The sequence below is a fragment of the Panicum hallii genome, chromosome 2 (genome assembly GCF_002211085.1).
Source record: "Panicum hallii strain FIL2 chromosome 2, PHallii_v3.1, whole genome shotgun sequence".
Classification (NCBI taxonomy): domain Eukaryota; kingdom Viridiplantae; phylum Streptophyta; class Magnoliopsida; order Poales; family Poaceae; genus Panicum; species Panicum hallii.
The window spans coordinates 30,793,243-30,862,590 of record NC_038043.1 but is presented as its reverse complement, the minus strand read 5'-3'; the positions used below and the strand labels follow the sequence as shown (position 1 = coordinate 30,862,590).

Below are 69,348 nucleotides of genomic sequence, written 5' to 3'. Positions count from 1 at the left end.
TCGGGGACAAGGCGCAAGCTGCGACGGCGAGGGGACGGGGCGGAGACGGGCCGGGGCAGCAGTGAGTCTCACGCCGGTTTGGCGTGCACGGGCAGCAAGCACGCAGTGGCATAGCGAGCAGCGGTGGCCGTGGCGTGACGAGGGTGGCGCGATGCGAGCGCGCGTGCACAGCCAGCAACAGGGGCAGCGGCGAGTCGCGCACTGGCCCACGCGTGCGTGCAGGGAGCGGGCTACAGCTCGAGCAGGCAGCACGCATGTGCTCATTTAAATAAGAAAAAACAAAAAAAATTAATTTTCACACAGTAGCTCAACAATTTAAATAAGCAAGCGGGAGAATTAGAAGAGAGAAATAAAATGGATTTGAACAAAATATGAGAAAAGAAAAGAGGGGACACGCGCACGGCACCGACGATCGCGGCCGGGCAGGTGCACGCGGCCGACCGCGACACGATGGTGATGCGACGGGACGGGGGGCCGGTGGGAAAGGAAAAGGGACGGGCGGCTCCACGGAAAAAGAGGAAGAGACTGCGTGATGTCGGGACGGCGGAAAATCGGGAGGTGGGCTTCGGGAGCTCGAGCGGCGGAAAAGGTTTAAAAGATTTTTAAGCAAGTGATTAGTAATGCAATTTAAATAAGATAAAAAATGCGGGCGTTACATACAGGGGGCGACGCAAAGGGGCACGACGCCCTGGTGGCCGGCGGCACTTCTGGAGGTGCGCACGGGTGCAGGAGGAGGAGCGCACGAGGCAGGAGCGAGGGCGGCGCTGGGCGCACGGGAAACAGGAGGGAGACGTTCGGGTGGCGCGGCAACAGGGGGCGACGCTCAGGGTAGTGCACTGCGAGAAACAGGGCCTCGGGCGCCTGGGTCGTTGGCGCATAGGGGACGCAGGGTGCCTGGCTCGGGCACCTGGGGGCGACGCAGAGGCCGTGCAGGAGAAGGGCGGTGCTGGAGGGGAGGAGGAGCAGGGCACAAGCGATGGCATGCAGCGACCCGGGGGCGATGCAGATGGCGTCGCGAGCAGGGGGACGCGAGCAAGGAGACAATGGGTGTGTAGGGAACGATGGCGGCTGTGCAGCAGGAACGGATTGGAACGGGGCTCGAGCGCTTGCCCTTTATAGGGCATGGCAGAAAAGCATACGGGTCACGAAGGGCTAGGGCCGGCTACGTGCTGCGCACCTGGGGACTTGCAGGGGGGACTGCGGCTACAGGAGGGAGGCAGCACGGGGGCGCACGGCGTCCTAGTCTGGTGGCGGCGGTGCTCGAGCCGACGCAGGGGAGAAAATTAGGGCTGGCTACCGGGGAACAGGAGGTGCAGAGCGCGTTTAAATAGATGTGAAGATATTGTGTTGGGCTCCAACTCGGACGAGGACAAGGACGCGGCGGCGCATCGGGCTGGGACTCGTTCTTGAGTTCGGATTGCCCACGGGAGGCGAGATTGGGCTGACCAGCGGGCCCCACCAGTTAGCGAGCAAAGAGAGGATAGAAGAGGTAACGGAAAGAGGAAACGAGAATGGCCGAGCGAGTTCGATTATGGACCGAAATAGGATTGGGTGAGGGCCGAACGTGAAAACGAGCTGACTGTGCTGGTTGAATATGAACGGACTATTCCAGAACGTGAAATATAAAAGAGATAAATTAGGCCGAGTCGTTGGAGCTGACGGTGATCGAACATTCATCGGAAAAAAAAACACTGAAGACGAGACATGAGGCGTCATTTTCAAGTATAACTTGATCGGGGAGGACGGTTAGAGGATCGGGAGCTCGATGGGACATCTTAAAGATTCAGAGAAGACAAGGTTAAAAGTTTGTACAACAAAGATACGGCTTGGTCCGACTATGATGAGAATCAAAATAGAAATATTTTTCGGAACATATTTTTAAGCTTAAAATAAATCTAGAAAAGTCTAGATAAATATTTTAATCCATGAAAACTATATCCGGAGGAATTCTAAAAATTCCGAGAAAAACTCAGGAGGTAATTTGGGTCACGAGGATTCTAAATAAAATATTTGGGACTCATCAAAAAGAATTTTAGAGCCTTCTGAATAAAAAATTGGATCTAGCTCTAGAATAAATGAGAATAATTGCTAGAAAAATTCTGAAAATTCTCGGAAAACCCAATTGACAGACGAACATATTCTAAGAGATACTCACGTCCTAAAATTAAATATTTAAGGATCTGACAGCAACTCGTGGCAATGACTGCATGAGCATGCAGCCAAGTAATCGCACTGCCAGATGGGGACGCGCAGGGCCCGAGGGAATCCATGGAGAGAGAGAGAGAGAGAGAGTGCAGCAGACGCACGCTAGCTGCCGGTCCGGTGAGGATATAGGTATCAGGATCTCATTTCTATGACAAGCAAGATTTTATGATAAGCTAGTTTTCTAAAGAATCGGCTGCGTAGATAAGTTGGTTGTTTTGCAATCCTAATTATTTTGAGTCGATTCTCTGAATTGAGTGGTAAAATGTTTGAAGTGTAAGACTGATGCTATTTTATTTTTTTACTGAATACAAGCAGAATTTAATAATTCTTATATTTTTTTAGTATACTAACTACATAATTATATTACAATAATATCAAATATTTAAGGTCACAAATATACTAAAAGATAGACCAACACTAATCTTTAAATTCTAAGTACATTGGTAGAGAGGTGAGGCTCCTTTGCTGTGCCAGGCAACCGGCCAAAGAGCTCAAAGAGCTCGAGGCCATGACTGCCGGTGGCACTGGCCAGCCGGCCGTCCAGGTGGCGGGAGACCACGGCTAGAGGGGAAAGGGATAGGGAGCGGAGGGAAACTCATCTGAGTACCCATTAGTGGCGGAGGATCACGGGGTCGACCTCGTACCGGAAAATCGAACACATTGTTTCCAGGTAAGCGAAATTTAAGCAGCCGTTTGGTTGGGCTTTTCGCTTTTCTTTTACCGATAATTCACTTATAAGCGGAAACAAACAGACCCTATAAAAGGAAGGAGCATGTGATGGTAGTCCTTCAGTCGGCCTCCATTACATTTCCCTTGAATGCTTCCCTTAAATGGTTGTTTTGGCAGCATTTGTACGCTTGTTTAATTTATATACGCCATAATTTTTTCTAGGAGATGACCGATGATAATTTAATGTGAATAGTATATAGCCACACGCGCCACCCTCTCACCACCATCATTTTCATGCGAAAGAAATTTCTTCAAGACCCTCCCTCTTAATAAAATATATGCTCGGGTATGTTTAAGAAAAAGACTTCAAGACCCGCAAGGCAGGTACGGGTCATTGACTCTATAGCACGCTATACATGTATCGGTATAGAAACGTTGAAATGAAAACGCACCAAAGACTTCAAGACCAGCAAGGCAGGTACGGGTCATTTCAAACTTGCTTTTAACTCTAAATCTAGAGAACCTACGTAAGAGAGAGTGAGAAAATTGGGTAACATAAGAATCGAACTCAACAGACAAAAAGAGAAAAAGAGAGAGAGAAAGATGGAATGAAAGGAATGAAAAAGTTCAAATTACTTCTCTCAAATATGGCCAAAGTTCGGATAACCCTCTTAACTATCTCTTGGTTCAATTTGACCCCTAAACTATATCATTTGGCCTCAATATACCTCCTAATATAATTTATCCTTTTTATTTCTCCATATACAAGTGGATCTTAATTTAAGATTTTACATGGTTGTAGTGGGCATCACAATGTACGTCAAAAAATTATATTATAAATTTTCCGTCACTACTTTTCTATAATTTTGTATCACAAGGGTTAATTTATTATTAAATATCATACCCTATCAAAATATTGATGAAATTTTTTTTGACATATTTTTCTAAAATATGTTATGATCTCCGCTATCATCTTGCACAATTTTAACTCAAAACTTGTCTTGTGCATGGATAAATAAAAAAATAATATAAGTAAGGGGTAAATTGGATCAAAGGTAAATTAAACTAAGAAATAGTTTAGGGGTTATTCGGACTTTGACGATATTTGAGGAAGATAATATGAACTTTTTTCTTAAAGAAATGATAACGACATGTGGCCCTCATGATCGCCCAAGCATTCCTGTAGAGCTCCACACGATATTATATTAATAGAGTTTTCGGTGAACAAAAATGCCCATTATGTCTTTTTTTTCCCGTTTCCGATAGGCAAACTGAGTTCAATTAATCTTCTAACAGCTAGCATTTAGAAAATAAAGTGGTCGATCTTCCGTAATGTGAATGCTATACTATAATCGTATCTAACATGAACAGTAACTAGGAAAATATTATTCATGGCTGCCATGTCCTCCACGGGACCAAGACTATTTTCCCTCCTTTTCTCTTCTCCAGGGCATGCTCAAGAAGGGGCGAGAAACTTTGAAAGGGAAAGCCTACAATAATGAGACGGATGGGATGGACAGTAGTAGATACCTTAGATTCAAGAACCAACCATACTTCCATGATGCATGCACAATATCTACTCCGATACTCATCTGTCTTTTAACAAATCGATCAAGGTTTCTTTGTTTCTTAATATGACGAAATTCCTCACACTTTTAATTTATTAGTTAAAAATAATGCTTGTTGTCAAGCAAATCCACTGGCTAACTTCTAGCCACTTCCATAGAAAATGGAGTGCAGGCATAAGATGCAAACAGCTAAACAACAAAAAGCTGAAACGTCACATATTTGTACGGCATTCACACATAATTGATTTGTTGAACCACTGATTAATTTGGTTCCATATAGACAGCATTACGGTATTCGAGGGATTAATGAGGGAGATTAACCAACAATTGATGAGTAACCATTATTCCCCCCACTTTTTTCGTATTTAATCAATCCTGAAAAGTCACATTATCTAATAATTTTAAAAAAAACATCAACATTGCCCATACCATGATGACGCCTTGGACACCTTTTACAGATCCATACAATGCAACCCGATTATCAAATTTAAATTGAACAAAGAGTCCACACATTATTGCAGTCAAAAGGTAGATAGATCTAAGCAATTGTAGCAGCTAGTTTGTTGTCCTGCTGTGACGAGTATACTTTAGTCTGCCACTCCTTAGCCCCCTATACATATCACCGATAGCGAAAGTAAGTTAGCGGCCACCTAATGATGTCGTCTGCAAAGCATCGTGGTCAAAGTTTTGCCCATCTACGGGTACTACTACCCATCCAAACTTTTCTAGGTCCAGATCATTATACACCCATAGGCATGTCACTAATGTTTTCTCCTTTCTCACCCACAAAAAGGACGTTTGCTCTTTCTTTTTAGTTTTCAGTTTTTTTTCACTTTATGTTTTACAAGGGATAGAAATTCTTCTACTGAATTAATTAGCATACATTCTGGTCTCAGGGGCGAATCTGCAGGGTCGCTGGGGTGCTGCAGCACCCCCTCAGCCCCTAAATATCCATGTAAATTAGTTATTTAGTTCTAAACTTTACACATAAAACATGAACTTAGCGTAAGAGGCTCAGTACTCCCTCTGGACTGATCCTGGATCCGCCCTCACTAGTATATATGAAAAAAATCATATTTTTTTGATTTAGGGCAAACTTAAAACTAGCTATATCCTGAGACATAGGTGTATTTACATAACTTTTAATAGCACACCTACGAAATCAATAAATCAGTGCATCAGACAATACGCTAAGAGTGAAGGATGATATCTACAGTTCAACTTGGTATCAATAAAAGGAACATAATTACATTTTTATACCTAAAACTAATATTGGCTAGGGAGAAATGATATGCCTGATATGCTAGAGTAAGGACATAGGATACTTAAAAATTAGCAAATGATGTGCCCGACTCAAACTATCCCAAAACTAGTAGATACTTGAGGAAATTTCCTGTATGCCACTAAAAATTTAACCCATTCTCTATGTGCCATAAAAAATTAAGCCATCCTCCCAATACCATTGAAAAATGTAATTTCATCCCTTATGTGCCATTGCCGTTATCTCTATCTAAAAATAGAATGTAATATCGTTTAATCGCTGAGATATTTCAGCATTTTCCCGATTGTACCCCTCTCCAAACCTTATCCATATAAGTTTCCTCCAGTTTTCCCCCAACCTTATCCATCTCCCACCGTCGAGCGGCCCCAAAATCCTAGCATCGATCCTTACCGGATCCCGCACGGTCGGCCGGTCCCGTCGCGGCTGCCGCTAGCATGAGTTTCGCTCGGGCCCGCCTAGCCGTCGCTCGTCACGAGCTGCTGCCGCTGGCCGAGGATGCCCGGCTGCTGCTCCTCGCGTGGCCGCGGGCGAGCCGGGGCGCCTGGCCGCCGCACACTCGCGTGGCCGCGCTTGAGTAGCGCGCGGGCTGCTTGGCCACTGCTGGCTCGCGTGGCTATGCTCAAGTAGCACGCTGGCCCGCCTAGCCATCGCGCACGCTAGCTGCTGGGGGAGCAGGGGTGGCTCACGTGGCTATGCTGGAGCAGCACGCTAGCTGCTAGGGGGCAGGCCTGCCTAGCTGCCGTGTGCAAGTCCCGCGCCAATCCCCGCGTTAAATCCCCAGTTGCACAAGATTCAGGTAAGCACGAGGGATGGGGACGCCAAGCAAGAACCTGGACGGTTCTTGGCTTCCTGCAGGTGAGTTCTTCATCCATTCTTCTTTTTTTCCACGCTAGGAACTATAACTAGGAACATTATAACTAGGAACATTAGATAATTAGTTTTGATGGGCCGTTCATTAACAGGATGGACCCTAAGTCAAGTTACTTGCTGGAAATTAGACTCAGTTGCAATCCTAAAAAGCATAGGAAGGATATTTTATACTTTAGCTTAAGTAACGTTGTGGATTCTGATCTATGCAATTTTAAGGACCTCGTCGAAGAAATTGTTAATCAGTACCCTCCTGGTTACCTGGAAGTAGTGCATGTTTTTTACTATGATGAAGTCAAAAAATGCTTCCCACGAGTCACAACAGATCAGGAACTACTTGAAATGTTTAGCAAGTATGTTGAGAAGAAGGTAATTCGCATGGCCATTGCATACACTGATTCCACACATGCTGTGCCTATCCTTGAATGCTACACCCCAGAAAATTCAGATGTGCTTGATATCCCATGCACCCCATCTATGGCTTGTCCATCACTTGCTACAGCAAGCCAGTCCAATGAGCCAATATGCAGCCAATATTCTAAGCCAAAAACAAACCAGCCCTCTGAACATAGCACAAATGAACCTAGCACAAATAAACCTAATGATGCTCCTGATGGTGATGAAAATTTAGCAAATCCTGAACCACAAAATGAACATATGGGTGTTGATGATGAAGGCTTGTACTTAGCTGTTCATAAGACACATGTGGTTGAGGAAAGTGACTCTGCGTCTGATTCTGAATCCGACGAGGAGTATGAGGAGGGGGATGACTTAGTTGGCAAGGATCCCTTGCCACTTATGCCAGTTATGGCCTATGACCGAGATGTCCCACCAATGAGTGTAGGCAGTCTATATCCTAATATGGAGCAATTTAAGTTGGCACTTTCTCAACATGCTATCAAACATGAGTTTGAGTATGACACTAAAAAGAATGATCCAGGACGATTGAGGGCTTATTATTTAAGGAAGGAAGAAGAAGGGTGTAGGTTGCATGCTTCTACAATTAAGGTTGAAAAAACCGTAAAGGTAATTGCAACTATTTGGCGATGAACTTCAATAAAAGATATACAAGAAAGATATTTGAGGACCATCTTTGGGCTGCAGCATATTCATGGGCTCCATACTTCTTTGAGAAGCATTGGAATGCAATGGATGAAGAAAATCCAGAAGCAATGAATTATATAAGGCAATGTCATACTAAGATATGGGCAAGAAGTCAATTTTGGACCCATTGCAAGGTTGACTATATCACAAACAACTTGGCAGAGTACTTCAACAATTGGGTAAAGAAGTACAAGGGTTTGAATTTGGATGACTTCATGGACATGATTAGACAACTTATTATGGATAAGTGGGATATTAGAAGGGATGTCTCAGCAAAGATGAAGGGCTCATTTTGCCACACATCATGAAGGAGTTGAGGGAGCAAAGCAGGAACTTGGATATGGATGTCCATAGAAGTGGAGATATTTTTGGAGAGGTGGGTGTTAAGGGTGGCAGTGGCTACAAATGTGTTGTCAATCTAGAAGAAAGAAATTGTTCATGCAGGAAATGGCAAGTATTAGGGATTCCATGCAAACATGCCATTGCATTCATCACATATCTTAGGGAATCTCTAGAGAAATATGTTGACAACTATTATTCAGTTGATAAATTCAGAGCTGCTTATGAGTCTCTCATTCCTGCCATGCCTGACAAAGCACAATGGCCACAATTTGATCATGGTTTTTTTATGCATCCACCACTCATAAAATCTACAGTGGGTAGAAGACAGAACCAGAGGTTTAAAGGTTGTACAGAAGGCAGCACAACAAGAAAGAAAGGGTCACATCAGTGCAAAGTTTGCAAGAAATATGGCCATCGCTAGTATAAGTGTAAGGAAGGTGACCCTGAGGACATAGCAGCTATGCTAGCTGAAGAGTAAGCACTGTACACTTAACCTACCATTAACTTTTTATCAATTTTAGAAAATCTTTCTAATAACTTATTGCTGTTGATGTAACATAGGAGTCCACCAAAGAAAAGTAAGAAAATCATTGAGCCATCTTGTGAGAGTAGCATTGTACCTATTGGTCTAACACCTAAGACAATGAATTTTCCTCCTAGGTATGTGTCTGTACATCTATATTCTGGTTTTTTCCAAAGACATATAGCATTTCATTCATTCCTAATATTACATTTGTATTACAGATAAAGTACCTCGGTTAGCTTAAGATCTAGAAACTCTCTCAGGTATATGTCATATTCATTGCTGACGTATATTATCATGCTTGGTAAATTTTTCATATGTACATAACTCATGTGTAGGTCCGGAAGTGGCTCAAACCAACTTGAGCTACTTCCTGCACATGAGACAACACCACCACCTGCCACCACCAAGCCCAGGGAGAAGAAAGCTAAAGGGAAGGCAGCAGGGAAGAAAAATAAAAAAGAAATTTCAGTGCCACATGATAGTCTTGCAGTGAGAACTAGAAGCAAGATCCCTCAACAAGACAACCCTGCCTCTCATACCAGAAGCAAAAGAAAGCTTCCACTTACTGATCTGAACTAGTGTTGATGCTGATTCTTTTGTATGTCATTTCCTATTTTGGTTGATCTTTGTGACACCAAATCTAATATTCTTTTGCTACGCTATAACTAGTAGTTGTTGTTACTTTACCTGTATAGCTACTTGTATGGAAGCAATGGCTCATTGCAAGGATGCTTGTATGGACATCAATGACTACTTGTATGGCTGCTTGTATGTATAGCAATGATGCTTGTATAGACATCAATGGCTATTTGCATGGCTGCATATATGGACAACAATGATGCTATATAGACATCAATGGTTGTTTGACTGGTTGCTTATTTGGATATTAATAATTTCTTGTTCTGTGCATGTGTGACATCAATTAATATATGGTCCATTTGGTCTGTGCATTAATGAATCAATAAATATGAAGATCTTATAAGGGCATGTACAACCCACATCAATGTGGCATCTCTTAAGCTGTCTACAGGGGGTTATTTGCAAAAAAAACATAAGAGCCGTCTGTGGAAGGAGCGACGTCTCTGGCTCTTTACCCAACTAACAAGCGACGACACCCGTCTCCGATTGTTTAGGATCCGGTGTTCCATCCTTTCTCCTCCCGATCGATCACCTCCCTTTCTCCTCCGCCCCCGTCCCTCCCTCCTCCATCGGGACATGGAACCGAAGAAGAACCAGGGCGGCACCCGTTCCTCCCATGGCGCCCGTCGCCCCTCCGTCGGCCTTGCCCGGCCCTACACCGGCGGCCGCATATCAACCGCGGCCGAAATCGACGGTGCTACCAGGATCCCCTACGCGATGTCCTCCCCTGGCAGCAGTGCAGTCCCATCGGCCACCAGGTTCTCCACCGAATGGAGCTCTTCCCCTGGCAGCGGAACAGTTCCCTCCGCCACTCGATTTGGCGCCGGCGCCCAGATCCCATTCGGCAGTGCAGGTTGAAGCTCCTCCCCTGGCGGCATTGCTGCCTTTGCCTCATCCCCTGGCAACGCCCCACCCTTGTTTTCAGACTTGCTGCAAAGGTACTTTCTGAACCATGTCCGTGGAATCGATGCCCCCTAGCGTTAGTTCCTGATGCATTTGTCCTGATGCTTTTGTCCTGAACCATGTCCGTGGAATCATCGTGAGATGAGAACTAGCTGGTACACTCCTACCACTAATCTAGAGCGGCAACCAGCAGGTCCTGATGCTTTTGTCCTGTGGCTAGAGAAGCAAGTGAAAGCCAGTATAACTACTACTTGTTTACCGAGTTTTTTTTTATCTGAACCATCGATTCTTTGTTGAGGAGTCACCCATTATTGAAATTAGACGTGCAGACTTAAAGTGTAAATACAAATTAAAATCACTTTGTACTAGTAAATTTAGTTCGATATATGTTCTGTAGAACTGAAGAATGACGAAATTTGTTGTTAAACTGAATTATTGTGTACCGGTAAAATCACTTTGTACTAGTAATTTTGCATGCCCATCTATATTTTTTACTTCTGGAATCAATATTTCCTTATTCTGAATTATTGTGCATGCCCGTTTCAATAGGAGCAGTGATATACATATTCATTCTTCTTTTTCAGCTTCGATAGTTTTATGAACTACATGGTGGGCCAGCAAGGTAATCTACCTGAGAATTCACATTTTGTGGGAAGAACATCACATTGCGCACCAGTGGACGAAGAACCTCACGTTGCACGCAACAACCCGGTTGACATCGATGGTGATGATGAAACTGAAGAAGTTAGGACCGACGTAAGGTTAATATGGAAACCTGAAGAAGATGGGAGAGTGGTATTTCCGTAAACTATTTCCATGTACAATTTGCATAGATTGATTAAACTATTCACCATCTTTTTATTTTTGAGCAGATGAGTGCTTGGCTCAAACATTCAATCGACTCAATTTCTGGAAATAATAAGAAGTCTGAGAAGTATTGGTTAGATGTGCAGAAAGAGTACAACCAAAGTACTCCAAAAATTAGATGGAGGACCACAAAGCAAGTTAAAAATAGGTGGCACAAGATCAATAGATTCACAAACTCATTCAACGATTGTTGGTTGAAGGTTAGGAAGGTTTTCACGAGTGGATATTCAGATGAAATGCGGTTAGCGCATAAATTCTATGAGGAAGACAACCAGGGATCACATTTTCAGCTTATGAATGTTTGGTACATGGTCCGTAACGAGGCGAAGTGGATGTGTTACAATGATCAGCTCCAGGGCAAGAACCAAAGCAAGAGAAGGAGATGGACAGTACAGCTACACAAGGAGGACTAGACGATATTGACCTTCCACGGCCAATGGGACAGAAGGCAGCTAAAAGGGCTACATATGAAGGTAAAGGAAAATCGAAAGATAGTGTGATACATGTTGACGAGCTCGATAGATTTGAAAAAATTCAGAACAATGTCCAAGCCAATCGTCTTAAAGCTCTTGAGATGCAAGGAAAGATTAGCAATGACAAGATAGAGGCTTCTAAGATTGCTCTGCAAGCAGCTAAGGAAGAGAAGGAGGCTAAAATGTTTGAAACATATTCAAATCTACTCAAGCTAGATGTATCAGGAATGCCTGAAGATATTAGAGCTGAGCATGTTGCAGCTCTAAAATGTTTGAGGAGCAAATTATTTCCAGTCTAACTATGTGTAATGCACTATGTGCTGGAACAAACTTTATTATAAACTATGTGTAATGAACTATGAAATATGTGGTGCCATTGTTCTATCTATATGTTCTGTCGTGTTCCCTTGCTGCCGTGTGAAGTGATTTTATTCCCTTGCTGTCGTGTGAAATGATCAAGTTGCTACCGTGTGAAATGATCAAGTTGCTACCGTGTGAAATGATCAAGTTACTGCCGTGTGAATGCCGCCTTGCCGTGTGAACTGAATGCCTATACCGTGTGAACTGATCAGAAACTTCCCTTGCTGCTGTGCCTATATATGTATAGAGACCACTTGATGTACCTCTCAATATACTCTCTCAATCCACCCTGAAATGGACGAGCCAAGTTCACCAGAAATGCAGGAGGATGACGAAGACGTGTACTGTGTAGATGACATGCTTGGAGAAGATGGTGAACTGCATTAGGATGACGAAGATGTGTACAGTGTAGATGACATGCTAACTGAAGATGAGTTCCTCGATGGCTATCTTGGTCGCATTGGGGAGAACATCCTAGCCAATTTGGAAGCCCAACCGAGACGACGTCGGTTCTTTCGTAGAAGGTATATTCCCAGGCCCCGTGAAATCGCACATCAAGATCTATATGCTTGCTATTTTGCTGAACCCCCAATCTACACCGATGAGATGTTTCGTCGGAGGTACCGGATGAGGCGACCACTTTTCTTGCGGATCGTTGAAAAACTTCGTGAATGGTCAACTTACTTTGAACCCACAACCGGCTGCTTTGGAAGACAAAGTCTGTCAGATATCTAAAAATATACTACTGCAATTCGTATGCTAGCTTATGGTACTCCGGCTGGCGAACTTGATGAGAACTTGAAACTTGCAGCAAGCACAGCTTTGGAGTGCCTAGGAAAATTTGTTGAAGGAATTATTGAAGTTTTCGGTGAAGAATACTTACAGCCTCCAACGCGTGAAGAAGTGGATAAACTCCTTCAAATCGGAGAAGCTTGTGGTTTCCCTAGTATGTTTGGAAGTATAGATTGCATGCATTGACAGTGGAAGAAATGCCCTGTTGCATGGAGAGGCCAGTTCACCCGTGGAGACAAAGGTGTACCCACTATGATCCTTGAGGCGGTAGCATCAAAAGATCTTCGGATATGGCATGTTTTTTTTGGAACTGCTGGGTCAAACAATGACATTAATGTCTTAAATAGATCACCTTTGTTCATCCAAAAATTGAGAGGTGAAGCTCCTCAAGTCCAATATGTTGTGAATGGAAAGCCGTACAGTACGGGCTCTTATCTTGCTGATGGAATTTATCCAGATTGGGCTGCCCTTATGAAATCAATACCAAGTCCCCTAAATGATAAAGATAGATGTTTTGCAAAATGTCAAGAAAAAGAAAGAAAGGTTGTGGAGTGCTCATTTGGTGTGCTACAATCTAGATTTAATATCATTCGTCGGCCGGCATGCTTGTGGAAAAGAAAGGACGTGGTTAACATAATGATGGCATGTGTTATCTTGCACAACATGATAGTTGAAGATGAAAAATAAGACGTTCAAGTCCATATTGACTTGAATGCTAACCCAGGAGCGTCCATTGCGCTGCCACCCGAAGTTAGCACAGAAGCTAATCCATGCTTTGCTGCCGTACTTCGAAGAAATAAAGAAATCCGGAGCAACTCAAAGCATAACGAGCTCAAGAAAGATTTGATTGAGCATATATGGCGGCGATATGGTAGAGAATTTCAAGCTCAAGAATGGTTTAACATATTATATGCCTTATATATATATTATATTTCATATAATATTATGAGTTTGTATTTCATATAAATATTATGAGTTTGAAGTTCATCAAATTGTATATATGAATACAAAGTATGTACACACATTTGATCCAGCTTATCTTTAATTCAGCTACATTTATGCATTTATTAACAGACAGATGCTTATAGACACTCCATTGTATCAAACTGTCTCTTAGCTGTCTACTGTACTTGGAGAACCGTTCCGCTGTCTAAGGATTGTGCATGCCCTAAACATTTATGATCTGTGCAATATATATTGGTGTGTGTTGCTTATTGTGTATACATACATATAGACTATTATTGTTGAATGCAATGGCATATAAGGGATAATTCATCTTTCTCTTCTAGAGGTAATATTGTCTTTTTTACCTTCAGTTAACAGCTATATGACTATGCTATAACAACAGTGGCATATAAGGGATTGGGTTAAATTTTCATCGGCACTGAGGGGATAGCTTAATTTTTTATGGCAAATAGAGAATGGGTTAAATTTTCAATGGGATACAGAGAATTTACTCTGGATACTTCCCCGATTCAAGTTATACATTATGTATCTAAATATAGTGTATATTAGAAAAATTATATATATAGTAAAATTAAAAAAATCTATAATTAAAATTGAGGGAGTAGCTTCTCATTCAGAGATTCCTGCGGTTGATTGCATTGCCTTGGTGGTGCTGCTGCCAGGTGGGGACGCGCAGGGCCAGAGGGAATCCATCGAGATAGAGAGGGAGCGCGTGGGATGGATGGAGTCGGAGACCAGACCGAGCAGTCTTCTTCAGGGTAGCAGCAGCTGCTAGTCTTCGACTGCGAGGACAGAAAAAATAAGGGAGGGGCAGATCCGCCGTTCCCCTTCCCTTCCTCGGCAGACCCACTCCTCCCCCATCCAACTCCCCTTCCTCGGCAGATCCGCCGCCGCCGCCCCCATGGGCCAGTGCCCCTCCGCCCCGCGCCGCCGCAAGGCCCCGCCACCGTTCCCGCCGCCGTCCTTCCCCGCGCCGCCGGCGCCGCCGGCGCCGCTCCTCGCCTCCATCGACGGGGAGGACCACACCGCCGACCTCCCCGAGGAGCTCCTCGCCCTCGTCTTCGGCCTCCTCGGCTCCGGCGACCGCAAGCGCTGCTCCCTCGTCTGCCGCCGCTGGCTCGCCGCCGAGGCCGCCTCCCGCCTCCGCCTTGCGCTCGACGCCCGGGCGCCGCTCCTCGCCGACTCCGCGCTGCCCCGCCTCCTCGCGCGCTTCCCCGCCGTCTCCAAGCTCGCGCTCAAGTGCGACCGCCGCGCCGAGAGCGTCGGCGACCCGGCCCTCGCGCTCGTTGCGGACCGCCTCGGCCCGGGCCTGCGCCGCCTCAAGCTGCGCGCCCTGCGCGCCGTCACCGACGACGGGGTCGCCGCGCTCGCCGCCGCCGCCGCCAACCTCCGCAAGCTCTCCGTCGGCTCCTGCGCCTTCGGGGCCAAGGGAATCGAGGCTGTGCTCCGCTCCTGCCTCCACCTCGAGGAGCTCTCCATCAAGCGCCTCCGTGGCCTCGCCGACTCGGAGCCCATCGCCGTCTCCGGCCCACGCCTCCAGTCTCTGTCCCTCAAGGAGCTCTACAACGGCCAGTGCTTCTCCTGTTTGATCACCCAGTCGCCCAACCTCAAAACCCTCAAGATTATCCGCTGCTCCGGCGACTGGGACCCCGTGCTCCAGGACGTCCCAAGGGATTCCCCTCTATCCGAGCTCCACCTCGAGAAGCTGCAGGTCAGCGACCGCGGTGTAGCTGCCTTGTTTGGGCTCGAGGTCCTCTACCTCGCAAAGGCACCTGAGGTTACGGATGTTGGGTTAGCTGCGCTTGCTGCCAAGTCGCCACGCCTCCGCAAGCTGCATGTTGATGGATGGAAGGCAAACAGGATTGGTGACCGTGGGCTCGCTGCTGTGGCACAGAAATGCGCCAGCTTGCAGGAATTGGTCCTCATTGGTGTGAATTTGACATATTCCAGTCTTGAATTGATTGGCACCAACTGTCCCATCCTAGAGCGGCTTGCACTGTGCGGTTCCGACACGTTTGGAGATGCGGAGATCTCATGTGTTGCGGCCAAATGTGCTGCCTTGCGTAAGCTGTGCATCAAGGCGTGTCCGGTGTCTGATGCGGGGATGGATAAGCTTGCTGTAGGCTGCCCACGCCTTGTCAAGGTTAAGGTGAAGAAGTGCCGCCGGGTGACGTCCGAGTGTGCTGAGCGTCTCCGGGTTAGCAGGAGTGGAGCACTTGCTGTCAATTTTGACACGCCAGGCGGTGCTGGTGAGTTGCAGGATGCTCGGAGCATTGATGAGAGTGGCGTGCTGGACAATGCTGGGAGTGATGTACCACCAGAGGATTTGGATGATCGGATAGGACCCGACCTCTCAAGTGGGAGCAGCGGTAGGCCTTCAAGATGGAAAGCACGGATGGGTGCTTTGATGCCAAGGAGCTTGTCCGTTTCCATATTCCGAAGGCAACCACGTGGAGCCTCCTATACAAGCCATGAGTCATGAAAATTATATGTGTTGGTTGCTCCTTTAGCCCTTCAATTTTTTTATGTGTATGTTGAGTTAATTGATGTTATTTGTTGTATCGCTGTTTGTCGTTCTGGATGGTACCATGCTGTTCTTTCTGATTTCTGTTAAAGAATTTAGTTTACATTGCTAGCTTTTCAGTTGGAGGATACTTATTATTTGATTTTTGTCCCAGTAGCGGGGTTTCATGCAATTGCATGCTGTAATCTTCTTAGAAACAGTTGTTTGAACTGAAGAAATATGATGTGGAAACAAGGCCATCAGTTCGGCATTTCAAAGTTCTGATTTCGTTTGGATATTAGTATCCATGTCGAAAATGTTTATGTGCTTAACACGTAAATGCCACTATGCTTAGAATCAACTGCACTGCATAGCAAATAAGCTCTGGCCAGGAAATTTTATGGGTAAAGATATTTTTGTGTTGGTCGTTCTTTGCTTTTGTTCTGAAATCATGTGGATACCTCTTTTCTATCGATTCATAAACTGAAAACGTAGCCTGGATTTAAGTCATGTTATCTTCTTGTTTTGTTCTTTGAACAAGTATTGAAGGCTTGTTGTATGGAGAGTATGTGGTGCACTGACCCTTTATTTGAGATGTTTATTAGGGCGCAATGCGAGTTAATTCCTCATCTTTTATTCACTGAAGAGGATTATCTTATGTTCATGTGATCACGGCATATGATATGGATCTTGATTATGGGTTGTCTATTTTTAGTAAAATTAGTACAGGGCCATTAAATCAATAGTATCGCAATAAGGTACAAACATGGGAAACAAGAGTAAATGTAGAAATTTTGATCTGTAGTAGGCATGCCTGTGTATTCATTTTTACAGGTTTGATTGCATTCTCTTCAGTTGATAGTGGGACAAACTATTTAAGGAAGTATTCGATTATATGTGGAATATCAACCATATTACCTATTGCTATGTGTTAACTAAATTTATCAGATGCTGTTTTCAATTCATTGACTTTACAGGGTGATTCAACTGATAGGTTTTTATTCTTCTGATTGTTCTGCTGTAGGTTTTTATTCTTCTGATTGTTCTGCTGCAAACTTCTACTACTAGTTTGTTGGTCTTAGTTCATCTTCTTTCTGTATGAAATCTGAACATCTTTGCTGTTGGCTGGGATCTGAACTAACGATCACTGATGCTAGTTGTCTGTCATGGTATTTTAGAACATTTAAGTTAGCCTTAACTAAGTTGTCTGTTTAATATTACCGTCAAACTAATTTGTTTTCCTTTTGTCCCTGTGGTTATATTTTTCCCCCAAGATACCGTGTTCTCTCCACTTGTAACTATTCCTATGTAGGACTATTCTGCTCTACTGACTCGTTGACATGGACCTGAATGGTTTTCTGAAGTTGCTCCCATTTCATTTGTGCTTGTGCTCCTTTTGGTCATGACGTCTTACACACGGTGTTGGAACAAAAGGACCTTCACAATCTTTCATGTAGAATGTTCAATGGGGTGGAGCACGGACACCAGTTTTCCTTTCTTTGAAAGTTTGGCCATTTCCCAAGCCACTCATCGGTGGTTGACTTTGAAGCTGACCAGTAGGAGACACCAGTTCCCTACTGGCTCAACTAAGATTCTTCCTTCTGGAAGATGCAAGGCTGTTGGCCAAGGAATTTGGTGAGTACTGGTGGTGCCTGATTACTTGCAAGTTGCGGACATGGAGGTTTTCAGAATGTGGTTATGGCTGTTGCTGAAGTACTACATCTTTGATTCTTTGTGCCTGGCCCTGCTTCCAGTTTACAATGTGTCACTATTAGCTTGCAGTGCAGCAATTTTTCGGACGGTGCTGACCATAAAAAATGTAAAATCTGGCTCCCACTTTTTAGCATCCCTGAGGAATTTGAAACTTTTGCCCGGTTACACAACGTTGCCTTAGTCCCGTTCTTTCTTGAAGTCAGATGCGCGGATCGTGTAGTTTTAACGAATTCACCATTTTCCAAGAGAGTCCTTTTTCGTGTTCAAGTTTTCTCATCGGAGGTATATAAACTTCAATTCGATTGACTCAATCTTGTGCAAGTAGGCATTATGCATGAGGTGGTGCCGGCCATGATGAATGAAATTTGGAAAAATAATTACACATGGCTGCTTGGCGTGGTCAGACAGACATTGTTGATGGAAGCACATGTTGGCAGCCTGTTGGGGCTGACTACGTAAACCGGAATAATGGACTGTTCGAAGGCAAGAAGTGCATAAATAAAGTTCTTAGATCTTACAGTATGATAGTATATAACATATACTCCTTACGTTTTCTTTGACTTCTCTAGATTCGTAGCGTTTTCTACGTGTACAGACATAACATATGTCTAAGTGCATAATAAATAGGGGTACTATATATCTAGAAAAAGCTAAAATAACTTATAATTTGGAACAAAGAGGGAGTATCTTGGATATATTAAGCATATGCTCTCCATGGTTTGGCAACAACCTTGATATTAGCATTCTCAGCAGTTTCTACGGGGAGGAACGAGCCAACAGGGGTTTAAAACCCCGGTTCTCACACATGTCCAGTTGGTATTTATGAGTATCCCGTTGCCTATATATTATATGTGTCTTACCAATGGATTTACAAATAGAACATCATCCAGAATTTTAAGCCTTGTTTAGATACGAAGAAGTATCTTTTCAGCTTCGGTAAAATACTGCAGCTGTATAAATACTTTTGGTTTTATTGTAGCGCATTATGTTTTGAAAAGGTAAAGCCTTGCAATTATTCAAGTTATATACAACTTTAGCGCATAAAATTTATACCGATATATTTACATTTCACAAGTATTTTAACAAGATATTGATTTTATAATAATTGATTATGCATTGTGCCTTATAAGAAAAATCCATGCTTGTAAGGATATTTATTCTTCAAATCTTAGTACACCCTATAAAAGAGAAAAGTGTAGTTCTTAGTAAAAAAAAAACTTAGTTCGAGCCTCTTCTCTTAACACTATAAGCGATATTAACACATAAAACCATTTAATCCTCTTAAATTGTAGAAATCGGTAATTGACGTTTGGGTGCATTCCATAAATTGACAACTAGCACTCTGTTAGGCTCTCTACAGTTAGAGATTATTATATGCCGTGCACATGGCATTTTCTTAGTGGGCGCAGGGTCTCTGTACTATGTTTCGTAAAGAAAAAAACTCAAGCCGTAAGATTACATGCAGACTGCATTTGATCTAATATTGCCGTCATGAATAGTATCATATACTTAGGCTGTCTCCAGCAGCGTTCTGTAAAGCGTTCTGTACTCTATATATAGAGGAAGATTCCATTCTCTATTGCTCCAGCAGCGTTCTCTAAATGGTCCTCTAAAATAGAGAACGGTACAGGTTTCCTCTATATATAGAGATTCTCTCTCCTCTTCTCTATTTTTTCTTTACGTTTCAAACACTGAATTAAATAAAAATAAAATATGTCCATAGCGTTTGAGGTATGATAAATACGTACGTATAAAAATTTGGAACAAAATATGTTTCTAATATAGGGTTTAATGTATAGAGAACGAGATTTAGAGAACGTTGTTGGAGAGAAATGAGATATAGAGGAGAGAATCTTGTAGAGAATTCTGTAAATGAAGGATGTAGAGGATGGGATTTGGAGGATATCGCTGGAGATAGCCTTAGCCCACTAATCTGGTCCGTCAAAAAGCTGCAAGTGGAGTAGCAGCCTTGGTGACTTGACACGAGACCCGGGTGGCTCAATTAACTGCATCAAAAGGAGGGAGGGAGCATGGTTAGGGTGTTGATGACAACGACCTTAGGTCATAACTTTTGGATTGTGCTCTGCTTCAGTTTCTATTTGGCCATATGAGCTTTTCTTTTGCCCTCACCATCTGAATGTAAAGTTGCTTCCCTCTGTTGCATGTATCCGTGCTATTTTATAAGCTAGCGACACACACCAAACGAGAGCTCATCCAACTTGATTTGGTGTTTTGAAGATGAAGTGATGAATTTTATTGCAATTACCAGGTTATCCTAAGCTAAAACAGCCAAAGAATAAGTTCACAAAGAAGCTAGTTGCAGCATGTGCCTGCTTGTATCTGAAAGAAGGCATGAGAGAGACAGACGTATTGTTGTGATGTAGCGGCAGTTGTGGCATTTCCTTCCATGCTCGGCTCAGCACGAAAGCTGGTACTGCTAGACAGACATGAGAAGCAATGTTTTCTTGCTCCAAATAAAAATGCATCTTCAATTCTTGCCTAAAACTTCGATCCAATGAATGAGACAAAATACAATTCAGGTGTTCTGTTCTGCTGACTGTTGTGTTCTGTTACAGGCAGACAGGGATGTGGATCAGTGGATGCATGTTCTTCCAATTCTTGCTTTCCTTTTGCTCTATACAGCAGTCTGAATGTCTGACGTAAACTAGTGCTTCTACTGCTTACTGCTGTCTTTAATTTGGTTAATGGCTGGTGCCTGCTTTATATGTATTACTGGATCATTACTCATTAGCAGCAGAGCTCTGTCTAATAGTGTGGCCAGGCAATCACCATCACCAGCACCACTGCACTCTTCTTTTTCCTCCTCTGTTACTTTAACAAGATCCCCCTAGCTTTAATTTTTTAGATTTTGGTCAACAACGGCAAAACAGGCATGAAAATAATAAATTTCTATATGGTTTTGAGATAGTAATTTTTGTTATTATTTTAAGATAAGAGTTTTGTATCACGGTCACTTCAATTATATGCTCTTGTCAGGGGACGTGTTGCGCGCCATGGACAAAAATGGTGATGCCGGACACAAGGAATTAACGGGCTGGGTTCTTAGGTGGATTTCAGCCCAATTAGAATTAGGAACTAATTGTTTATTTTTGTCCAAATGGTTTTTAAATTTCACTAAAAAAACTCCTATTAAATTTGACTAAATCAAAATCATGCATGCACTTATGCTTGGTTTAATAAAATGAACACAATAATTTTCCAAAATATTCATATCTTAATTAGGCTTTCATTTTAAATTGGTTTGAAATTCATGCTCTCACCCCACTCAAACAAAAAACATTTCAAATTCAGGATTTTTGTACATTAGAATCCACATAGAAAGTGGGATGTTACAGTGAAAGACTCCCCTCTAGTCATGTGTTTGAGTGTGTTGGATGATATGAAGCTTTCTAAAGTTTTATATTTTTTGCGTGAGTTGGATGATATGAAGCTTTATAAAATACCAAGTGTTGTATTCTACATGGGCACACAAAGGATGCAAAGGGTGGCCTTCCTTTGATGTGCCAAAGTAATATATATGGTTGGACAAAGAAGCCACGAAGCTATCAAGGTACAATGAACTTACTGATCTGATCTTGCACAAATCAGCACTGGTTGCCCGAGCTCCGCTGATTAAAACAATCAAGCTTATAGTTTACTGTGATCTGTGATCTAATTGTTGTTTCCAACAAAGGTGCACCTAGGAAGAACAACAGCGTGGGATTAAGGAGGTGTTTGGTTCCCTAGACTTATTTTAAGCCCTGCCATATCGAATGTTTCAATACAAATTAGAAAGACTAAATATAAGCTAATTATAAAACTAACTACATAAGCCTAGGGCTTATTCACGAGATAAATCTATTAAATCTAATTAATTTATAATTAGCACATGTTTACTGTAGCATCACATGAGCTAATCATGAACTAATTAGGTTTAATAGATTCATCTTATGAATAAGCTTAGAAAAATTTATTTTGTTATTAGTCTATATTTAATACTTCTAATTAGCATCCAAATATCCGATGTGATGGAGCTTAAAATAAGTTCTGACAAACCAAACACTCTCTAAGTATGGCATCTGGAACTCACAAATGAGAGGTGGAGATCTTGGCTCGATAGTGTAAAGAATGGATGCCACTGAGCCAAGCCAGACTCCCTAAAGACCAGAACGCTAAAAAGAACTCATGTACCTGAAGAACAACAATTAGAAAACAACTCATTGCAGAAATAATTTTCAGTGCTATTTTGATGCAGGGTTAATATTCATGCACAGATGTGGCATAGTAGACATCAGGGCATGGAGGAAAAAATGTAAATCCTGTCAAACAAAATTGACAGATTTCAGCACTAACAAACCTGCCAGATTTTAATAACTGGTAACCAAACTGTTACGACTGAGCCAATCAGAGCTTCCGATTTGAAGTTTCCAATCCTAAATTGGACTTTACCATTGTATAGATCTCGTCAAGACGATCGAAACACATACATAGATCGTCGAATTTGGACTCCAAACGAGGAAGTTAGGATCATTTTGGAGACTTGCGCAGACTTGCGCAGTAGGGAACCAGAAGTTTCGGTTTTTGTTAGGAAATTCAGATCTGAATCAGTTGTAAGTGTGTTTCATGATGTACTTGGACTCTCTGCGGGTCAACACCTCCGCATCCTATAAATATAAATGGTCACGGCTGATTGAGAGTATCCAGTTGATCAAAATACAATCTTTTATCTTTTTACCTTTTCTTTTGCCCTTTTCCAAACCCTAACTTTTCCAACCCCGTTGTTCTTGCTTCGTCTCGACGGCAACTGAAGACGATCTAGGTGGCCTACCGACCCTAGAGCAGCCCAAGGTGCGCTTACCTCGACGGGTCCCTCCCGGGCAAGCATTCGTTGGTTTTCGTCGGGCTCCCCGACAAAAACTGGAAGTTCCGAGTTCCCAAAACCGGAAGTTCTGGTTTTCGGTGCGCTTCTAGGGTGCATGTGATGTGCTTAGTGTTTGGTGCCGCGCGTTTTTGCGTCAGCACAAACCCATTAACAAATTTTTGACATAAAAAACACATTATAGATTTCCAAATCTACACATCATTAATAAAAAATAAATTAACTACAAGAACTCTAATTACTAAGATAGGGTCCCAATTGGCTACTTGTAACACAAGAATTAATACATGGAAAGTAAATAGAAAATTAAAAAAATAATTTCACAACTCAAAGGAATCATAAACAAAAACAACATTTGATTAAATCCACAATTAACAAAGATACTATAAAAGCAACATAAATTAAATAAAACACTCTAATCACATCATGAATTGAATTGTTGTAAACCAAGCACAAAGCTACATTGAAAGTTGTAATCAACATCAAAGTGATTTATGTATTCGCCTTGATGTAAGTTTTGTTATTATAAACCATATGTATTATCACATTTAAATCCATTACATTATGCAGGAACAAAAAATACAAGGGGCAAATCAGAACTCAAATAGAAACTCCTTCAAAAAAGAAAATATTAAGAATTCCAGTAGATATGATCTCCACTTACAATAAATAACAAGTAGAAAAAGTATGTGACTAGTACTGATCTACCAAAACAAATAAGGCACTGCAAGGTTACCGCGCTGGTCTTCAGAGGAGACAATCATAGAACTGACGTGTGAATGTACGCTTGAACTCCAACGGCACTACATGACTGCCTGTTGTTATAGATTCATTTGGTTCTATAAGTGTGTCACTATCTATAATGCCCACTATGACTTTAACATCATAAGAACACATTGGAAACTCCCGCACCCAATCTAAAAGTTTCATCAACATAATAAAATTTTTTGCATTTAACCCCCTTTTCTGGCTCAGAACCCAATAGATAAATACAAATGTTTCAATTTTTCCATGGAACATGAAATATTCCCAAATTTTTCTGACATGCTACTGCACAGAATAACAATTGAATTTTGAATAGAAACAAACAACAACATCCAGAATATGAAAAAGGAGACCCACACGGCAAAAATAGTTTAAACTAAAAGGCTAAATTTTGCTACGCCCCATCGTTCTTCCTCCTTGGTTAGCCCTATCCCTCTTGCCTCTTGCCATCTCCAACGTTATGCCATGCTAATCCCTCGAATGCGCTCCTGTCTCGCCTCAATCCTTTCCATGCGTTTGTTCTTCCCTATATGCAATTAGTAACATCATCGTCCACCGGCCCACCTCCAGTCTCACGGCTTCCATTTAAAAATCCAATTTCTAAATGTTAAAGCCCCGAAGGGCGGCGGCCTCTCGATAGGGCCACGTCGGCCAAAAAATCTACGCGGTGGCTTGCAAAATCACCGCACGCTTGACTGTAGCACACCGGCTTAAGTAGCAAGGTTCCCGTGCCCCTCCTCCGTCGTTTGCCTGCCTTCCTGGATAAGGTCAAGGACCATGCCCTTTCTTGCTCTCTCTCCCGGCTGTTCCTCTTTTTGCTTCTGAGGTAAGGTTCCTGTACTTCTTCCTCGATGTCGCTTTCTAGGTTTTTAACCCTTTTCCTAATCATGGTCCCATGTGGTTTGTTGTTTTTCTTCCAATATTCTCTATGTATTTGTGCCTGGATCCATTCGGTTTCTGCTCGCGTGTGCGCGCCTACATGTAAGGCGAGCGCCCCCTCCGAAGTCAAAGATGAGCACCGGCTGCTCCAGCGGCATTCGCGTGCCGTTCCCAGTCCGTCGTCCGCGCCGCATCTGCATCCATCGTTGGTCACTTGAAGCAGCGCCTGCCTGCGCACCTCAGCCGCCGGCCGCCGGCCGCCGGCTGCTCCAGCGGCATTCGCACGCCTTCAACAGCTAATTGGCCACCAAGAAAAAAAGACTGATAATAAAATATAGACTACATGTAAAAAAGATTAAATCTCACATTTAATAATGTACTATCTTTGCTTATATGCACTGCTGTTTAGATACCTTCTCTCTACCTAAATTTAGAAAAATGCAAACAAAAATATATTGCCAAACGGAATTAAAAGAGACTTTTACGCGCGCGATGGTGCGCGCACTGCACTCGTCGCCATGAAATTGCCGGCTCAATCTCCATCAGCCAGGACTACTAGTTCTTTTAGGCAATTGAAGACAATCATAAAAAATTGTTCTTACAACTGTACAACTTCAAAAGATAATGTTAAAGTTTACACACAAAAATCGGTTAGGGTCTCAAGGAGGGGGAGGGGAATCTCAAAAGCCGACAGCGGTACCCCACCAAGGCAAAGGAGAGCCATGCCGGCGCGCCGGGGTAGGGCCAGGAAGGGCGACCGCCGGATCGACGCCGCCATCGACCACTTCACGGTCATGGGCTACGCCGCACGCGACGTCCGCGCCGTCGTCGCTCATCTCCTCGAGGTGATTTTTCAGCCAGGGACCTTCTCCTGCCCCTTTTCTTTTCTTTCCTGCGACAGCACTGAGCCGTGTGGCGGCGTCGGGTCCTCGATTTCTCCGCGGATCGATTGGGGGTTTCGAAGCTCCATTTCTTTTTGGTCCCGTGGCGATGGATCACGAGGCGTTCTCTTGTGCTTGCGGGATCGATCCGGGTGGGATTGGATGGATGCGCTAGCTGATTGATCAATGCCATCAATTCTTTGCTTTGATGTGGGCGTGGGGAATGGCCAGGTGTACGGCGGGCCTTCCGCGTGGCCATTGCTGGAGGACGGCTCCTACCAAGTCGTCCAAGAAAAGCTCTTTGAGAAGGAGGACGAGGAGAAGCAGAAGCAGGACCAGCCCCTGCTGCTGGAGGGCCAGCAAGTGGAGGAGTTGCCTCCTCAGGTACTGTGATTCCTCATTTCTTTATTGCCTCTGTCTGTCTGGCTTTATCACTTTGTCATCTAAGAGCATGAGTTCATTACTGTTCACTCTTTGAAAAATCAGATGGTCTCCTTATTGAAAGACCCACTCGTGGTCTGCCCAACATGTATACTCAAAGACCCATCACCCATGGACCATGTGCCTGTGCCACCTAGTCTAGTTTCCACAGTGAATTAGGTACTTACCTACTTACCACCCTTTTGTAAGAGTATCTTAACATGTAATTTAGGGTGGGTTGCAGTCCCTTCATATCTGTAACACTCTGGGGATCTTTTCCCCTTTTTCTTCTTAATATATTGATGCGCAGTTCTCCTGCACGTTCGAGAAAAAAAATGTACTTAACATGTTTGACAACATGAATATGCAGAGATTTTGAAATGCCCAGCCTCCAATCTGAGTCAACCTGCAACAGCAAACCAAAGATCCATCTTGCATGACCTTACTACTTAGCCTGTCCCATTACATTTGCATTGCATTATTGTGTTGCTCCAATCTGACCAGATAGACTTCTTAAAAATATACTTACTGTATGTTACCAAGAACACGCACGCAGCTGCATATTTTCATATTAAAATGAATCTGAATCCAGGAAGGGGGAAAGAGGCTTTGCTGTAGCTGGCATGAACAAACAAAGTGAACATCTGAATCTTAAAAAAACCAACAGCTTGAAGAATCCAGCAACTAAAAAAAGGCATAATCTAATGGTTTGCTCCAAACAAAGACCTTGAGTCATTTTATATGATTATGGATTTATGGTTTCTGTTTTCATATATATATTTATTCACCTATATGTGGGCTTGATGTGCTCTGTACTTTTGTAGCTCCTAGAAGAAGCAGTAGATGAGGCACCTCCAAAAAACAACGAGTCAATCTTACAGGTAGGTGAGGAGGTACCAGCTGAGACTGAGTCACCACACGAGGAAGTGGAAGCTCCTATGTTCATCGTCATCGAACCACACCCTCTTGAAGCCATGGCACCACTTACTGAGGCTTTAAGGACTGGTGGCGCAACGAGACCATGCTATGGATGGATTAGTGAGTCTGAAGATGAGGAAGAACTTACCGGTCAACATCATGAGGTGCATGTTCCAAGTTCAGGAGGAGACTTGGTTTGTAAGAGGAAGCGAGTCCATTAGATGGTATGTGCGCCGTATGCCCCTATTAACGGTCTTGTGGCTCTGATGTCCCTTAGTATGTTATTATTGAGTTGTGACAAAACCAAATTGCTATAAACAATCGATAGCTTCAGTTCTATTGTCATTGTGAATTTTATTCAAAGGAAGATGCTCACTGTGGCTTATGATTTGTTGTCATTGTGAATTTTATGCAAAGGAGTATGCTTACTATGGCTTACGATTTCCTTAGTTGTGTGGTGACTTGCTACATTCAATCACATATAACTACTGTAAAAACAGGAATGTTTTTTTAGTTTCCTAGAACCAAACACAATTAAAATGGAAAAAAAGAAATATAGATATTATGTTCCCCCTTGTTACCATAAACAAGGTACTCAGCCCATAAATAAACCTCATATCTACGCGCGCACTATTGGAACTTCCTTGTAAGTCTAGAAGCTACGAAACTACAAGATAGTCAACAATGTTCTTCTGACAAGCAAACTTGCCAGCATATTCCTAGGAGCCTGGAAGATGATGGTGCTGTGGTGAGGATAAGTAGTGGGGTGGAAGCATCGGGTAGATGCAATTCATGTAGCAGTGGCAGTGCAGCGGGAGGGAGGGATTGTTATGATCTTTTGTTCATTCTACGCTATAGCCGTGCAGGACACATTTGTAATATTGCATTCTGAACTTTATCATAAAATCGCCTTTGCTATTCTAATAGCCGATTCTGGTTTCTAATTTTTTACAGTGGCTGATTTCAACATGGCAAAGCCAACGATGCTCTGCCTGAAGAAGCGACTTGCTGAAGCCTTGCACCCGAGCGTAGTAGTCTAGTAGGAGTATATCAAGATAGAAGAGGTAATTTTAATAAGCGCTACCTGGGAGACAAGCGGGCTTCACCGACTGAACAAGTGTCAACTTTTCTAGGCTGCGCGGAATGCTTGTGCGTTTTCGAACGATGTCATGAGTTCATATCGAAGAACGAATCTGATGCTGGTAGTTGTTTCTCTCCCGGGATGCTTCAAATGTTGGTTTCCAGTTTTTGTCAGGCAAAGCTTGCACCCCCCAAATAAAAAAAAAGGCAAAACGGGTCTCTCGGGTGAGAGCCGATTATCCTAACCAACTAAACTACAACGGATGTTGGTATGAGGTATCTATATGCTTTATTTGTATTGCTATATGCATTCCCTTCCGCACTGGACAAACGGCGATGCGACTATGCGGGTTGGATCAATCGTTTCAAATTGCACTGTCGATTGCTGGGTTCCAGCCGCTGAACATAGAGATTGAATTCCTAAGAATTCAGCAAATTGACGGATTTCTTCTTCCCGGGAATTCGCAAGGAGGGTGATCGCTGATTGAAGATTGCCCCCAAGAGCCTGATGCATTTGATTTCTTTTTCTGTTTTTTTTCAAAAAATTTCTTTCTTTCTGCACATCACATATTTCCTTCTTCCTGTGGAAGAAACGCGGAGCAATTGTGAAAAAAAAAAAACATTCCCGTTGCTCGGTGCCCGGCACGAGACAAGAATCCCAAAGCCCCACCTGTCCACCTCCACTCCCGCCTCCGCCCTCTCGCCGCCGACCGCGCCAGCCCGCCCATCATTCTCCTCCTAGCTTCGGAGGCCTCCCTCTTCCGGCGCCGCCTCCTATCCTCCCAACCGCTTGGCGCTTGCGTCATCTGGGGGGTGGCACAGAGTGACCTGCGCGGCCGCCGCACGGCAGGTGTTCGACCTCGGGCCAAGGAGCAAACGTCACCCACTACGCGTCTCCCGCCGGCTGCTCTCTCCACAGGCAGGGACACGATGCTCGCGCCCTCCTCTCAGCCAAGACCAAGAGGATCCTGGACCCAATGCCTCTCGACTGACGTCCGTAATGGGCTCGTGGCAGTGGCACAACCCACATCAGAGGCAGAGCACGGCCGCGCCCCTGAAGCTGGAGGCGGCACAGACCCGTCTGCCTCTCATTATATTCGTCACACCCATACCTGTAGATTGAATCCACAAGAATGTTGCCATGGCCGTCCGGGTCACCCTTCACATCCTCCATCTGATCAGATTTATGCAATTCTTTATGAGATAGTCAACACCTTCTTCGCCTCAAATGACACGATCCTGCAGCTCAAGGAGTCAATTAGTCTTACCGTCAAGTCTGCATCTCGCAGCACAGTGACAAGCTGGCAATGTTCTCTTCTTTTGACCACTGATTAACACGACGAGAGGCGGAGAGGGGCTACTGTTATCAGCCTAACAGGGAAGAATTCAAGGATGTGTAAGGGTTGCCACTCTCTTGTGAATTATCGAAGGTAGTACCCAAAGTATATTCTACTGTTTGATTCTTCTCATGAACTGCTTGATTTTCCGGTTATGAAGGTGATGACTCATTCTTCAAGTATGCTAAACTAGTTAGGGGTGCCGGGGTGCGGTGGTTTAAGAGCACCACGTAGATGCTCGACAACGTACACAGTTAAGGAACCTAGAAAAGCTAACAAAACGACACTCTTGTCATTATAAAAAAAATGTTCTCGTGCATAAAGTGGGTTATCTTTTCCAATGGATTCTTCATTTTCGTGCATATAGTGGGTTATCTTTTCCAATGGATTCTTCATCATCCATACAGGAAAAATGATGTTGCAGATAACAGAATCCTCCCTTATTATGTATTCTCACCTTTATCTTACATAACAGAGCAAAATAAACCAACCAATTATTCCGTTTATACTGATAAACTCACTAACCTTGATGTCCCAGATCTTGATTCCTGTACTTTTGTCTACTGAGGGCGCCATGTTCTTGTTAGGAATCAATTATTGATTGCGCTTGTGTTTGACCTTGTTCGAACAGTAGGTACTAAGTCGTAGTCAGCATTCTGGTAGCCTTTTTTTAAAAGAAAAATATCCGAGGCCTGCTTGTCACTCATGATGTGTCCTGTGTCCATCAAATACTAGATAACATTACATCTTATCACTAGTCGATGGTACTCAAGTTCCCTTCCAAAATCCTAGTTCCTATATGTTCCATCGCCTTCTTGTCCAGTCTATGACATCAATATTTCACTCTGATATAGCTCTTCCTCAACTCCTTATGTCTTAACCATCCCATTCTGTTTCACTTTCAGGACTATTGTCGGCTTCTCACTGTCCTAGATGATTATTTGAGGCCCTCCTTTGATTCAGAACCAAGAGCCTAGTGTCTTTCTATTTGCTATAGTAATGTGAACAGGCCCAAGGACCACACATAGTACCCATCTCCACCAATTCTTTGCTTCTACGTAATTTGTCCTGAAGCAGTGTCTGTACTCTTGAGTAATGGCCGTGTTTCATCCATCCAATCCAGTATGATCCATCCATATGTGGACCTGTCCATCTCTTTCCAACAGTATGCCGGTGCTGTGCTGGTCCCAGTCGCTTAGGTAATGTCTTGTTGGACCATGTGCACTTGGTAAAAGTTCGTGCAGGAAACACTCCGGATCTTGTCCACCAATTGTGATCAATTTTTCGCATATGCCCTTTTCTTAATTTTCTTCTTCTGGAAAACGACAGGTTCCTATATTGATGTCTACTTCACATATTCTCAATGACCAAATGGACAGACGTGGAAGTATTCGATATGGATCTTGCTGCTACGAAAGTTATTCTGCAACTTGTAGGACTAGAGGTAACAGTGAATTTGCTAGAAACTTAATGCCGACTTCCACCTTGGCTAGTTGCATCTTTCCTGTATGTACTCATCTTTCATCAATTGGTGCATCTCTCCTAGTAGCTGGTTGGAACATATAACCCTGCCTTTTTGCTGAAGTTGAGGGAGACTTGGGGCTTTGTTCTTAGCCTTCCTTCTAGCATTGCAGACCATGAGAGCCAATAGAGGAAGATATTCAGAGGTAATTTGCAGCAAGCAGCAGCTTCGGTATCTGTTTCTATGAATTGTATTCGATTACTTTTTGCCCTTTACTATTCTTGATAACGTCGAGTCATCTGACCTGGTGTAAATTATAGTCATTTTGGCCTTCAATTGTGATGAAAAAATGGCTAAACATCAGGCCAAAGTTAAATGATTTCAGTGAAGACGAGTTTGATACAGGGAGCGATGATAATGGTATGGCAAACTGCATGAGTATTCTATAGAATTTTCTTTGCTTGCATCTTAGCAGCCAGGAACGCGATCCAGGTTCCTTGATCCCATCGATCCGGGAACTTGGTAACCATGGCTTGCATTCTCGGTACCTTTCATTTGTAATTAGAATTTACATATCTTTTCTCAGATTCTGGATACCATCATTTGGAATTACAATTTTCATATCTTTTCACAGATGGTAGTGACTTTGGAGACGATAGCTTCTTTGAGATACATGGCAATAAATACTTGATAAGCAAATCACCAGGTACCTCAAACTTACATCCATAATTGGCTACAATGATGTCTGTATTTTGATGCCCATTAAGTTTGACATAATCATATCACTATGGCATGTGTTATAAGTTGCATTCATTAGTTATCTGACAACTAGTGCTTGTGGGGCAACAATTTTGTAGAGAGTTGGGCAAACACCACACCCTAGGAGGGGGGGGGGGGGTGACCTTTCATGTATAGGCCGTATAGGCTTGGGTTACAAGTAATACAATACAAGCACATATACAACACTATATCTCTAACACCCGTCCGCAGTCGCAAGGGGAGCCTGACGGACGCCAAGACTGGATCTATAATCAGTAAACAACTGTACAGGAAGACCCTTAGTCATTATGTTAGCAAACTGATGCGACGAAGGCACATGTAGCACACGAACTTGTCCCAAAGCCACCTTCTCGCAGACGAAGTGAATGTCAATCTTGATATGCTTCGTTCGTCGATGATGAATAGGATTGGCTGTCATATAGACAGCCTAACGTTGTCACAATAGACGACCGTAGCCTTTGTGAGAGGGACATGAAGCTCTTGGAGAAGCTGCTGCAACTAGCAGCACTTAGCCACAGCATGCGCCACCGCCCTGTACTCCGCCTCAGTCCTAGAACGGGAAATTGTAGTCTGCCGCTTAGACGACCAGGAAACCAGTGTCGCCAAGAAAAACACAGTAGCCCGAAGTAGAACGCCTGGAATCAGGGCAGCCGGCCCAATCTGCATCTGAGTAAGCTGTGAGAGTGTCGACAGGTCCAGTGCCAATGTGAAGGCCAGAGGATAGCGTGCCTTTCACATACCGCAGGATGCGCTTCACAAGCGCAAGATGAGGCTCGCCAGGATCATGCATAAACAAGCAGCCTTGCTGAACAGCATAGGCGAGATGCGGACGAGTCAGGGTGACATACTGCAGGGCGCCAGCAAGACTTCTGTACTCAAAAGGATCAGCAACCGGTGCTCCATTTGTGGCTGATAGCTTGGCCTTGGTATCCACGGGCGTCGTCGTAGAGTGACACTCACTCATACCAGCTTGCTGAAGGAGGTCCAAAGCGTACTGCCGCTGAGGCAGAAATAATCCATCTAAAGAACAGGTCATTGAAATCCCCAAGAAATGATGAAGCACCCCAAGATCTGTCATGGCAAACTCAGTGTGAAGCCGTCCAATGATGTCATGAAGCAGAGTGGAGGACGAAGCCGTCAAAACAATGTCATCCACGTATAACAAGAGATAAGCAACGTTGGTGCCATCCTTGTAGACAAACAAGGAGATGTTAGAAACTGAAGAAACGAAGCCCAACTGTCGTATATGTCCGGCGAACCGCTGGTACCAAGCACGAGGGGTCTGCTTCAGGCCATATAGTGACTTCTGGAGAAGACAGACGTGATCAGGGAAAGCTGGATCAACAAAACCGGGAGGCTGCTGGCAATAGACTGTCTCGTTGAGATGACCATGAAGGAAGGTATTTTTCACATCCAGCTGATGAATTGGCCATTGGCGAGAAGCTGCAATGCTCAGAATTGTCCGAATGGTACCAGGTTTGACAACCGGACTCAAGGTCTCATCAAAGCCAATGCCATGCTACTGAGAAAATCCCCGAACAACCCAACGAGCCTTGTGACGAGCAAGAGAGCCATCAGAATGGAAGTTATGCTTGTAAATCTACTTCCCTGTCACAACATTCGCACCAGGAGGCCGAGGAACAAGACGCCATGTATCATTATCTATCAAGGCCTGGAACTCATCTGCCATAGCCGCTCGCCAATTGGGATCAGCAAGTGCACTGCGATAATTAGCTGGAACAAGAGAAGCGACTATATGATCCGCAGACATATTCTGATAGCTGACAGGCTGAATAGTACCAGTCTGAAGACGAGTCAGCCGCCTTAGGGCGGGAGGCGGGGACGCACCGCGCATCGGCCGAGGAGGGGGCACAGGCGGCTGCAGCACCCGTGCTGCTGCACTGAATTGCCGCACCGGGACGGGGCCGTTAACACGGCGGCTATAGATGTTGCCGAAGCGGCCGGCTGAGCAGCAGGTGGTGCAGCAGGCGCGCCAGGTGGTGGAGCAGGCGCGTCAGGCCCACCCGGCATGTCGACGGGAGGAGGTGGAGGCGTTGGTACAGCTGCTTGAGCTGTGGAGCAACGCTTCCAGTGGCGTGTACTGGCGAGGGCGCAGAGCCCCGCTCGCCCGGACTGGAAAGAGGCGAAGGAGATCTTGACGGGGGCACGAAACCACGCCCGCCCGGAGTGGAAGAGCCAGATGGGGGTACAGAACCACACCCACCGGGTATGTGAAGATGCAGTGGTTGCTCAACGTCTGAGGAAGACAGAGCAGCCACAGGTGCAGGCGCATCACCGCCAGAGGGAGCAGCTGCAGGGTTAGTAGAGCAAGGCACAATATCCATTTCGTCATCAAGGAGAAAATCAAAGGTGCTGGTTGGAGCTAGAGACTCTTTAGCGAAGGGGAAAACAAACTCATCGAAAATAATGTGACGAGAGATGATTATCCGACGCGTGGAGAGATGTAGGCAACGATAACCTTTATGAGCCGACGGATAGCCCAAGAACACACAGGCTGTTGAGCGAGGCGCCAGCTTGTGTGGGGAGGTGGCCTGCAAGTTAGGATAGCACAAGCAACCAAAAACTCGGAGGTGCTCATAGGAGGGGGAATCTGATGCAGCCGTGTATAGGGGATTTCATGATTAATGGAAGAGGAGGGACACCGATTAAGCAAGTATGTCGCAACAGCTAAAGCTTTGGCCCAATAAGAGGGCGCCATGGATGCCTGGATGAGGAGGGTGCGCACACAGTTGTTGAGAGTACGAAGAACACGTTCGGCTTTACCATTCTAAGGGGATGTATAAGGACATGAAAGACGAAAAACAATGCCATGTGCTGCAAGAAAGGAGCGCGTGGCATTATTGATGAATTCAGTGCCATTATCTGCCTGAAAACATTTCACAGGAAAGCTGAACTGAGTACGAGCATAAGCAACAAAGTCAACCATGTGCTGATGGACATCAGACTTGTGCCTAAGCGGAAAGGTCCAACAAAAGTGTGTGTAGTCATCCTGCATAAACAAGTAATAAGAATAGCCAGAAATACTAGTAACCAGGAAGGTCCAAACATCACAATGAACTATTTCAAAAGGAGTAATTTGCGAAACTGAAGCACTAAAGGGCAGACACGCGTGTTTGCCAAGCTGACAAGAGTGGCAAAGTGAGCGATCTACTTTATTACATGAAATCAAATTATTCTTTTTCAAGCTAGCGACGGCGGCTGGACCAGGATGACCAAGGCGATGCCACAAGGAGGAGGAAGCGGTGAGGAGGGCATGGGCGGTTGCTGGGCGACTGGTGAGATGGTGTAGAGATCGCCCGTGCTATTGCAGCGAAGAATCACGCGCCGCGTCCTGAGGTCCTCAACAGAGAAACCAGAGGCGTCAAATTCGATAGAACAACGATTATTGCGAGTGAATTGACGAACGGAAAGTAAATTGCGAACGATGGAAGGAACGACAAGGACGTTGTTCAAAACGAATTTAGACGTGTCGGTGGCGAGAATGGAAGAACCTCTAGATGTGACAGGAATACGTGTGCCATTGCCTACTATAATGGATGAATGAGCTGCAGGGGAGTGAGAGAGAAGTATACCATCTGAGGAGTGCATGTGCGTAGATGCGCTTGTGTCCATCACCCGCTGGTTGTTGCCTTGGAGCGACATCTGCTGCAGCGCCGCCACCAGCCCAGCTTGATCCCACATTTGGGTTGGCTGAGAGACATGGAGCGGGGCGAAGGTGGACTGATACTGTGGCGAGGAGCTCCCGTAGGCGGTGTAGGCCTGTGGGCCGGGTCCCAGCAGACGCTGGCCGCACCAGGCCGGTTGCCGGCGGTAGCAGACCCGCCCTAGCCACCGGAGGACAGCTGCTGAGCCCATGGGTTGAAGCACACCCACAGGCTAGCATGGAAGGGGCCGTGGCTTTGCGGCTGCTGATGCTGCTGCTGGCCGCTACCGTTGTTGCCCGGCCGCCTCCTCCCTTCTTGTGCCGCTGCTGCTGCTGGCCACCGGCTGGCTGCTGCTGTGCAGGCGCGTTGGAGTAGGAGCGGCAACCAGATGCACTGCAAGCAGATGTGGAGGAGGCGACAAGGGCAGTCGACGCCGCGACCTTGGCCTTGTTAGCCAAACGCAGCTCTTTCAGGATGAGCTGATCGAGCGCCGTGTTGAAGGTCATGCCGGGTGTTGCGGCGATGAAGTCGCCGGTGGTGCTGTAGCGAGGGTCGATGCCGCGAAGAAGGTTGAGAAGGAGGGTGCTTTCGTCGACGGGCTCGCCGACATCGCGGAGGGCATCGACAGCCTTCTTCATCGCCTTGCCGTAGTCCTCAACAGACTGGTTGCCCTGAGTCATGGTGTGGAAGGCATGACTCAGGAAGATGGCGCGAGAGGCTTTGTTCACCTGGAAGTGAGCGGCGATGGCGGTCCAAAGCTGGAACACTGTCTGGTTGGGCGCCATGGCGAAGTCAAGGACGGAGTCGGAGATGGATCCATATAGCCAACTGCGAACGCAGCAGTCTGCCTTGTTCCAAGTGTCGGTGCGCGGATCAAGGGGGGCAGTCCCGTCGATGTGGTGAAGAAGACCGAACTTGCCGCACATGGCCTGGAAGAAGGAGCTCCACTTGGTGTAGTTGGAGGATCGGAGCTCCAGCTTCATGGGGACGTGCGACTGGACAGCGACGGTGATGTAGGGTTGTACCATGGCGACATCGACCAGATCAGCAGTGGAGCTGGAAGAGTTGTCGCTGGCGGCCGAGGACATCAACAGATGGGATCTGTTGGGGGGGGGGGAGGTTGGCGTGCGGCGGCCAAGGGAGGGGCGGCGCACAGTGGTGTGGTGGGCAGCGTGTGAGAGTTCACACGCCGAGGGGAGGTGTAGATCGCGCGCGACCTAGAGAGAGGCGGCGCGCTAGGGCAGCGGAAGGGGGGGGGGGGCGCACGGCTAGACCTAGGATAGGTCCCGGACTCGTGATACCATGTAGAGATTGGGCAAACACCACACACCCTAGGAGGGGGGGTGACCTTTCATTATATAGGCCGTATAGGCTTGGGGTACAAGTAATACAATACAAGCACATATACAATACTATATCTCTAACAAGTTTTCCTTCTCACTCGCTACATACTTCTTTTTTTTTTGGGGGGGGGGGGGGGGTATGCTATTCCATGTGGTGGCAGAACAATGGTTCTCTGGCAACTCTAGATTTTTGCAAAATAGCATCCTATCTTCAACCTGAAAGCTCATATTTATGCTGACACACAAAGTGGTACTTTGTAAATAGAGTTTAGAAACAAGAACTAAGTTGATGGTGTTTTTTTGATATCTGATTTAGAAATCTGGCTAGTGTTGATTAGAAATAGTTATAATATGATCTTTTAAGACTCAAAGGTAGGATTAAGCCCTCCTTGAGCATATATGCTTCAAAACTTTAATTTTAAGACTCAAAGGTAGGATTAAGCCCTCCTTTTCATGGCCAATCTATACAACAACAGCAGCAAAAAAAAAAGGCTTATTAGTCGAGCTGCCAAGGAGAAAAAATCATGTTGGGTGTCACGAGCCAGTCTAGTGTCTAGACCTTTATTACTGATCCAATTTTAAGAAATCCTTGGCTGCAAATATCCTACACAGAACAGAGTACAGAGAGTTAGTCACTTATTGCTATTTTTCATCTCTTGTCTTTCCTTGTCCAATTCTACAGTCATTGACTCATAGTAATATTTGAATACTTCTTATACTTCATTTCTTGTTTTTTTTCCTTTCGTTGTAGGCCTATGCTTTAGCCTGTAGGGACAGAAGTATACTAGATCACATAATCCTGGAGGGTCATAAAGTTGATATTCACAGTTTTAAGTACAATGCAAATTCGTGTCATGTCTATTATTTTTTAAACCTTTTCTGCTGTTGAAATTTGCTTGACATTTCCATGTGCTTTATTTCAAGTTGTCCACTCTTTTGCTAGGAGAAAAAGCAATTCCTCCTGTGCAAAGGCTTCAGAGAAGAAAATCAGAGAGTTTACGTGTTAACTACATCAGTAACAAAGATGTGAGGTTTGGTTTTTATGATTTCATCTGTATTATTTAATGTGTTATGTATCAAGCATCTGGTGCCTTTAGATAATAGTGGTTGCCACCAGGGTGATGACAGGAACATGGAATGTTGCTGGAAGAGCGCCTGGTGATGACCTTGATATTGATCAGTGGCTTTGTACCCAAGAGCCAGCAGACTTGTATGTTTTAGGGTATGTACCTCCGCAAAATATGAAAAAATTATCATTTTTGTTTGGATAAAGCAAACATAATATTCAATGTTGACTTCTTGTTGTTTGCTTGACTGCTGTTATTGATTGGCATATTGTGTTGGTCCTTTGACCCATGAACCATGACACTAAACAAGGTTAGTTACTGTTTATGATATACAATTTAAAATGCTTGTGTTTCAGTTTCCAGGAAGTGGTCCCATTAAGCGCTGGTAATGTCTTGGGAGCAGAGGACGATAGACCAATAAGGAAATGGGAGGCTCTTATTCGCCAAACACTTAACAGGTCTCAGCAACCCAAGACAATCTACAAAAGCTACAGTGCTCCAGTGTCACCATTACTAAGCCCTGTTGCTTCAGGCGATGGACATGAATATATGAAATCCAAACTTGAAGATGAAGTGATAGGAAGTTTAACTCACTTTAGAGATTGGCAAACTAGTACAACTGAGCTTCGTTGCAACTGGTTGGATGGCACCAGCCCATTGGACTGGCCAGAATATCCTCTCGACACTCCATCAAAGGTTTTGGTATCAGGTACAGGGATGAGGCGAGTCACAAGCTGGGGGCTATTTAGCACCAACTTTGTGGAACACCCTCAAGGTCTTGAGCTAAAGGATGTAGATTTGCAAGCTGGGATCAGAAGGCAGTATCATAGCTCGGGAAATCTTAGCATGTTATGGTCTGAACAGCAGGAGAAGCTTGATGTTTTAAATTCTCTTGATCGCATATCTGATTTGATGTCAGAAGAAGACTCACCTTCTGTTAGCACTGTCGAGGAATGTGCTACTCCAGGGAAAAGAGGATCTTCAAAGCACGGTGCAAACTATGTGCGCATCGTTAGTAAACAAATGGTTGGTATTTATGTTTCTGTATGGGTGTCTCGAAAACTGAGGAGACATGTTAACAACTTGGAGGTATCACCAGTTGGGGTTGGACTCCTGGGCTACATGGGGAACAAGGTCATCCTTAGTCCTACAGGATGCGCATTTATAGCGTCTGTTGATGTAGAGAGTCAAATGAAGATGCTGATTTTAGTTCGTTATCTTATTTTTCCTTGTGCAGGGATCCATTTCCATCAGCATGTCTCTTTTCCAGACTCGATTGTGCTTTGTCTGCTCCCATCTTGCATCTGGTCATAAGTCAGGGGATCAACAGAAAAGGAATGCTGATGTGTATGAGATTTTACAAAGAACAAGGTTTTCTTCCTTGTGTGCTGCTGGTCATCCACAAAAGATTCCTTCACATGAGTATGTATAGACACTTTTGGCTCCGTGATACTGTGTTCCTTGAAAATTAGTTAACCCTGAGGTCAGAAATATGCCATTAGCAAACTTAATAACTCAGAGAAGCTATTAGGTTCATTAAAATTATATTGCACATAAAACTAAAATATAAAAGGTTTATTGTGGAAACGTGGAACTTTCAGTAACTTTCATGACTCCACTGCTAGTGACTACTGATTTCATAGCCAATAAGGAATGCATAGACACTTACTTTGGTGAAAGAACTAATGAATAGTAAGTTCTGGTTTTTATTCTTGTTATTTATCTTGAAGAAATCTATACTTGTACATTTCTTGTCATTGCAAGTCATGTTGTTCCATCGCCAAAATATGTGACTGTATTTGTTGTCGTAAATTCCCAGCGTGATGGAGTATGGAATGTAATTTTGTATTAAGTATTTGCTCCAGGTTACAGGGCCGATCCCAATACAAGTTCGCTGTTTAAGTTTGTTTCTTTAATTGTAGATGTAAATTCTGTGGTTAACAAACATACTTTGTTTCACGTGGGAGAATGTCTTTTGACAGTATGGATTGCATTTTGATAGTGTCATGTTTCATCTAGCATGATTTTGAAAGATGAATGTTTTGATTTCTAGCGATTAATCAGATTTCAAAATTTTCATTTTGGAGCAGTCGAATTTTCTGGTTTGGGGATCTTAACTATCGCATTGACCTGCCGGATGCTGAAGTACGACATCTGGTGGCTATGAGGAGATGGGATGATCTTTTGAAGTCTGATCAGGTTTGACGATAACCTTTTACTGCTTCAAGATTGGACAATAACTATAGCTATTACACAAACACGGTACCTTGTGCCCATTTCTGAAAATTAATTAATAGCCATTATATTTCAGCTTACAAAGGAGCTAACAAGTGGGAGTACATTTGTTGGTTGGAAGGAAGGCTCGATTAACTTTCCACCAACCTACAAGTATGAAAGAAATTCAAGCAGATATGTTGGCGAGATTCATAATGAAGCAGAGAAAAAAAGATCTCCAGCGTGGTTACGTCTCTTTCTGATCATACTATATTTTTATGCAGCGAGTGCCCATGTTTTAGATTTTTAAATAGATTAGCCATGTATATGTCCAAATAGCAAGTTCAAGCATGCATAACATGACCTCCTTCAAGTATTCTTAATAGATCAGAGTCTCCTTTGCTGTGTTTCTGAGCTTGAGGTTTCTTCTGTCAGAATTCTAGCTATTATGTATCCCAGATTCCCAGTAATTGGATGAACCACTTTTTGAAGGTTCTCAACTGTTCAGTGTATTCAAATGAATCAGGTGTGATCGCATACTGTGGCTGGGGAAGGGTACCAAGCAACTCTCATATTGGAGCTCTGGTTTGTGCCTCTCAGATCATCGGCCAGTGAGCGCCATCTTCTTGGTTGAAGTTGAGGTGTTCAATCAGCAAAAACTCGAAAGGGTTTTGAACTTCAATCCTGGTATCGATTCAAAAGGGGGGAATATAACATGATGGCAGATCCCTGAACATTTTTCAGTCAGTGGCGTTGAGCTGAGCATTGAAACTCTGCAGCGGTTCTGTTGGATTTAGTCTTGTCATGTGTACTAGTTTTTAGGGAACACACAGATGTTGTAAGGATTTTGATGTATGTTCGGAGAATGACTAGCATGTAACTGAAGTATTGCCATTAGATTGCACATGGAAATGCCTCAGATTGTGAAATGAATTTAAGTAAAAAATCCTTTTGTCCTATGTATGCGCTCATGTATTGCAATCGAATTAGCTTGAACTACCAGTGGATTATTCACTCGAATTGCAATCCGATTCCGTGCATTGTTTTAAGTTGGTCCGTAGATGTGCATGTTCATGTTTGAACTATCGAGTGGATTATTCACTTCTTTTCACCCTCCTACTCTTGGAAAGTAACGAGCAGCTTGAAAGGGCAAGAACCTCGCCACCAGACAGTATAAATTTGTTGAATTAACATATTGCCATTATGTAAAATGCAGTTGCGAGTATTCATTATTGCGAAGTGAGTTGAAGCCAAAAAAAAAAACATACAGATGCGGTTGAAATAGCTCAAACTATCAGTGGATTCTTCTATCCTCTCCACTGTCCTATATATCTGAATTTGAGCTACGTTCTGAGTTGGTCAAATAACGTACATGTTCATGGATGTAGTAGATTAGCAGTCTTAAGCTCTCACCTTCATGAAGTAACTAACTTGTAGGGCAAAGAACCTCTGTACCAGTATAACTCAAAAATCAAATTCATACATATAGGATAGACAGCATTTAAGGGCTCATAAGAGCAGGAACGGAACTCTGTGGCTGCCAGTCTTAGCTAACTTGACTTTTTTGGGTTCGCGAATTCAGATATCTGCAAAGTGTGCGGGTAATTTCCTATCGTCAGCATGCAACGATATTTCACTTACAGGTAAGAAATACACTAGGCCTTATAGAAGGGCACTATCTTGATTTTGAAAGTGTTTTCCAGGCACAAACAAAAGACAAGGCCCACTATGCTTCTGTACAAATCTCAGCAAAACATGGTTGCTATTCATCCAGACTCAAAATTGACCTGCTCGGATGTCTCTATCTATGCGATCTGCATTAAGTGTTCCTGGCAGCTCCCTGAAGTCTTCATTGAATATGGAGTATGCACTGCATGGAAGTTAAAACAAATTAAGACTAGAGTTGGAAAAGAATAACATATAACTTCCCGATGTACTCTTCATAAACATAACAATTCATCAGCTATTACAACTAAATTTGGTAGTAGACCATTGCATCTGAATGGCTGTCTTCTTTTTTTTCAGATTCAAGCACTGGCATCGATAAAAGAAATGATTCCCTGAGTTTTAGTTGAGAAACATCTGTTTTGCTGATCAGCATGACAAACCCTCAACAAACTAGAACTGAATGAACCCCCGTGTAGCGCGGTGGTTGTGTTGCCGATGGAACCAACCAGTCGGGGGTTCAATCCCTCAGTCTCACACCTTGCAGGAGCGCATATTTGCGTGGTGGCACGGATGTGTTCGGTTGTGGCTGCATAAAAAAAGTCCCCCTACTAGCAAAGCCAGGGTTCGGGAGATTTTCTTGACCGAGAGAAGGTTGAGCTTCTTCTTTAAAACAATGCCGTGGGGGCGGTCTTTCCCCCACCGGTCGAGTGTTTTTTTTAACAAACTAGAACTGAAAACAGAATCAACTTATGACTAGCACTGATGAAAAACATGAATAGCACTGACGAAAAAGAGAAAATTGTATATCTCCAGTGTCATAATAAAAAAACAGCGATTTGGTTGATCATCATGACAAGCCCAGACATACCAGAAGCGAATTCTATTCTAGCAAAAGCACGTCCACATTTTGATAGATGGCAGTACAACTGCATTAGAGAGGCCTTCTCAACCATCAGATCAGAATTTGAGTGCCGTACAAGACTACAAGATGAAGCACTGCGTCAACAAGTGATATTCTATGCTACAGCACTACTCAGGCTACTGTTGAAGATCTGTGTCCAGAGAGAGAGAGAAAAATAAAGTATGGATGCATCATAACACCTATCTGCTAAACAATTGAGTTCTAAGAATAAGCTATTCAATGGTTACAGTTGAACACAGTGTTGGTGAGGTTTATTCTTTTTGAATGGATAGCCAGATTTTCACTGTCAACAACTTAGTAATAACAAACTGAACGGACCAGATAACATACCTAACATCACCTTGTTGTCGTCTTCCGAGATTAAGAAGTATGATCAAGAAACCTGTACCAAGTATCTGCATAGACAGCAAATGGTAAGTGGTAACACCTGTCAATGACTTCAAACATAGCAACATATTCCACATTTTTGGTTAGATGAGCGATTGTAGCATCAAGGTTCGGCACAATATCAATATCCTCTGCCTAGAGCAAGAAACTGATGTTCAATTCTTCCATAACTGGTTCTACATGTGTTTTGAATGCTTAGATGCCTCTCATTGTCAGAATGACCATAATATATAGCACTGATAATCATTGGTTAGAGATATTAACTACTGCAGTTGTCACTTACATATAGAGGTCCAAGGCCATATTTTTGAGCTATGGGTGCAAATAGGAACCACATTGCAATAATAATCCATGCCTTCATACTGAGCAAAAACAGCGCCATCAAAATGATATCTGAAGAAGCAGATTGCACGTTAAATTCATCACTCTACCATATCATTTCACCAGACAATAGAGGCCCAGTATGCATGTACATACCAGGAAGCCTCATTTTGTCTCGAAGGAACATGAAGATTTTCCTCTTCCACCAGGTTGTCGTTTGTGGTATTTTGAACTTCTGCAGAAATGACCCGATGGTGATTGTTATGAGGAGCACTAAAATATACTGAAAACCACAAACCTCTCAGAAATAAAGTGAGAAGACTCTACCAGCTCTTCCTCTTCCTCCTCCTCATCGTCATCCTCACGGAGATGCTTAGCAGGCGGCTTAGGTGCCACGGCCACTATTAGTGTATCTACGGAAATCACGAATACTAAATTCAGGACAACTCAAATGCGACGAATTGAGTGCGCGAATGGACAAGTAGGGACTCAATTTAAATCATCCATCTCGCGAATGCCGACCAAGAGGGGTATAGGGGTTCAGGTTTAGGTTACCCACCCCCATCGCGGAGGTTGATTTGGGCGTCGTCTTGGTGCGGGAGCGTCCTCCCCCGCAGGACCAGGCGGAGGCGGCCCTCTTCTGTGGCTGCGAGACGGCGATCGCGCGCGATGCGGCGGCGGAGCTCGGCGACCTAGGAGGAGATAGGACAAACATCAGGGAAGGAGGCAGACTAGCCTAGGGGAGAAGAGGAAGGGTTTGAGAGTAGTGGGGTGTTACCAACCGAGAGAAGCGGGGGAAGGCGGAGGGTGGTGGGGCGGGACGGGCCGACGGCGCGCAGCGTCACCTCCACCGTCTCCGGCTCGTCGCGGCCGGCAGCCATGGCCGGGCTCTGCGGGGCGCCTCTTCCGTCAGTCGAGACTCTCTCTGCTCTTCGAGATCCGTGGTTGATCCTGGGCCTCGGACCGTTGGATTCGCTCCGGGCATAAAAACCGAACCCGAAGCCCAAACCCGAGAAAACCCGAACCCGAAATTGAAAAACCCGAATCCCGAAGCCCGAACAACATTTTCGGGTGGTATATGCGAAAACCCGAATTAATTTCGGGTATTTCGGGTTTCAACCCGCGGTACCCGAAATACCCGAACAGGCCTGCCACCCGAACATGCACTTTAAAGTATTAGTGCTGGAATGTATTGCTACTTTAAATTAAAGTATTACTGCTGCTTGGCAATGTATTGGTATTGCTACTATAAACAGTATAAACTATAAAGTATTGTTGCTCGAATATATTGCTACTAAAGTATTGCTGCTGAAATACAATGCTTCTAAATTATGTGTCATATTTCAACTATAATGTTGTTTTTGCTACTATAAAGTTGTTGGTTGAACATATGGGTGCTGGAGTGTTGTTTATGCTGTTGCTTTTTATTGATTTTCTGCTATATAAATCGACTTTGTGCTGATTTCGGGTAGTATGGGTATTCCCGAACCCGAACCCGAAATGTTGGGTACCCAAAATTTTGGGTATAAAAATACTAGGTACAATTTCGGGTAGCAGTTCTCAAAACCCGAATTTATTATAACCCGAATTAACCGATCCGAAATTTTGGGTAATTCCGAACACCCAGAGCTACGTTGGATGATGACTCAGCAAAGGCCACAAATAATTAGGTCCATTCCAGTGAGGTCTGGAACTGTTAACAGGCCCAGCCCATTGGACAATCAGGATATTTGGATGTTGGGCCGTTCAGCGATTGCAGTTTGTTTTAGGAAAAAGTCCTCTCCATCCCCTCAACTATCAACACAATTTAATTTACCCTACCGGATATTCAACACCCCAACTATTAAAACCGTCTAATTTATCCCCTTGATGGTTTCAAAAGACGGTTTTGCCTACATTACACCATATTAGCAATCCTACGTAGCGCCACATCAGCCACAAGAGGGTAAATTGGACTCTATCAATAGTTCAAGGTGGTCAACTAGATTTCATTAATGAATTTATTAAAAATAGTTACAAAAATATTTTTTTAGAAAATATATGTAACTAAAAATCCTAAAATCTGGTTTAGACTTAAAAATTTATTTTAGCTCATAAATATATGAAACTAGTTTCTTTTTTTCTAAAATCATGCTCTATTTATAGTATCCAGTTAAAAATTATTAAGATCCTATGGTCATACTTAATTTTTTGTTTAAGAGTTGGTTCCGTTATTTATTTAAGTGATCTCTACTTATTTATTATCATCTTCTGTATTGTTTGAGTCTCAATTTCAAATGAGCTAAATGAGCCGAGTTGAAGTTGACTTCCGTTAAAAATGCCTAATTCTAATTTGAAAATAAAAATAATTTTAATCAAAGCATTTTTGAAAGATCTAATAACTCCTAACTAGGAACCATAAGTTAGAGCATATTTTTAGAAAGAAGTATGAAACTGCTTTTTCATATTTTTTCTATGACGAAACCAGATTTAGAAATTTTAATTTCATATGTTTTCTAAGAAAAAACTATTTTTGTAACTATTTTTTGATAAAGTCTAGTTGACCACCTTAAACTATCAACATAGTCCAATTTACCCTCCCTCCCCCCCCCCCCCCGGTGATGTGGCGCTGTTATCACCGTAATTTAGGCGGGCTAGAAAGGTGGGCCGTGGAGCAAGATGGGTTTGAAGAATGGTTATAATGGGCTTGCGAATCGGACCCTATGCAGGTGTTCTGGGCCAAGGTTGGCCGTGTATCTAGATAGGTATGCATGTTTAAATAGTTTAGATAGAGATAGTTAAGATTTGTGTCGTGTTTTGTTAGGATTGGTTAAGCGAGGAAAGTCTATGGACTATAAATATGTATCTTGGGTAAATAATAAAAGGAGGAATCATTCACCAACAACTCTCGGCGCATCACCACCCCTGTTCTAGGGTTTCTCGGGTAAGCGCCGTGCGGCCCCGATCACGCCCTGCGTGATCAGGGCGGTATCGTTCTTACTTATTTACTTTTCGAGTTTCTCATTCTGAAGCATTGTAGATGGCGAGTAACACCAGTTATCTTAGCGTTTATAGAGTAGCATCGGCTTTTTCATGCGTTAGTTGTGCTTTGCTTGTTACTTGTAAACGTTCGGCTACCCATGTACTCGATCTCGGGTATAAGGGCAGTGCCTTGCTTCGTACTTGTTTAGTAGATCCAATCTGTTATGGTTAGTCTTCTTCAATTGAGGGTTTAGTTTAATATCTGCATGATTAGACTCTTCAAACGGATTGAACATTCCGGCAGTAGTCTGGATGTTTTACAACAGCTTGAAAAGGGATTGTTCCGGGAATCGGCTTTTGGTCGGTTTTTAGGCCTCTGTTTAGGTTGTTGTTTTGTTACTTTCAGCATCTGTTAGGCTCAGTTACGTGTAGGATGTTCCGATTATGTGGTGAAAGCTTTAATCGTCGTAGATTGGATTAGCTTAACAATTACAGAGCAAGATTTTATATTACCATCGAACATATATGCTTTATTTGATAGATCCGATCCGGTACTGAACACAATCGGCTCTTTACAGCCGATACCGGGAAACATCCGATGAGCCGATCACGGCTCGGACTAACGTTTACACATGTCTGTGTATGCAGGAAACTAACACATAACACCTTCCTGATCAGGTAAAGGTTAGGTGGCACGCCTAGCAACCCAGACGTCAGGACGTGTGCCAGATTTCGGGCCGTTAATCGAGGGATCGGGGCCCACCAGCAGTCCCGGGAGCCTCCGGGCTCCTCGTGTTGGCTGTCGCTGCTCGCCGGCGGGTTTTGACTGACAACACATTCTAGCACGCCTCGTACCATCATCGCCATCTTCATCATCTTCATCATATTCATCGACTTCATCATCTTCTTCGACTCCATCGATTGCTGTTGACGAGATGGCGAGGGATGAACCTATCACCTACGAGGAGCTGCCTGTTGAACATAAGAAGAGATATGATGAGATCAAGGCTCAATTCAAAGCCGATCTCATCGGCTCTTTCGAGAGGACCCGCCACCACGGCGTCAAGTGGAAAGGTTTTTCACCCGAAGGCGCCCTTGATGGGGTGGATTTGTCCACCCCATCGGAGGACCGTACCAGAGCTTTACAGCAAGAAGTAAACTACGCGGTGGCCCACTCGCTACACTGACACTCTGAGAGCTTGGTTAACGCTTTCGAGTGTGTTGCCCTGCGTGTGGTTCAGGAAATTATGAAGCATCAATACTCTCCAACGGGACCTACCTTGGGGAGTCATAAGGGGGAATTGCCATTCCAAGCTAGGCCACCACTGCCTTATGCGCTCGCGGCTGCGGAGTCACATGGCTCTCCGGCCTACGTGGTTTACAAGGTGGGAGGTGATCCCGTGGATCACCAATTCTTCAGCGAGCCGCCCAAGGAGATCCCGCATGGATATATGTATGCTTATATACCGGATAGCAGTAATCCGGTACATTCAGTACAGAGGGCAGCTGGAGGAGTTCCTGGAATAGATGTAGATAAGCAAGCGTGGCTAGCAGCCTATGCCACCGGGCCGAGTCACGATAGTGCGCACTCAGCCCCAGGATCACAGACGGCGGAACATATTAGTGCCATTCTGAGGGATCAGTTTGGTATTCTTCCAAAGAGAAGGGCAATCGGTTATACTAAGCCGTATCCTAGTGATTATGACTTAATTCCCCTACCGCCTAAGTATCGGCTTCCTGAATTCACTAAATTCAGTGGAGTGGAAGGATCTAGTTCTATTGGACATGTGAGCTGATACTTAGTGCAATTAGGGATGATCTCGGTGTCGGATCCCTTGCGAGTAAGGTTTTTCTCGCAATCTCACATAGGGCTAGCCTTTGGGTGGTATACATCATTAGATCCTGATTCGATTTGCACCTGGAAGCAGCTTGAGGAGCAATTCCATATTCAGTATCATTTGGAAGCTGCAGAAGCAGGAATTGCTGACTTGGCGCAAGTGCGGCAGAAGCGCGGGGAAACTATGGCAGAATATGTCCGACGCTTCAGAGAAGTAAAGAACCAATGTTACTCGACACGGATTTCAGAAAAGGAGGCAGTCGAGTTGGCATCTTTGGGATTACTAAAGCGGATCAGGGATCTGGCTTTCCAATTGGAGTTTACCTCTTTGGCGCATTTGGTGCAGAAGCTAACAACGCATGAGCAGTGCCACCCAGAGCTATATCAAGATAAGTTCAAGCGTCAAGTGGCATTGGTTGACACAGAGGAAGCTGAAGACTCTGAGGATGAGCAGGAGGTGGCAGTTGCAGAATGGACTCGGGGGGCAAACCCCGTGCCCTGTAAATGGGTGAAACAGAAAGGGCCTGTGAAGGGTTTCGACTTCGACATTAGCAAAGTGGAACAGATATTCGATCTGTTATTGAAAGAGAAACAGTTGAAGTTACCCAAGGGTTATAAGCCTCCTACAGCGCAGGAACTGAAGGGGAGATCATACTGCAAGTGGCATGACTCTTTCACCCACAGCACAAGCGATTGCAAGGAACTCCGTCGGCAGATCCAATCGGCTATCGAGCAGGACCGATTGATCTTGGGCCAAACTGCTATGAAGGTCGATACCCAACCTTTTCTGAGTGTAAACATGGTAGAGGGTTGTGATCGGCCTGCAAGGCAGCAATTGGATTTCGCGCTCGGCATCAATATGGCAAGGTTGGCACCATACCGCCAAACCAAGAATAAAGAGGCTGATCCTAGCGATTGGCCCCAAAAAGAAGAAAAAGGATATGTCACAGAGGAACAGGTGAGGCATGTCAGGAATCAATGGCCAACTTCTTCTGGTCTCCTCAGAAAGTATAAGTACCAGTATCAACAGTGTCTCCGGTGTGAGATAGAAGAAGAGGAGTATGAGCGCCGTACTGGAAAGCGTTTGAAGAAATAGGAAGATGCGCGTGATCATTGGCATTGCCCCTTTTTCAGGTACTGTTGGGATTCTAGCATGAGTCGATTGCCTACTACCAGAGACTGCCCAGAGTGCGAACCTATGAAACTAGATGCAAAGGGGGTCTCGGTTTTCCGGCGTTTGGGACCTGTTGCAACTCAGCAAGAGCAGGTTCGATCACTACAAAGGAGGGTGGACCTTGAGGAGGAGGAAGATAAGTATCATCATCCGCAGTGGTGCCCTGATGGACTCAATCGTTCTTAGAAACGCAAGGTTCAGCGGTTGCGCAGCCTGGAAGAAGCTGAATCCATATATCTCGAGTCACTAAGGAAGGCGCGCCCGGATTTGGCGGATAAGGTCCACCATGTGCAGAAAAGGGAGTCGCGTCCTCCCAGGAAGGAGTGGTGGCCAAAGTCGACAAGAGTCGATGTGAGGACATCGGCTGATACACATATGGTATTTGTGCTGCCTGCAGAGTTCCACGCTCGATCCCATGAGGAGTCAGTAGCTCAGCTTGACTTGGGACCCTGGCCGGTAATATTTGAGAAACCACAAGCAAAGAATTACAAGCATTTGAAGGCTTTATATCTCAAGGGTTACATAAACGGCCAGCCCGTTAATAAGATGCTGGTGGACACAGGAGCGGCAGTTAACATAATGCCGTAATCAGTTCTGCGCCGCTTGGGGCGGTCCACCGGAGATCTGATCAAGACTAATGTCACGCTGAGTGACTTCAACGAACAGACTTCGGAAGCTCAAGGTGTCCTCAGTGTGGATCTAACCGTTGGGAACAAGACTGTCCCGACCTCTTTCTTCATCGTCAACAGCAAGAGCACGTACAACATCCTACTCGGCAGGGATTGGATTCATACCAACTGTTGCATCCCTTCCATAATGCATCAATGTCTAATCTAGTGGGATGGAGATGAGGCGGAGGTGGTTCATGCAGATGACTCGATCGAGATCTCATATGCTGCTATAAGCATTTGGGATGCGGAGAACCAAGAGCCGATCTCCGAGATCAGTTTGGAAGGCTGCGACTGCATTGAAGCTACAAAAAATAGGGTGAGGCTGGTCTTATCCACTGGCCTTGTAGAGTAGATGAGTCACGAGGAACCAGCTGCTTTGATGAATTTGATGAGGCCGATCCCCGCGATCGGCCCCAAAAAATAAAGTGTAAACTTTTTATGTCAAGTGTTGTGCATAGTCATAGCAGTTATAGGAAGGCTCTCTTTGACAGCCGGCCTTACTCTTTTTGTAAAGTTTCGGAAAGCAATAAATGACATGGAGCGGCCGATCTCGACGATCGACCAAAATTCTTTTTATCATCTTTTTTGTGCATTTGCAGTGTTGATTTAACAGATGATGGGAAACTAGGATATGGGTTTACATCGGCTTACGAACTCGAATAAATAGATATTGGTCTTGGGGATAAGCCACGACCAACATTTGTCAGCAAAAAGTTACGCCTATGTCTACGAGAGCCGATGATAGCTTTGCTAAAGGAATACGCAGATTATTTTGCTTGGAATTATACAGAGATGCCTGGGTTGGATAGAAGCATAGTAGAGCATCGGCTCCCTCTAAAAAGCGGGTTTCAGCCATTTCAGTAACGAGTACGACAGATGAAGGCCGAGGTCCTGGTCGAAGTTAAAAAGGAAGTGGAAAAGATGTTAGAAGCAGGATTTATCAGGTCTTGCAGGTATGCTGAGTGGATTTCAAGTGTTGTGCGTGTGCAGAAGAAGGATGGCCGATGGCGAGTCTGCGTGGACTTCAGAGACCTCAACAGGCTACTCCAAAGGATGAATATCCGATGCTTGTTGCGGAAACATTAATTAACGCGGCTGCCGGTCATAAGATCTTGAGTTTTATGGATGGCAACGCCGGTTATAACCAGATCTTTATGGCTCCCGAAGATATAAACAAAACTGCATTCAGAGTACCTGGGGCAGTAGGTCTCTTCGAATATGTGGTTATGACTTTTGGTTTGAAGAATGCTGGCGCTACATATCAACGTGCTATGAACTACATTTTTCATGACTTAATCGGCAAGCTGGTGGAAATCTGTATTGATGATGTTGTGGTGAAGTCCGCATCGGTTGAAGGGCATTTGGAGGATTTACGACAAGTTCTAGAACGAACTAGATGGTTCGGGCTTAGAATGGACCCGAAGAAGTGTGCTTTTGGCGTCTCGGCCGGTCAGTTTTTTGGTTTTTTGGTTCATGAAAGGGGAATCGAGATTGGCCTAAAAAGTAAAGAAGCTGTGCGCACCATGGTGCCACCTTCTACAAAGAGGGAGCTCCAACAGCTCATTTGTAAGATTAACTTTGTTAGAAGGTTTATTTCAAATCTCTCCGGATGGATTGAGCCTTTCATGGAGCTGGTAAATATTAAAGCCAATGAAGAGTTTCGCTAGAGGCCAGAGCAGCAACGGGTATTTGAAGAGATTAAGGACTATCTGTCGAAGCCACCTGTGCTTATCCCACCCCAACAAGATAGGCCATTTTATGTGTACCTATCAGTAGGTGACACCTCCATCGCGTCGGTAGTGATACAAGTGCATGATAACAAAGAGAAGATTGTATTCTATCTCAGAAGAAGGATGCTGGATGCGGAGACAAGGTATCCTGATATCGAAAAGTTATGCCTTTGTCTATTCTTTACATGCACCAAGTTTCGTCATATCCTGCTATCAGCCGAGATAATTATCATCTGCAAATCGGATGACATAAAGCATATGCTATCGGCTCTTGTGTTGAAAGGCCAATTGGAAAAATGGATGTTTGCATTGTCAGAGTTCGACATCCGGTATCAGCCCGCGAAGGCGGTCAAAGGAGCATTGGCGGATCTTATTGCAGAGAGGGTTAATACTAATATAACAATACTTTCCATACGTGCATGGGCCATGTACTTTGACGGGTCAGTTTGCGGAGATGGGTGTGGCATTGGTATCTTGCTGGTATCGCCTCGGGGGGCAACGTATTCTTTTTCAATCAGATTGCACACCGCTTGCACCAATAACCTCGCAGAATATGAAGCGGTGCGTAGAGGTATGGAATTGCTCCCGGAGGCCGGGGCTGAAGTAGTGGAAATTTTTGGGGACTCGAAACTGATAATCTCACAGCTCACAGAAGATTACAGATGTGAGAATGAGTTGCTTTTCCCGCTATGGGTGTAATGCCAAGAGCTGATGACCCGGTTCAGGTACATAAATTTCTACTGGATACCTAGGACGCAAAACTCTGAAGCCAATGATTTGGCACAGATGGCGTCGGGGTACAAAGCTGTGACAGATGGGATCGACCTTCAGGTGCACCTCCTGGACCAAGGCGATTGGAGAGCCAATATCTTCAATTATTTGAAGGATTCGGCTCGGGGGGCATCCAAGAGGATACGCTACAAGGCTATGAGATATGTCCTGATAGGTGACGACATGTTCTATAGAACTTTGGAAGGACTGCTACTCAAGTGCCTAGAGCCGATTGAGTCCAATCGGCTTTTACATGAAGTCCACGAAGGAACCTGCGGCACTCACTAATCGGCTCATAAGATGAAGTGGCTGATTAGGCGATCAGGGTATTACTGGCCCACCATGCTTGAGGACTGCTTCAAATATTATAAAGGATGTCAAGTGTGTCAGAGGTTCGGAAAGATTCAGATGGTACTAGCGTCAGTGATGAATCTCATTATCAAACTGTGGCTGTTCAGAGGCTGGGGGATGGACATGATCGGCAAAATTAATCCTCCATCCAGCAAAGGCCACCAATTTATTTTGGCCATCACGGACTACTTACCAAGTGGGTAGAAGCGGTTCCTATGAAGTCAGTGGCATCCAAAGATGTTATCAATTTTGTCAAGGAACATGTCATTCATAGGTTCGGGATTCCTCAGACTATTACAACAGATGGAGGCTCGGTCTTTATTTCAGAAGAATTCAAGAAATTTGCCGCCGACATGGGCATCAAATTGATCAGGTCATCTCCATATTATGCCCAAGCAAATGGACAAGCTGAAGCATCCAATCAGAGCCTCATCAAGTTGATCAAGAGAAAGATTGATGAATATCTAGGCGTTGGCACGAGGTCTTATCAGAGGCGTTGTGGGCATACCGTATATCTTGCCATGGAGCAACAAAAACCTCTCCTTATCACCTGGTGTATGGACAAGAGGCTGTTTTACCGTGGGAAATTACGACCGGTTCAAGGCGTGTGCCGAAGAGTATGCTACTTTGATGAATGATAATGTGGAAGATCTCACGGAACTCAGGCTTTGGTCACTTGAAAAGATCAAGGAAAATAAGGCCAAAGTAGCCCGTGCATACAACAAGAAAGTCAAGCCGAAGGAATTTCAAGTTGGAGATCTGGTTTGGGAAGCGGTGCTACCATTGGGGACTAAAGATGCAGCGTATGGCAAGTGGTCTCCAAATTGGCATGGGCCTTATAGGGTTGATCAAGTCTTATCTAGGAATGCATATATGCTTGAAGAATTAGATGGCGTCAAGTTCCCGGTGGCGGTCAACGGTCAGCATTTCAAGAAATACTTCCCGAGCATGTGGGATGGTGAGTGGTAAAGCCGATGTTATACATCAGGCTGTAAGCCGATATGACCAACGGGCCTGAATAAGAGAGACCTGAGGCCGTGTGGGAGGGCATAAAATGACAGAACGCAATGGCCCGCACATACAAAACTGGTGATGTGTACCAAGCCAAGAGCAAGGAAAGAAGACCGATGCGTGCAGTCGGCCTACGTATATAAAAGGAAAAAGAAGTACTTCGTACCTAGCACACTAAGTTGATAGAATAGCCGATGTGCAACCATCGACTCTAGGTTTTTATAGTGCCATTGGGACCATCGAACAGCCGGTGTGTGACCATCGACTTTAGAGTGTAAAATGTACACATACAAGTTTATCTGTTAAAGACACAAGCCTACTGAGGAAATTCGTTGATGGCAGCGATGGCCTCGAGACGGACGCGATCAGCTTCAGCAATCACTGCTTCGTCTTTCTTATCCACTCCTGGCACCACCTGCTTACTCAGAGCACTCAGCTCGGCCAGATCCACCTTCAGTTGAGCAGTTAGGGCTTCTGCTTCCCGTTTGGAGCTTGCAATAAGATCTTTTTTCCTTAGATGCGCTTCTTGAAGTCTTATAATTCCTTCTCCAGAAGAAGAAGCCGTTGAGTGTGCACAGACGTGTCAGCCTTGGCGTCCAGAACAACTTTCTTCTCGTTAACCGACCAGCACCTCTCGACAATGTTGGCCTTCAGGGAGGTTTGAGAGCGACGGGTCTCAATCTTGTGACGAGCTTGTGCTACTCTTGCCCGAAAAAAAGGGAGGTGCCCGGTCGGCTAGAGATTGATTTGAAGAGCCACGGGAAGCTGAGAGTTGACCTCTTCGAGGATCTGCCTTACCGCACTGGAGTCCTGGACCAGGGTGTCGATCGGAGCTGACAGAAGATCCTTCACACGGAGAAGCTGACCGGTGACTCTGGTCGAATCTGGTTGAGGATCATCGGCTTCTAATATGGCCGATCCAACAGATGCAGGTTCAAACGCGAGCAATTCCGAGAGGTTCAGGCCCTAAAGGGAGGCATGTGAGTAGAGCAGCACAGAAAAGGACGAAAATGATCTGGTAGTAAAACATACCTATCCTGGGGGGGTAGCGACAGCCAATGAAGTAGTGATCGGCTCCTGAGGACGCGTCCCTTCTGGAGGAGGAACGTTGACAGCGGGAGAAGCGATGGTCGGCTCTTGAGGGTTCACCCTCTCAAAAGGAGGAGTGACAGCTGACGAAGCAGCGGTCGGCTCTTGCAGGCGTGCCCCTTTCAAAGGAAGATTGGCAGTCGATGAGGCGACAACTGGCCCCTCCAGAGAGGAGCTAACGACCGAAGCGGCCACAACCGATTCCTGCAGACCTTGAGGGGCGACTGGAGCATCAATCAGCGCCGTAGGGCCTTCCAGAGCTTTTGGGTCAGGATCCTGAAGGGTAACCAGAGCACTAACAGGTGCTTCCACGTCTTCTGGAACTTCTGAAGCTGAGTCTTTTTGGCATGGGGGTTCCTCCCTACTGGAAATGTCCACAACGACGGGCTGCAAGAAAGGGGAGTGTAATCAAGAAGAATGTACATGAGCAGAAGGTCAATTACAAAAGAGGTGATCCAAACCTGGCTAGCAACCGAGGCTTCTTGACTGATGGAAGATGGCCCAGTTGCCTTTCGGATTTTCCTGATAAGTACCTTCCTCGTCTTAGCATGAACCCGTGAAGCGTCCCCCCATCAGGGAAGACTTAAAAGTGTTGATTTATCAGTCCCAGGAGGCTGATAACACTTTTATTACATCAGATGGTACATCACCGTACAACTCTACGCGGTAATGGGCAGTGAAGCGCCACTATCGCGAGGATTACAACCAGAACCCACACAACTACACTAGCTACGAACAAAGGGTCATCAGAATCTTGCGCCATGCGGAATCCAACGGTGACCTCAACCACAGGCAAGACTGGGTGCAGGACGAAACCCTACTCGTTGTCTTCGGGGATGTAGTCTGGGTCTTCCACTGTAAAAGTAAGAGAGGGGTGAGTACAAACGTACTCAGCAAGTCCAATCACACCCACGGAGGGGGTATAACAGTAATCATATGCACAGGATAATCCAAGGATAGGTTATGGTTCATTTGTGAAAAACTCAACTGTATGCAAAGGTCCGTTTAAAAAAAACGATTTCCAAAACGAGTTTTCTAATACCAAGGAGCACACGATTTTGATCCATACAGGATCCAAGTTTTAAACTGCTACCGGACTCCCCGTCCGCCGTAGCACATGGCACAACTGCCGGACACTTTCCAAACAACTCACGCCAGCCCATCCATTCCCAGAGATAAACACTAGTTATGTGACCACACCGTAACCTGCCCAATACCGTGGAGGCAGAGAACCTGAATGCAACTTTACCCAAGGTGGTACCACAGCACGAACACCTTAGTGCCGGTGCAGATCCCATCAAAGCCATTACCCACCTTAGCTAGACCTGACTAGCCATCACGGGATCCATCAAGGGGTCATTCGGCCTATCTCCGAGGTTTAACCGGGGCATAAGTCACACAGAGCTTATCCCGTCTCCTTGATCACCCGTTGCTCTCAGCTCTCCTGATGGCTATCAGGCTAACTAGTGGGATTTATGCTAAGCCGTTGCCCATACAACGGTCAAGTGGTTCGCACTACAAGAAGCTAGGTGAGATGTCACATCAACTCGGTCCTTAGGGGTGACAGGATGGATATCTCCCTTCCTCGCTCAACCACACAGGTACGAGCACACCAACGGCAATTCACACAGAAATGCCATCCATCCCGTCTAACTCGTCTTTCAAAACCACATTGTATCCCTTCCCACACACACACATTTTCTTTATAAAATCAGGTGGTCAAGGTAGGGTTATCTCAAACAAGGGTGGCTATCCTACCATGTTTTCAGCACGCAAAACCATGCAATTTTATAAAACAGGCCACTGGGTTGTGTTTATAAAAACTAGGACAGAAACATGCATCAAAGGGCGGAATTGAACTTGCCATCGTCAAACCCTTGCGGGAAGTCCTGATCGAAGCACTGTCCTTCGGGTTCGGGGTCGCAGTACTGGTCCTCAGTTGCTTGGTCGCGGTCGGGAACCTCGTCGTTCACTCCGTGTCCTACGACGCAAACAAACAGACACACAATCAACCGAAGAACTAAAAGCTTTTACCGATAGGCTTGAATCGGAATTAATTTGGTTACGGAGTTAGGGGCAATATCTCTGGGTGGTTTCTTAATGGCATAGCTAAAACTATACTAGAAGCGGAGTGGTAAAGTTTCGGGTCAATCGGAGGTCGTTTCGCACATAAAATGACGCGCTGAAGGTGGTTTCAGGGCTTAAACGGGGGTCAGGGGGCTTGCTCGTAAACTTTCTAGAAACAGAAGGGCCTTTTCGTAAATCTTGGAAATATAAAAGGCATAACAAAAAGTGCGAGGGATCTACTTGAAATTAAATTTATATCATGGGGGGGGGTCTAGTTTTGGAAATAGCAAAAGGAATAGGTTCTTTTCGCAAAGGTGTCAAAGGGTGGAGGGGCTTCTAACTAAATAGAGGAGAAGGGGGGGGGTTTTGGGCAAAACTGCCCTTCTTCTTCCTCCCCTCACCACGTGAAACAGAGGAGGGATGGGGGGGCTCGGCCGGCCCCAAATCCGGCGGCCCTAGGGCCTAATTGGCTCGGGCGTGTGGGGGAAAAGGGGGAGGAGGAAGAGGGGGTCCCTTTTTGGGGTTCACCTCGGGCGGGGGCTGCGCGAGGCGGCGGGCCGGCGTGGGGCAGGCGGCGGCGGCCGTGCGGCTCGGCGGGGGCGGCGGTGGAAGCTTGGGGAAGGGAGCTGGTGGTGATGGCGCGATGGTGGGGGTGCCGAGGTGCGGGGAAGGCTATTTATAGGCCGGGGGAAGGGCGGTGGAGGGGGTCTCGGCCGGCGGCCCCGCGGGCGCCATTAATGGCGGCTTGTCCGTTCGTCCGTGTCGCGACGCGGTGTGCAGTGCGTGTCCAGGACGGCGGCGGTGTGCGGCAGCAGCGGGCGGCGCGGCACGCGGAGGAACAGGGCGTGCTCGTGCGCGCGGGGCGCGGTGGAGAGCAGCGGCGGGCGGCACGGCTTGACGACGGGCGGCGCGGCGGCGTTCCGGGGGCGGGCACGCGCGTGCGCGAGCGGCGCGGTACGGCGCGGCCAGGGCGAGGGCGGGGCTGGCGCACGGGCACGCGCGCAGGGGGGGAAAGGGGCTGGCGTGGCTGGTGCTGCGAGCAGCCCAGGCCGGCGGTGTTCAGGAGCAGGAGGAAAACAGGGAGGAAGGGAGGAGGAAGAAAGGGAGGGGAGGGAGAAAAGAAAGGAAAAAGGAGAGAAGAAAAAAAAGAAAAGGGAAAAAGAAATAAAGGGAAAGAAAAAGAGAGGGGGAAAAGGGCCGGCGCCGGTCGCGGCGGTGACCGCGGCCGGTCGGCCACGCGGGGAAGCGCGCGGCGCGAGGGGAACGGCGAGGGAAAAGAAATCGCGTCGGCGCCAATCGCGGCCGCAGCCGCGGCCGATCGGCCACGCGTGCGCGGAATTCGCGCGCTGCGCGAGAAATGTCTTGCGCCGGCGCTATTCGCGGCGATGACCGCGCGCGGACGGCAGGCTTCCGAGCGGCGCGGGATGGGATGGCGATGCGGTCAGGGGTTAGGGCTATGGTCTGGCGACGAGTGATCTTTAATCGAACCGTTCTAACGCGTGATTTGATTTTGGTAAATTTTTAGGGCGTAACAAACCTACCCCACTTAAATGAATCTCGTCCTCGAGATTCGGCTGGCCCCTAAATAGATGGGGAAACTCCTTCTTTAGCGCCTCTTCGCGTTCCCAAGTCGCTTCCTCCACCCCATGTCTGCTCCATTGAACTCTGCATATTCGTACTTCGGAGTTTCTCGTTCTCCTAGTGACGGTGTCCAGGATTCTGACCGGCACTTCTTGATATCGCAGATCCGGTTGCAGATCTATTGTTTCTACCGGCACGTGTTCTCCTTCGGGTACTCTCAAACATCTCCTTAATTGCGAGACGTGAAACACTGGATGTATATCTGACATTTCTTCCGGTAACTCCAGTCGGTATGCCACTGCTCCTACCTTCTTCAGAACCCGATACGGCCCAACGTATCGAGGGGCTAATTTTCCTTGTACCTGAAACCTTCGTGTCCCTCGAATGGGTGAGACTTTGAGATAGACAAAATCTCCCGGATTGAAGCTTATCTCCCGCCTCTTCTTGTCCGCATAGCTCTTTTGTCGGGACTGAGCCGCTTTTAATTTCTCGCGGATTTCCGCTACTTTTTCTTCTGCTTCTTTTATGAGCGCGGGTCCTACTAGTGCACGCTCTCCAACTTCCGACCACATCAAGGGAGTTTTGCACTTTCTTCCGTAGAGGACTTCGAATGGCGACATACCCAGGCTGGCTTGGTAACTATTGTTGTACGAGAATTCTGCATAGGGCAGACTCTGTTCCCAATCGTTTCCATAGGTCAGGACACATGCTCTCAGCATATCTTCCATGATCTGATTCACCCTCTCGGTTTGACCATCCGTCTGCGGGTGGTATGCGGAGCTAAAATCTAACTGAGTGCCCATGGCTTTATGTAGGCTTTTCCAAAACCTAGAGGTAAATTGGGTCCCTCTATCCGAGACGATTCTGCTGGGCACTCCATGTAGCTTCACTATATTTTCCACGTAGAGTTTTGCCAGCTTTTCTCCGCCATAAGTGGTCCTTACGGGTATGAAATGTGCCGATTTAGTGAGTCGATCCACAATTACCCATATGGAATCGTGTCCCTTCTGAGTTCGGGGTAGTCCCACTACAAAGTCCATTCCTATTTCATCCCACTTCCACACCGGAATAGGCAAGGGTTGCAATAATCCTGCCGGCTTTTGATGCTCGGCTTTTATCCTTTGACAAGTGTCACAATGAGCCACGAATCTTGCAATATCCGCCTTCATTCCGTTCCACCAATATTTTTGCTTTATGTCCATATACATTTTGGTGGATCCCGGGTGGATGGAGTAGGCCGAGCTATGGGCTTCGTCCATGATCAATTGCCGGAAGTCTCCTTCCTGGGGCACACAAATCCTATTCTCGTACCACAACGTTCCCTTATCATCTACTCTGAAGCCCGGCGCTTTGTTTTCTCCAGTTTGTTTGCAGATCTTCATTAACTCTTGATCCGAGCTTTGAGCCTCTCTAATTCTATCCTCTAGGGTTGATTGAATGCTCAGCACATGGCTCGAACCTCGAGGAACAATGTGCACATTTAATCGTGCCATTTCCTCGCGCAGGTTATCATCCTTGGGTCCATAAGTCTTCCGGCTCAGGGCATCGGCCACCACATTCGCTTTTCCGGGGTGATACTGAATTTCCAAATTATAGTCCTTGACCAACTCCAACCATCTTCTCTGCCTTAAATTTAAATCCGGCTGGGTAAAGATATACTTCAAACTCTTGTGGTCGGTGTAAACCTCGCACTTATTCCCGATCAGGTAATGTCTCTAAATCTTAAGGGCATGCACTACGGCTGCTAATTCCAAATCATGGGTCGGATAGTTCTGCTCATGAGTCTTGAGTTGGCGGGAGGCATATGCAACGACTTTCCCGTCTTGCATCAGTACGCACCCTAATCCTTGTCGGGATGCGTCACAATAAATGACAAAGTCCCGATGAATGTCCGGTAGGGTCAGCACTGGGGCGGTTGTCAACCTTTGTTTCAATTCTTGAAAACTTCTTTCACAACCTTCCGTCCAGGCGAACTTCTTCTCCTTCTTAAGAAGTTCCGTCATGGGTCGGGCTATCTTGGAAAATCCCTCGATAAATCTCCGATAGTACCCGGCTAATCCGAGAAAACTTCTGATCTCACTAACGTTAGTTGGCTGCTGCAAATTGGATACGGCTTCAACCTTCTCTGGGTCCACTGCTACCCCTTCCGCGGTCAGGATGTGACCAAGGAAAGCTACTTTCTCCAGCCAGAATTCACACTTGCTGAATTTTGCATATAGTTTATGTATCCTTAATTTTTCCAACACTACCCGCAGATGTTGTTCATGTTCTTGAACACTCTTGGAGTAAATAAGTATGTCGTCGATAAAGACTACGACAAACTTATCCAGCTCGTCCATAAACACCTTGTTCATGAGGTTCATAAAGTAAGCAGGTGCATTGGTTAGTCCGAAGGACATTACGGTGAACTCAAACTGCCCGTAGCGGGTGACAAAAGCTGTTTTAGGGATGTCACTTTCTCTAATCTTGAGCTGGAAGTATCCTGACCTTAGATCGATCTTGGAAAAGTACTTGGCTCCCTTTAGCTGATCGAACAGGTCATCGATCCTGGGAAGAGGGTACTTGTTCTTAATGGTAACCTCATTCAGTGCTCGGTAGTCCACGCACAACCTCATACTCCAATCTTTCTTCTTGACAAACAGCACTGGGGCTCCCCATGGCGACGAGCTTGGTCTGATGAAGCCAATCCTCTGCAGTTCCTCTAGTTGCTTCTTTAATTCTGTCAATTCAGAGGCTGCCATCCTATAGGGTCTCTTGGCTATCGGAGATGTTCCGGGGATAAGGTCTATGACGAACTCTATATCCCTATCTGGCGGCATACCGGGAAGCTCTTCGGGGAACACATCTGGGTATTCGTTTACTACCGGGACTCCTTCTAAAGGCTTGGCTTCCATACTAAATACCATTGGATCAAACTTACTATCTCGGGTTCGGCAGATCACTTGTACTCCTTCGTGGTTTGTTAGGTGTACCACTTTGTCGGTGCAGCCTATGAGACCATTGTGTCGGCTTAACCAATCCATCCCAAGGATCACGTCTATTCCCCAGGCTTAAGTACTACCAAATCTGCTAGAAAGTCTACCCCACTTAAGTTGATCCTTACCCGTGAACAACCTAATTGGCAATTTATGTCGCCTCCAGGCGTCCGGGTTAATAGGGGTGTTTTTAGTAGTACTGTAGGTATTTTGTGTTTCTCCACATAGCTCGAGGATATAAACGAGTGCGATGCTCCAGAATCAAATAATATTGTCGCCAGAGCTGAGTTGACTAAGTACTCACCGAGCACTACGCCCTGAGCTTCTTGAGCCTCCTGCGCGTCGATGTGATTGACGCGGGCTCGTCCAAATGATTGCTGCTTCACCTGCTGGCCGTTGTCGTTGTTGCGGACGGGCACTCGGTTGGCACCGGTCAGGGCTGGTCTGGGCCCATTCACTGTGTTGGAGAAGGTCGACGTTGCCGGCTTATTCTTGGCGTAGGGGCAATTGGCGATGAAGTGCCCTGTCTCTCGGCAGTTGAAACAAGCTCTAACATTGTTGTTGTCGGGGGTGGCCTGACTTGCACTGCTTTGCGGGGCCCTCGAGGTATTCTGGCTTCTAGGCGGGGCCTGTGATCCTGTCACCTGGGACTGAGTTCTATACTGCATTGGGGCCTGAGATCTTGGTGCAGTGTAGTTGGAGTTCCTCGGCTTTTGGAAGCGGTCCTGCTGGCAAGCCTTACTTTCCAAGAATTTGCGTTTATTGTCCTTTCTTTCTTCGGCCTTGGCCCTTTCTGTGAGGATGGCCTTGTTCATCAGGGTGTTGAAGTCTGGATAGATCTGGGGAGTAAGCAAGGTTCGGAGCTCTGGGCTTAATCCCTTCTTGAACATGTCTTGCTTTTTGTCGTCGTCGTTTACTTCTTCCGGCGCATATCGGGCCAATTCTATAAACCGGTGGGTGTATTCTTCCACCGTCATGCTCCCTTGTTGTAGTGCACGGAATTCATCCGCCTTGCGCTTCATGGTGGCCGAAGGGATGTGGTAGCGGCGGAACTCCCTTACAAATTCTCCCCAGGTGATGGTAGAGGCGTCTTCGGCTGCAGCACAATAGTTTTCCCACCAGGATAATGCCGTTCTGGTGAGCTGGTGGGCCGCCAGAAGGACTTTATCCCGGTCCTGGCATTCGAATGGTTCGAGCTTCCTCTGAATTACTCGCAACCAGTCGTCAGCATCCAACGGGTTGCAGGATCCGGCGAAGGTTGGTGGCTTGGTCCTTAGAAAGGCCGTCAGCTTGTCGTTCATATTCTGCCCTCGCGGCTGCCGGTTAATGAGGGCGTTCGCCAGAGTCTCCAGTATGAGGGTCTGGTTATGGATGATTTGTGCCAGGTCTCCGAGGGGTGGGGGTGGTGGTAGTTGTTCTCCTTCTTGACTTCCCCCTCGGTTCTGGCTTACTTCTTGCTCTCCTTGGGGAAGATCTTGTTCAACGGGGTGTGCTCCGACACTAGCGGCTACGGGGTTCCGGCCACGGGAGGCCCTCGCAACGTTCCGGGGGGTCACCTGTTGATTGGGTAAATCGGGGTTACGATTTTGGTGATGTTTAAGTTGTTTAATTCGTATATATAAGGCAGAATCTACCTTCTGCCGGTATTTATATAAATAAGCAGCACACAACACACCAGCACACGACATCACAAGCAACAAGCATCAACTAATTTATTAAGCAGGGAGGGTACAACTTAGGGGTACGACTAAGCCTCGTGCTATTCGGCCAGGGTCTTGCAAAAGGGGCACGTCTGAAACGGAAAGGCTGGGATGGGCATCACTGGGATGGCGTCGATCACTCTACTTGTGCGGTGTGTCTTCTCCCGGGGCGGAAAGGGTGAGAGGTTCTCGCTCGCCGTCTTCATCGGCCGGGGGTTGCATTGCCGCATCCCCTTCGTCGGCGGCCGCAGAGCTTTCAGGGTTCTCGGGTGGGGTTCGTGCGCTCCCAAAGAGTGATCCCCACCCTATGACGGGTGTCCCGAGTAGAACATGGTCTTCCCCTATCGCCGGGACTGGTGTTCCACTTTGGGTCCAATCTTGCATACGCCGGTCTCGGGCCTGCCTAAGACTCTCTTGGGCGACCGCTTCGCTACTGACTGCGGCTGCGGCCCTTGCCTCGGCATGGGCGGCTCGGATCTGCTGTATCCTCACCGCGAGTTCTGCTTGCTCGGCTCGGTGAGTCTGCTCCCTCAGAAGGTTGGCTTGCTCGTCAAAGAGTTGGTCCAGGGCGGCTAGGTACGTAGCCACTTGGTACAGGGGGCCTTCTTTGTGGCGACGTCGCTCCAGGTTTCTCATGCGTGCTTCCCAGACTGGGGTTCTGATGGCCGGCGGGAAGAACTTCGCTGGTGTAGGGGCGAGGTGTTCTTCAAAAATCCGGCACAAGTAACGGAGTGCTTTTCTGATGGCCAAGGGGTAGGTGTCTTGGTGTCTAAACCCTGTGGCGGTCGCCCGCCAGGGCTGGATGTCGGGGTAGCGGTTGCTCCTGGCGACGACCAGGATCACCCTGCAGCGGAGGGTACCATGGTGCTCGTACTCTCGGCTGTAGTACCTTGGGCGCTCCGTAACGCCAAGGTCCTCCAGGGTGTTGATCAAGAGGCTGGGGAATCCAGGTGCAGCTTGGCAATCGCCCTGGGTCCATCCTTCCTCAGCCATCTAAAACAGAAGTAGGGTAAACAACCTGGTACAGGTGCAAAAGCGAGTAGATGATAATTATTATTACAACAAGGGGGGGGGTACAGTGTTCATGGGTACGTGGTCATTAGGGTAGGGCTTTTGCTAGGGGTGCTAATCCTATCATGGGGATTCTTCCTCGGTCCTGATGGAGCGCTTCTTTATTGGAAGGAACCGATCCATCTCGTTTTCGGTCTGTGTACCCTTATCCCAATGGGTCTCCATGGGTTCTTCTTCTTCTTCTTCGATCCATCCACCTATTCCGTTGCGGTTCTCGTATTCTTGCATCTGGGCTTGGAGGGCGGCCAAGGAATACTCGGCGGTTGCAGCTCTTGTCCGTTGTTCCTCCAGCTCCTGGGTTATCTTTTCAATCCCCTGGATTAGCTTCTTCAGTTGTGCCGACTGTTCGCGGCAGAGTGCATCCAAGCCATTAAGGTAGATGGATAGGTGGGAGACCGCATCTTCTAAGTCTTCTTCTTCTCGTCCGAGTCTCCTCATCCGGGCAATCCAAGTGCGTCCACTTCTTTCAGCGGGTGGGAAAAATCCCATAGGAGTCCGCTGAAGGTGGTGCCTGTAGAGCACACGCAGTCGGCGTAGGGCTTTACGGGCGGCCTTTCGGTAGGTGTCGGGGAAGCGGAAACCAGTGGTGGAGATGAACCAAGGGTCCACATCAGGGTAGCGGGTGCTTTTCTCCACAAAAACCATTGTGTCGCACCGAAGGGTGCCTCCGGCGATGTACTCACGGTAGGCATACTCCGGTGGTTCCATAACCCCGACGCGTTCCAGGCTGAGCAATAGCAACTTGGGGAGGCCGGGCTCTGCGTGGCAGATTCCGCTAACCCATCCTATTGCCAGCCATCTGGAACAAGGCAAAAGACCAGTGGTGAGTGTTTGTGCGGAAGTTTCTAAACCGGGACAAGTTCTAGGGTCTGAAAAGGGGTCTCGTTCCTAGGGTCACGTCCTACGGCCAGCCTACGGCTCTGATACCACCTGAAGCGTCCCCCCATCAGGGAAGACTTAAAAGTGTTGATTTATCAGTCCCAGGAGGCTGATAACACTTTTATTACATCAGATGGTACATCACCGTACAACTCTACGCGGTAATGGGCAGTGAAGCGCCACTATCGCGAGGATTACAACCAGAACCCACACAACTACACTAGCTACGAACAAAGGGTCATCAGAGTCTTGCGCCATGCGGAATCCAACGGTGGCCTCAACCACAGGCAAGACTGGGTGCAGGACGAAACCCTACTCGTTGTCTTCGGGGATGTAGTCTGGGTCTTCAACTGTAAAAGTAAGAGAGGGGTGAGTACAAACGTACTCAGCAAGTCCAATCACACCCACGGAGGGGGTATAACAGTAATCATATGCACAGGATAATCCAAGGATAGGTTATGGTTCATTTGTGAAAAACTCAACTGTATGCAAAGGTCCGTTTAAAAAAAACGATTTCCAAAACGAGTTTTCTAATACCAAGGAGCACACGATTTTGATCCATACAGGATCCAAGTTTTAAACTGCTACCGGACTCCCCGTCCGCCGTAGCACACGGCACAACTGCCGGACACTTTCCAAACAACTCACGCCAGCCCATCCATTCCCAGAGATAAACACTAGTTATGTGACCACACCGTAACCTGCCCAATACCGTGGGCACGGCTATTCGAATAGATTTTAACTCTGCAGAGGTGTGCAACTTTACCCACAGGTGGGGTACCACAGCACGAACACCTTAGTGCCGGTGCAGATCCCATCAAAGCCATTACCCACCTTAGCTAGACCTGACTAGCCATCACGGGATCCATCAAGGGGTCATTCGGCCTATCTCCGAGGTTTAACCGGGGCATAAGTCACACAGAGCTTATCCCGTCTCCTTGATCACCCGTTGCTCTCAGCTCTCCTGATGGCTATCAGGCTAACTAGTGGGATTTATGCTAAGCCGTTGCCCATACAACGGTCAAGTGGTTCGCACTACAAGAAGCTAGGTGAGATGTCACATCAACTCGGTCCTTAGGGGTGACAGGATGGATATCTCCCTTCCTCGCTCAACCACACAGGTACGAGCACACCAACGGCAATTCACACAGAAATGCCATCCATCCCGTCTAACTCGTCTTTCAAAACCACATTGTATCCCTTCCCACACACACACATTTTCTTTATAAAATCAGGTGGTCAAGGTAGGGTTATCTCAAACAAGGGTGGCTATCCTACCATGTTTTCAGCACGCAAAACCATGCAATTTTATAAAACAGGCCACTGGGTTGTGTTTATAAAAACTAGGACAGAAACATGCATCAAAGGGCGGAATTGAACTTGCCATCGTCAAACCCTTGCGGGAAGTCCTGATCGAAGCACTGTCCTTCGGGTTCGGGGTCGCAGTACTGGTCCTCAGTTGCTTGGTCGCGGTCGGGAACCTCGTCGTTCACTCCGTGTCCTACGACGCAAACAAACAGACACACAATCAACCGAAGAACTAAAAGCTTTTACCGATAGGCTTGAATCGGAATTAATTTGGTTACGGAGTTAGGGGCAATATCTCTGGGTGGTTTCTTAATGGCATAGCTAAAACTATACTAGAAGCGGAGTGGTAAAGTTTCGGGTCAATCGGAGGTCGTTTCGCACATAAAATGACGCGCTGAAGGTGGTTTCAGGGCTTAAACGGGGGTCAGGGGGCTTGCTCGTAAACTTTCTAGAAACAGAAGGGCCTTTTCGTAAATCTTGGAAATATAAAAGGCATAACAAAAAGTGCGAGGGTTCTACTTGAAATTAAATTTATATCATGGGGGGGGTCTAGTTTTGGAAATAGCAAAAGGAATAGGTTCTTTTCGCAAAGGTGTCAAAGGGTGGAGGGGCTTCTAACTAAATAGAGGAGAAGGGGGGGGGTTTTGGGCAAAACTGCCCTTCTTCTTCCTCCCCTCACCACGTGAAACAGAGGAGGGATGGGGGGGCTCGGCCGGCCCCAAATCCGGCGGCCCTAGGGCCTAATCGGCTCGGGCGTGTGGGGGAAAAGGGGGAGGAGGAAGAGGGGGTCCCTTTTTGGGGTTCACCTCGGGCGGGGGCTGCGCGAGGCGGCGGGCCGGCGTGGGGCAGGTGGCGGCGGCCGTGCGGCTCGGCGGGGGCGGCGGTGGAAGCTTGGGGAAGGGAGCTGGTGGTGATGGCGCGATGGTGGGGGTGCCGAGGTGCGGGGAAGGCTATTTATAGGCCGGGGGAAGGGCGGTGGAGGGGGTCTCGGCCGGCGGCCCCGCGGGCGCCATTAATGGCGGCTTGTCCGTTCGTCCGTGTCGCGACGCGGTGTGCAGTGCGTGTCCAGGACGGCGGCGGTGTGCGGCAGCAGCGGGCGGCGCGGCACGCGGAGGAACAGGGCGTGCTCGTGCGCGCGGGGCGCGGTGGAGAGCAGCGGCGGGCGGCACGGCTTGACGACGGGCGGCGCGGCGGCGTTCCGGGGGCGGGCACGCGCGTGCGCGAGCGGCGCGGTACGGCGCGGCCAGGGCGAGGGCGGGGCTGGCGCACGGGCACGCGCGCAGGGGGGAAAGGGGCTGGCGTGGCTGGTGCTGCGAGCAGCCCAGGCCGGCGGTGTTCAGGAGCAGGAAGAAAACAGGGAGGAAGGGAGGAGGAAGAAAGGGAGGGGAGGGAGAAAAGAAAGGAAAAAGGAGAGAAGAAAAAAAAGAAAAGGGAAAAAGAAATAAAGGGAAAGAAAAAGAGAGGGGGAAAAGGGCCGGCGCCGGTCGCGGCGGTGACCGCGGCCGGTCGGCCACGCGGGGAAGCGCGCGGCGCGAGGGGAACGGCGAGGGAAAAGAAATCGCGTCGGCGCCAATCGCGGCCGCAGCCGCGGCCGATCGGCCACGCGTGCGCGGAATTCGCGCGCTGCGCGAGAAATGTCTTGCGCCGGCGCTATTCGCGGCGATGACCGCGCGCGGACGGCAGGCTTCCGAGCGGCGCGGGATGGGATGGCGATGCGGTCAGGGGTTAGGGCTATGGTCTGGCGACGAGTGATCTTTAATCGAACCGTTCTAACGCGTGATTTGATTTTGGTAAATTTTTAGGGCGTCACAACCCGGGGGCAACAACGTCGGAAGATCGTCTCCGCTTGGGGGTCAGCTTTGCGGTGCTAGGCTGAATCTGCATGATGCTTTTTGAAGGGGGAGGCGCATTTTTACCAAAGAGAAGATCAGGGGCAATTGGTGAGAACTGGAAGTTAGATCCATCATCGTTCTTGGGCTCCAGGCCATCCTCCTACTGCAAAAGAGTAAATGGAATCAGAAAAGGATTCAACGAAGTTAAAGGGAGAAACGATGGGCGGATGGTAATACCTCTTCTTCAAGGATTTCATACTCAGCATGAATCTGCTGCAGCATCGGCCCCAGGGCTCTCCGGAAAATGTGAGTCCTCCACATCAACCACCAGTCCTCGAAGCCGACAGCCGAAGAAATGAAGGCGAGGTCAACAGGAATTGGGATGAAAAGGTCTGAAAACAGACTGTAGCATCTTTGGGTGGTGACGGCGTCAGGAAAGTCTACCCTGTTTGATGTCAAATGATGAAGGAGGAAGTGTGGAGGAACTTTCCCAAGACCAAATTGCCGGGCTGCTACAACCGGATGGTAAAACTCGTATCCCGATTTGATGATCCGGTTGGAAGTGCTCATGCCGACTGGGAGGAGGCAAGGGCGAATCATGATAGAGTACAGGCGCCGGGTGTCGATATCATTGGCGAAGTCAGCCAATCGGAATGTGGCTGGGCTCTCAAAGATATCAGACTCAGTATAGGGGAGGAAGATTGGGTTATCTAGACCCTTGTAGAAAATCCTAAACCATCATGAGGCGTCTGAAGGATTCAACTTGCCGCCAGGGAGACTGTACAAGGCCTGGTTGAAGCTGGTGCATCGGATCTGCCTCCCACTTTGGTCCGGAAAAGAATTATTGGCTAGAGGAGGGAAGTTTGGGATGAAATCTTGAAAGTAAAGGTGAGCCCACAGCTGGATGAACCACCAGGGACCACCAGTCCTATATTTTTTTTTCTGGGAAAGAAGGCTCGAGGACATCAGATGAAGGTATCTGTAAATTTCTCCAAGGAATAATTTACCAAGGCCAATAGTATGACCTTTGGCCAGCTCATACGCTAGAGGAAGATAGTTCTTGGTTGGAGCAAGTGAAGGACCACAGAAGAGAAAGTGTTCTAGCCAAAGATTCAAGAAGGCTGTGTGTTCCTTCTTCGTCACAGGCCCTTTGGTTTTCAGATGTTGATTCAGATATGCACCCCAGTTCGTGTACTCTGCTTTGGAAGACAGTTTGAAAGGAACTTCTGATAGTCTATAAGCAGAGGGGCAGGTTGATGAGATATCTAGACCAGTGATCACCATTACGTCCAGAAGGGTTGGAGTCATTGGACCATGTCCAAAGAGAAAACAGTTTAAGGCATCGGACCAAAAATAGCCGATGGTCTTCAGGAGGTTCTCATCCTTTTCGAGAGGGGAAAGAGATAGAGACAGAGCATCGGCTATCCCTATGGATTCCCATGTAGGCTGGTAGGTGTTCACCACCTGTTATACCAAGTTACCCAGCCCTCGGGAGGATTCGGCCAGGCACGAAGGCTGTTGGACCAGGAGTCTAGATCTTTGTTTTGGCTCACAAATGGGATCTGATTAGCCT

The 69,348-nt window shown here is 46.3% G+C and overlaps 5 protein-coding genes across 19 annotated transcripts; 4 read left to right on the top strand and 1 right to left on the bottom strand.

The window, feature by feature from the left end:
• The first annotated feature begins 6,210 nt into the window (after positions 1–6,210).
• On the top strand, positions 6,211–9,430 carry LOC112879881. Of its 4 annotated transcripts, XR_003226209.1 has the most exons (6): positions 6,211–6,579; positions 7,532–7,617; positions 7,696–8,511; positions 8,599–8,697; positions 8,782–8,823; positions 8,899–9,430. XR_003226209.1 is itself a non-coding variant. In XM_025944304.1 (5 exons), exons 1-2 carry the CDS (start codon positions 6,688–6,690, stop codon positions 7,765–7,767), a joined length of 1,002 nt encoding a protein of 333 aa, XP_025800089.1. In that variant the 5' UTR covers positions 6,586–6,687; the 3' UTR covers positions 7,768–8,511; positions 8,599–8,697; positions 8,782–8,823; positions 8,899–9,430. The 4 variants fall into 4 exon arrangements, 2 of the variants coding, with proteins under 2 accessions (XP_025800089.1, XP_025800090.1); XR_003226210.1 differs by lacking the exon at positions 7,532–7,617 and having other exon boundaries at positions 8,352–8,511; XM_025944304.1 differs by lacking the exon at positions 6,211–6,579 and having other exon boundaries at positions 6,586–7,617.
• Positions 9,431–14,274: 4,844 nt separating this feature from the next.
• On the top strand, positions 14,275–16,344 carry LOC112879880 (F-box protein At1g47056). Its single transcript, XM_025944302.1, has one exon. The coding sequence runs from the start codon at positions 14,465–14,467 to the stop codon at positions 16,043–16,045; it is 1,581 nt and encodes a 526-aa protein (XP_025800087.1). The 5' UTR covers positions 14,275–14,464; the 3' UTR covers positions 16,046–16,344.
• Positions 16,345–24,176: 7,832 nt separating this feature from the next.
• LOC112879526 lies at positions 24,177–27,736 on the top strand. 3 transcript variants are annotated; one of them, XM_025943797.1, is made up of 4 exons: positions 24,177–24,249; positions 24,410–25,147; positions 25,415–25,567; positions 26,428–26,906. In XM_025943797.1, exons 2-4 carry the CDS (start codon positions 24,821–24,823, stop codon positions 26,740–26,742), a joined length of 795 nt encoding a protein of 264 aa, XP_025799582.1. In that variant the 5' UTR covers positions 24,177–24,249; positions 24,410–24,820; the 3' UTR covers positions 26,743–26,906. The 3 variants fall into 3 exon arrangements, with proteins under 3 accessions (XP_025799582.1, XP_025799583.1, XP_025799581.1); XM_025943798.1 differs by adding an exon at positions 27,476–27,736 and having other exon boundaries at positions 24,179–25,147; positions 26,428–26,745; XM_025943796.1 differs by having other exon boundaries at positions 24,180–25,147.
• Positions 27,737–29,995: 2,259 nt separating this feature from the next.
• LOC112879328 (type I inositol polyphosphate 5-phosphatase 2) lies at positions 29,996–40,432 on the top strand. 9 transcript variants are annotated; one of them, XM_025943556.1, is made up of 12 exons: positions 29,996–30,137; positions 30,268–30,382; positions 30,524–30,605; positions 30,721–30,820; positions 31,035–31,106; positions 37,132–37,219; positions 37,306–37,410; positions 37,612–38,389; positions 38,493–38,677; positions 39,346–39,454; positions 39,567–39,715; positions 39,996–40,432. In XM_025943556.1, the coding sequence occupies exons 3-12, from the start codon at positions 30,576–30,578 to the stop codon at positions 40,186–40,188; spliced, it is 1,809 nt and encodes a 602-aa protein (XP_025799341.1). In that variant the 5' UTR covers positions 29,996–30,137; positions 30,268–30,382; positions 30,524–30,575; the 3' UTR covers positions 40,189–40,432. The 9 variants fall into 9 exon arrangements, with proteins under 9 accessions (XP_025799341.1, XP_025799339.1, XP_025799343.1 ...); XM_025943554.1 differs by having other exon boundaries at positions 30,488–30,605; XM_025943555.1 differs by lacking the exons at positions 29,996–30,137; positions 30,268–30,382 and adding an exon at positions 30,426–30,444.
• Positions 40,433–40,903: 471 nt separating this feature from the next.
• LOC112881700 lies at positions 40,904–43,720 on the bottom strand. Of its 2 annotated transcripts, XM_025946517.1 has the most exons (8): positions 43,550–43,720; positions 43,327–43,459; positions 43,095–43,180; positions 42,924–43,002; positions 42,730–42,839; positions 42,390–42,454; positions 42,006–42,118; positions 40,904–41,339 (listed from the first exon to the last, which is right to left on the bottom strand). In XM_025946517.1, exons 1-8 carry the CDS (start codon positions 43,646–43,648, stop codon positions 41,275–41,277), a joined length of 750 nt encoding a protein of 249 aa, XP_025802302.1. In that variant the 5' UTR covers positions 43,649–43,720; the 3' UTR covers positions 40,904–41,274. The 2 variants fall into 2 exon arrangements, with proteins under 2 accessions (XP_025802302.1, XP_025802303.1); XM_025946518.1 differs by lacking the exon at positions 42,006–42,118.
• Positions 43,721–69,348: the final 25,628 nt, after the last annotated feature.

What these genes read in the sequence shown, in the direction of transcription:
- LOC112879881 (XM_025944305.1), top strand. Translation starts at nt 6,688, where the DNA reads ATGGACCCTAAGTCAAGTTACTTGCTGGAAATTAGACTCAGTTGCAAT. An exon ending in AGGTTGAAAAAACCGTAAAG is followed by an intron (nt 7,618 to 7,695) that starts GTAATTGCAACT and finishes TTTGGGCTGCAG; the next exon opens with CATATTCATGGGCTCCATAC.
- LOC112879526 (XM_025943798.1), top strand. Translation starts at nt 24,821, where the DNA reads ATGAAATTGCCGGCTCAATCTCCATCAGCCAGGACTACTAGTTCTTTT. An exon ending in TCGTCGCTCATCTCCTCGAG is followed by an intron (nt 25,148 to 25,414) that starts GTGATTTTTCAG and finishes GGGAATGGCCAG; the next exon opens with GTGTACGGCGGGCCTTCCGC. An exon ending in TGGAGGAGTTGCCTCCTCAG is followed by an intron (nt 25,568 to 26,427) that starts GTACTGTGATTC and finishes GTACTTTTGTAG; the next exon opens with CTCCTAGAAGAAGCAGTAGA.
- LOC112879328 (XM_025943556.1), top strand. Translation starts at nt 30,576, where the DNA reads ATGAGAGCCAATAGAGGAAGATATTCAGAG. An exon ending in ATCAGTAACAAAGATGTGAG is followed by an intron (nt 37,220 to 37,305) that starts GTTTGGTTTTTA and finishes GGTTGCCACCAG; the next exon opens with GGTGATGACAGGAACATGGA. An exon ending in GCAGACTTGTATGTTTTAGG is followed by an intron (nt 37,411 to 37,611) that starts GTATGTACCTCC and finishes CTTGTGTTTCAG; the next exon opens with TTTCCAGGAAGTGGTCCCAT.
- LOC112881700 (XM_025946517.1), bottom strand. Translation starts at nt 43,648, where the DNA reads ATGGCTGCCGGCCGCGACGAGCCGGAGACGGTGGAGGTGACGCTGCGC. An exon ending in GCCTTCCCCCGCTTCTCTCG is followed by an intron (nt 43,460 to 43,549) that starts GTTGGTAACACC and finishes ATCTCCTCCTAG; the next exon opens with GTCGCCGAGCTCCGCCGCCG. An exon ending in CGACAACAAGGTGATGTTAG is followed by an intron (nt 42,119 to 42,389) that starts GTATGTTATCTG and finishes TTCATCTTGTAG; the next exon opens with TCTTGTACGGCACTCAAATT.
- LOC112879880 (XM_025944302.1), top strand. Translation starts at nt 14,465, where the DNA reads ATGGGCCAGTGCCCCTCCGCCCCGCGCCGCCGCAAGGCCCCGCCACCG.